The 62071-nt window shown below is 39.7% G+C and overlaps 3 protein-coding genes across 6 annotated transcripts; 2 read left to right on the top strand and 1 right to left on the bottom strand.

Moving 5' to 3' along the window:
* Positions 1–331: 331 nt before the first annotated feature.
* On the bottom strand, positions 332–8513 carry oaz2b (ornithine decarboxylase antizyme 2b). The gene is given in 6 exon segments (XM_067437511.1): positions 332–955; positions 1118–1203; positions 2057–2229; positions 4553–4633; positions 4635–4707; positions 8479–8513. Coding segments are annotated over 6 exon segments (564 nt in total). The 5' UTR covers positions 8499–8513; the 3' UTR covers positions 332–824.
* A 14152-nt stretch (positions 8514–22665) lies between these two features.
* On the top strand, positions 22666–28951 carry rbpms2b (RNA binding protein, mRNA processing factor 2b). Of its 2 annotated transcripts, none has more exons than XM_067437498.1 (9): positions 22666–22835; positions 22929–23138; positions 24571–24648; positions 25024–25062; positions 25439–25501; positions 26045–26195; positions 26605–26756; positions 27799–27871; positions 27978–28951. In XM_067437498.1, the coding sequence occupies exons 2-8, from the start codon at positions 23076–23078 to the stop codon at positions 27862–27864; spliced, it is 612 nt and encodes a 203-aa protein (XP_067293599.1). In that variant the 5' UTR covers positions 22666–22835; positions 22929–23075; the 3' UTR covers positions 27865–27871; positions 27978–28951. The 2 variants fall into 2 exon arrangements, with proteins under 2 accessions (XP_067293599.1, XP_067293600.1); XM_067437499.1 differs by having other exon boundaries at positions 22675–22770.
* A 2901-nt stretch (positions 28952–31852) lies between these two features.
* On the top strand, positions 31853–39743 carry cpeb1b (cytoplasmic polyadenylation element binding protein 1b). 3 transcript variants are annotated; one of them, XM_067449827.1, is made up of 12 exons: positions 31853–31985; positions 32736–32904; positions 33627–33818; positions 34362–34570; positions 35196–35448; positions 35594–35707; positions 35967–36071; positions 36360–36496; positions 37299–37497; positions 37581–37675; positions 38303–38383; positions 38465–39743. In XM_067449827.1, exons 1-12 carry the CDS (start codon positions 31971–31973, stop codon positions 38573–38575), a joined length of 1680 nt encoding a protein of 559 aa, XP_067305928.1. In that variant the 5' UTR covers positions 31853–31970; the 3' UTR covers positions 38576–39743. The 3 variants fall into 3 exon arrangements, with proteins under 3 accessions (XP_067305928.1, XP_067305936.1, XP_067305943.1); XM_067449835.1 differs by having other exon boundaries at positions 35967–36056; XM_067449842.1 differs by lacking the exons at positions 31853–31985; positions 32736–32904 and adding an exon at positions 33324–33453.
* The last annotated feature ends 22328 nt before the right edge of the window (positions 39744–62071 follow it).

Here is a 62071-nt window from a genome sequence, read left to right on the forward strand (position 1 = left end):
TGTGAGATTGTTTCAAAGATTTAAATACTTCAAAGTAGGCCTAAAACAGAAAACCTATGCTCACCTCTGTGACAAAATCTCTACTATTTTAATAATGACCTATTTTAATTTAATTTGTTAATAAGTTGGTATATTCCCTGTTTGCAAATGTGCAAAATCAGTAAAAACAAAACAAAAATTCTACCACTTCCTCTGAAACAAATTATCCATATCTTTACACAATGTGGTAAACAAATATGAATGCATGTTCCTGTTGTAATATCACACTGCATATATACCTGCTTTTACTTCAAGCCAATGTCGTCAATAACCAGAAACTATTATAATCAACTTATGTTAATAAACAATTTATTATATCTTTGTGAGGAGTAAATTATGCTTAATTAAACTGTCAACTTTTTTAAATTTTATTGTATGTCTATTGATTTGACAAATTCACATTACAATATGCAGGTGTTGCTTTCATTCACTTATTTGTTGGCACAAAGGGTGAAAAAACTTGTTACAAAGAACATAAGAATTACTGTTCAGTGTGAATATCACAGGCTGAGTCATTTTCACATACAACAACCCAGTTATTGCAGTTTTGATACCTTGAACACATAATTTAAATGTTCTTTGTGAAATGGTGTGTTTCTTGAGGCAAACAAACAAACCCGTACTTTGAATTATCAGTTAGGTTAACATTGCCCAGTTTTTTCAGTTGCTGTACCCTGAATGCTCCTCTGCAATAGTTAGTTAGTTTTTCACAATGACCCTGGTTATTGGTGGTTTTGCATTTAGTCCACTTAGCAACAGTCTATAAAATATCTGCATATTTATAGTCATTCTTCAGATGAGTGAGTTTGTTGAATATCGTAGACCATAAGTCGCAAATCTCCTGCAATAGATGCTATTAGATGATCTGGTTTTACAAGCTCAAAGCCAAGGTAGCAGAATGTTCTGGTAAGGAGCACTGTGGAAGAGACAAGAAGAAATGGCAAATTTCGTTTAAAAAGCATCAGATTTTATGGGGTATAACATTTCTCATGATTATGTCTTTAAAGGCAGCTGACAATTAAGAATGGTGTAATGTATTATGATTCCTGCAAATCAAACCCACTGATCCAGAACTTACATTTATCTGGCCTGTTCTTCATGAACCACACAAATACATGATTGATCTTCAATTTCTCCTCTGCAAACTCCAGAACAGCAGTGAGCCTTCAAGAGTAAAGATAATAAAGAAAACATAATTTTAAAAGACTCTTTCAATGAATGTCTGGTCATATCTGCAAGGCTTTTGGGCTATTTCAGAAGACATGGAAGACTAAATCTATTTGAATGGGGAAATACCAAAATATCAAAAACTGTTTGCCATACTCACATTTCAAATTGGTAATAATATCTGACATCTCATAAATGTGTTTTTTATGCTCTATTAGCTTTAAAATAGGTTGGTCCAGCCAATACACATGCATCCCTATAAGCCCTGGACACTAATTTATACTGCCAGTATACAAGGACTACTATCATTAACTAAAACTATTTTAACTTTAACTATTTTTAACTTTAAAACTTAACCTAAACCAAAAATAGAAATGTTGCCTTGCCTTGGCAACAAACAACAAAAACAAATATTTTTATTTTTTATAAATAAATGAAAACTGAACATACAACAAAAATAAATCAAACCTAAACAGGCACATACAATGTTAAAAGGGCACATAGCAAAATTACATTTATAAAAATTTACAAAAATAAAAACAAATTCAAAATATTAATAAAACATTGGTGTAACTGTTTTTAAAAAGTCTGTGGGACAAGAGTGTGAGTGTGTGTGTGTGTGTGTGTGTGTGGGGGGGGGTTGTGTTGCTATCAGAAATGTACAATAACAAATTCACAAGAAATAGCATTATAATATCCAGAAATAAATCTCAATAGTGCATTGCGTTTAATTTAACTTATGTTTAATGCAGCAGTGTATTATTTGAGTAGGCTAAATGTAGGCTACCAAACTGTATAGTGCATCGGGGAATGTTCAACGTGAAAAACAGTGCCCATACTAATTACTTACCCTTCTTTGGTGCCTTTGAGAAGTTCTCCATTTGGTAAACCAACAAAGAGGCTATGACCAGAGAGCACAGTCTGCATGCTCCATGACAACTGCTCACTTAGCTGATATTTAAATAACAGAATAGATGATTCACTGTCCAGCGAGGTCACCTGATTCACAGTTAACTTCCCGTCCTGCATGAAATAATGACACAAAAAAGTATATTATTTTACATTCATCTGTACTTTCCCATCAGCCCAATATCATTAGCGACGCGTCGACATGCTTCTGGTGTGCAAGGACAAAGAAAACACCAGGCTTGCAGTGTGTCTCCGGCCTGTTATTTTATAAATTGCCAGGGCTTGTTTTGTTTGTTCCATGGATGGCTCAGCTAAACCAATACGACACTATTAACATATTATTCCTTTTAATTATACTAATGTCTAATTAAAACTTCTACAAATGTATAAAACTAATCAGAGATTAGGGCTGCGTCAGAGAAAATGCTGCCTTTGGAGGACACATTTCAAGGCACATCTGAATCTAATGTTTGCTTTACTTCCTGCCTCCTGAGAGACCTTCATCTGATCGAGTTTTGAAGGCAGCACATTTACATTTACATTTAATCATTTAGCAGAAGCTTTTATCCAAAGTGACTTACAAAAAAGGGGAGAACAATAGAAGCATGAAACAAACAAGGCCAACAACCTGTAAGAGTTTTTTTTTTTTATAGCCATCTACAATAACCACCTACAACAAAAACTCACGTACGCAAAATGCCGAACACTGGATTTTGATAGCCATGATAACAACCCATTAGGACTAAGGCTGTTGCCCCAACTGTTGTCGTTAAGCAGATTCAGTGGCCCAATGGGTTGGTTTTGTATGGCATTCTAGCTAAACACGCAGCAATAGCCATCTACAACAAAAACTCACGTACGCAAAATACAGAACACTGGATTTTGATAACACATATGTATCCTTCATTGCTTTTAATATCCCACAATCCTGTGCGTTCCATTCTGTGACAATTGAGTTGGGGGGGAAAGATAGCGTCCAAAAGTTGCGTTCGCTGGTCAGTTTGTGTGTAAATATTTTGTTTTACCAACATTTTCCACTTCTGATGTCATTTCTAGTGAGAAATTACTATGTATTAATTACATATTGGTTTACTTCTCACCAAAGCTCGCTCTATGTTGCTGTATTGATAATTAAACTGTTACACTGCCTAAGAAGTCTGTCCAAAATTAGTTTTGTGTTGTGCCTTCATGCACAAACGCTGCCTGCAGAGTCATTGTCTGATAAGGCAGCAAGTCAATGAGTCAGCTGCTTAGGTTTTCGAATGCAGGGACGCCTCAGATGTAAATTTATTCACTATCAAAGTAATGCAAAAATGAATGGCAGTCAATGGGATGCTAACAGCAGGTGATGGCTTGGTTAGCAATGGCTGCCCCATGGAAGGTAAACTTTCCGGGTGCTAGACTACCCCCTTGGGTTAAATCATAGACGGTAAAAATTTACCATCCGTCACCCATAGGATTCCGCTAAGCCATTCCGAAGCGTAAAGTAGAGACTAGCTGGCCATTGCTAGCTTGCCAGTGCGTCATTGTGCGTCACACCTGGATAACAGAAAATGGGCAAAGAGGCGGGGCGTGGGCGGAGTTTAGGTGACGCAATGACTAATAGACAGCGGATAAATGGCTATCAAACTGTCACTCAAAGTGACCATACCCTTAATTATGTAGAACTTTAAGGCTTTATATAAAGTAAACAAATGAGTTATAAAATATTCACCCCCTCACATTTGTCATGGAGGGCTAAATTGGCTGTATAGACCAACAACACAATTTGTACCAAGCTGCAAATTTGTTTTTTTCTGCTGTAAAGTTGGGAATTTAAACATGAGTCTCACTGAGATTCTGCTCCCTTCTGGAGCCTGCCATTCGATGAATTGCAGTTTAAATTACTTCCGTTTTGGCTTCTAGAGAGACCGCGGGAGGAGGCCGCTTGGGTAAAACCCACAGACACTTGTTCAATGGTTCTCATCCAGTGGCTGCTCATGATTCATGGGATCACAGAGATCATCGCCCCCTAGCGGTGAACCATTGACACGAAGCCTTGTTTACCGAAATCACGTGACTTCCACAGTTTGGTAAATGCTCCGAGCCAATTTATTCAAAACAGAAGACTCGAAAAGCTTCTTGAAGCAGTGTTTTGACATTGCCATCTCTGGCCCTGAACTCTGATGTTGTTGGGACTGTTTAAATGTGTCTTTTGCTTGTTTACCTTTTCGATAAATATTGATTACTGATATTGATCCTAATTTGGATCCTGACTTTTTTTGATCCATCAGGAATTGATTGGATCATTGTGGCTTGTAATTGCTTTGACCTCAGTGAGTGGCAGCTTGTTCTGCTTTTGTCTTCAAAGAAGAGATGTTGTTGCAAGAGGGAGAGTGGCTTTTGTATGTGGCTTTTGTAAGGAAGCATTTTCATTTTGAGGTGGCGACAGCCTCACCTTGTAAAGGAGCACATCTTGAGTCAGATCCCTGCTCATGTCTTGTCCAGCTGGGTTCACCTTCTGTGGGTGAGAGACATCAGGAGCACCACTGAGGCCCTGGAGCCTGCTGCCTGACCCAGCGAAGCACACAAGCTGAATCCAGAAGTACAGCTCTGCACAGACACATGATAGAATTTTGACTTTTGAACTTTGTCCAAATAATTCATGTTGAACAAACAAGACACAATATATGGCCAGTGTAACACAAATTCCCATTTGCCTGATGGTATATGTTTGATTGCATATTGTCTTCATTAATTGTGTTTTACTGATACACAAAGTGCATAATTACAATGTATGTTAACTTTATTTTTGGGCAGTGGCACTTTTGTCAAAGAAGTTAAGGTTACTGATGATTATTTTTCTTATCATAAGCCTGTTATGTTTGATGTTATAATGTCATGTACTCTAGTAAAGCCACAGTCCCAAGTATATTGTTGTATCTTACATCTACTGTAACAGCATTTTCTGAAGCCTTTTACATCCTCTGTGGACATTAAAAGGTTAGTTTTTCAAACATGAAAATTAGCAAAGGATTTGTTCACCCTCAAGCAATCCTAGGTGTACATGACATTCTTCTTTCAGACAAACACAATCAGAGTTATTAAAAATGTCCTGGCTCTTCCAAGCTAGTGTGCAATGTCGTCAGATGTAGTGTTTTGAACTGCGAGAGGCACAACACTTTTTCTGTAAGTTGAATATGGAAGGAGATCCGCCTGAAGCAAGATAATTTACTTTATAAAGTTTAAATATCAATACTTGTCTTACACAAACCCATCGCTTCGCTTCAAACGGCCTTGATTAAAGCCTTGGGTAAATTATGATATGGTCCTTAAGACAGGAATGTAGGAAATTTAAGAAGGATAAGTTGCAGATCACTATGCTCGGGGATTCTTTGACCAAATGTCAGGAAGTAGCAAAAATGTTTACTGGGTAAACCCAGTCTGACTGAGCTATAACCTGCTGCAGCCCCGCAGCACACCAGTTTCAGAACACCATCCACCGAACCTGGAAGTGAGCAGCACTATACCCATACATATTGTTTTCATAATCAGATCGATGTCTACAATATTTGACAACAGTACTTTTAAATAAAGTTACTTTTCAATTCATATCCTTGAACAAGAGAAACACACATTTAATCCACAGTGAGATGTGGACAGAAGCATGGAGAATATGTTGAGTTGTGTGTGATATTTCTGTCATGATACATGGGGCGATGAACAAATATTTAATCTGTTTACATCTTTCACGTTTTATCATTAAAGCTTTTTGCTCATTTGTCAAAAGATATTATTTGTCTTAATATTAAATAATTATTAATTAATAAAACATTAATTTTGTTTTCAGGGATGAAAACACTTGCATCTTTTTAAATATTTCACGTTTTATCTTTAAAGCTTTTTTGCATTTGTCAAAATATATTATTTGTCTAATTATTAAATCATTATTCATTAATAAAACATATTAATTTTGTTTTATGGGATGAAAACACTTTAATTTTTTCAATTATTTCTGCAGAAATGCCATGATATGGATTTAAGAGTCACAAGTTTTTGTGTTTTCTAAAATAACTTTTTATTTGTATTATGTGCCGTTTAAATTAGTTTTAAACCTATTATTTTAGAAATATTTTATATATGTCCTATTTTTTTTTCTTTCAGAGAAACACATGTCACTTTAAGGCCTTGTGTTAAATTGTTCTTTTTATTTGACATTTGAAAAAAAGAAATGTCACATTCTCTGTCTATTATTTTCAATCGAAATATGATTGAATATAGAGTCAAATGGGAAACACGTTATAACATGTTACGAATGTATTAGGCCTAATATATTTTTAAAATAACAAAAGAGTTGTAGTATTGTTGAAGTAACATTAAACTACAGTGTTTGTGTCCATTAACTTTAAATCTCATAGGCTATTTTCTTTCAGTATTATTTGTAACAACATGAATGTGAACCAAATAATACTAATATATCTATAGTCAAATGGGAAACACTTTACAGCGTTATACATTTATTAATATTTTTTTAAATAAAAACTGTTTCCATGAAGTATAAACTACTGTCTTTGTATTTATTGATATTAAGCATGATCTATAGGCTATGTTTTAAAATGTTTATCATTGTACATCATGACGTGTATATATATATATATATATATATATATATATATATATATATATATATATATATATATATATATATATATATATATATATATATATATATATATATATATATATAAACAGAAAAGTGACTTTATTTAAAAGTATTGTTGTTAAATATTGTAGACATCAATCCGATCAAAATCCATGTGAAAACAGCTTATATTTGACAAAAGAAATTTACATATATGGATAGTGCAACTATGACTCTTTAAGACTGTTTTCAGAACCCCATCCACTCTCACTTCCGGTTCTGTGGATGGGGTTCTGAAACTGGTGTTCTAAAACTGGTGTGCTGCGGGGCTGCAGCTGGATAGTATTGGCCTGATCTGCCAGCAATTTAATTGCACCCTGTAACTCAGTCTGGAAACCGGGAACCAAGAGCAGACTGGCTTATCCACCTGGCACGGTATTGACACGATGACGGATAGATAAATGATGGATCACTGCCCGTTGATCATGCCTCTTGTAGTCTGATAAGTTGAAGAACCATCTAATTGCAGAGTTTGAATAATGTTCATTGATAATGCCTTTTGTGCAGTAGAAAATACAGAGCAGACTCCCCAGACTAATGTTCATTCTTAAATTGAGCTTGGTCTGGTGATAGTTGAACTTTGATTTGTTGCGTTCAGAGATGACAAAGATTATAATAAAAGTCCCTGCATTTGCAAATGATGTGATTCCAACAAAACTTTTTATTGAAGTTGTTGATAGCCTACTATCTGCTTGTTTGAAAATTAAGCCATATAAATCAATTTTAAAATTAAGTTAGACCAGCATAAACAAATGTGTTTGACTAATGCAATGAAGTTAAAAATACTAGTGTAAATTAATTTGACCTAAACCAACTAAATTGTGTTGACCCACCTAAACTCTATTTACCTCAAGGTGGAAAAGGACTTTTCATCACATATAAAAAAAAAAAAGATATCAAATAATTGTACATTGCTTGAGAAATCAGGTTATATCTACTGACAGTAGCCCAATGCTTCAGTAAAACCTTCTTTAGTATAGCTACATTTTTGAAGTGGAACTGACAAAACGCGGAAAAGGAAAAGGGGAAACAAGGAAAACAGTGGACCCGCTGGGAGCTGGAAGATTGCGTAACGTCCCACTGGAAGTCTCCACGCAGGTCTCGGCAGCGGAGGAACATGCAGTGTTGGACCACAATCTTTAACCACGGTTTGTAAATCAGCCTAAAATAAGCGTATATCGCACACCTTAAGATAGAGAAATGACGTAGTGTGCGGTCCAGAGCGTGAACCTACTGATGATGTAAGAACGGTAAGAACATGATGTTCTCACACCGCCACGATTAGGCTATACATTTGGAACACAAAACATTTCCTTAACAATAGCGAGGAACTGATAGTTCATGGATTTTCAGAGACTATGAATCATTGTAAATGAGGTATGAATCACTGTAGGCAAAACTATATTAATTAATTAATTAATTACACGTGCAATCGAATTGCTTTTTCCTATCAGTTCATTATTGTGGTTTTAGTTGCCAATACGTCGCAGTGCAATATAAATAAAACAGAACGGTTTGTTTTATTAAGATAAAATAATTGCTATGTGATGTTGGATAGCACTGGCCATATGACCCGCCAACCATTCGTAATGTAGTCATGATGCTCTAAACACAATCTCTGAGCTGATGCTGTTGTGCACTGACCTAAACAAAACAGAACGCACGGCTATTAGGCTACTTACCTTGCTTGGGTGTTGATCATTTCGTCTCTTTAGGTAAGTTGCTCTGTGTCGGAGCGCACTTGTTCGAGTCACGGATTTAACAGACGTAATGCTGCTGCGTCCTCTCTCTCTCTCTCTCTCTCTCTCTCTCTCTCTCTCTCTCTCTCTCTCTCTCTCTCTCTCTCTCTCTCTCTCTCTCTCTCTCTCTCTCTCTCTCCAGTGGATCGAGTGCTTCATCATCATTTCAGGAGGTTACAGGCTACAACCGGTTTTGCCCCAATGCATCAAGTTCATTTTATGATGTTTCCCCCCATAAAACATATTTTTAAGAAATTGTTTTGTAGACAGTAGCCTACATTTTACACCGTAGGCTATTACATGTTTTTAAAAAAGAATAAGTTAAAAACTAAATAGTAAATAGGCTATTGAATGCGTGTAGAAAATGCAGTTTGAACAAATTGTTCCATTCACGATGGAGATGGAAAAAACAGAAAGCCAGTCGGTCAATTGCTTGTTTTGTCATAACATCACCACTTGATGGAGCAATAATCCTGATCTCAATCCTTTCCTCCATTAGCCTACGACTTTCCTTCAAATAGGACTAAATGACTAAACACATGCAGCCAAAAATATTTTTCTCACATTATTTTCCATTTGTTTTATCTCGGGATGCCGATCCCCAGGTAACTGCACTACGCCAACTTCAGTTTGTATCCAGTCTCGTACGAAGATTTCAGATGACTACACCTGATGCCAACTCTCACTCTGAATCAATACACAACTGCCACATTTTCTGTATATTGTAATCATTATGTTCACAACTTAATAATTCGCCTACTTTAATGATATCTTTGTTTCTGCCTAAATTAATACATGATGTAGCTAATTAATTGTGTGATTTGTATCATCTTAGAACTACATTTCTGAAATATGGATATATTAGCCTACTTAGACACAGTCACCTCTGATATCAGATTATACTCTAAATTGTAATGCATTTGGGAACGATATGTAGGCCACTGTGACAAGACATTTTGTGTACAAAACTATTGTATAATATGTCAATAAGTGCCAATTATGTCAATGATAATTTTTAGGGCTGCCTTTGTGTATATATTCACATAATTAGACCTATTATGTGGACTATGTGACTTTCAGGTTGCTTCACATAATAAAATATTTTTCGTACATAATAAGAGATGATTACTAGCCATAAGGTAACATTGTTCATATTTATTTTATTGATCACTCACTACTAAAACCATTTCTTTTCATTCTTCATAAAAAATACATATTACAGATTTTCTCGTTTGCACATGAAACAATTCACTGTTTTCTCACAATAAACACAATCTTGTAATACACACCAGCGTGTAAAAACCTCAAACATCCACATCAAAATCAAATATTTCAGTCAAAAAGATATTAACTTCTGTCAAAATCACACTTTTGCTTCAGATGACACACAAAACCTGCAACACAGACTATTTTCATGCCCAGTGTAAATTAATGAGATCAATTCATAACACTGTGACAAAAAAAAAAGCTCTTGTTGGGATTCTAGAATAATTTGACAGCTCAGTGTCTATTGCATCATACAAAGTAAATGAAATAGTGCAGATAGAGAAAAATGAGCTTTCATTTCACTATTGTAAAGGGATCTTACAGTAGATTAAAGTATATGAAATAGGCTGATCTTACAACAGAAAAGTTCAAAACGTACTTAATATGAGCTGTATGCAACACAGTACAGTGTCAATTACAGTAGCATAAATCAAATAAATTTGCCATCATCTGCACCTTCGGCAAAAAATAGCCTACAGTTACAGTGTCTTGGTCTTATTACAAATGTAATGGTGCTACAGTTTAGTAGACACCTTTATCAGATGTGTTACTGCAACTGTATGTATAATAAAACCCTGTCGATTATTCTAGGAAGCAATTTCTTAAGCACAATCAGCTGTGCTGCTGTTTATATTATCTCCAGTTTCTGACTGGTGTGTCATTATTTTTGCTACTGAATGTTTACTGATGGATAAATGTGTGCTGTTTGAGTTTACATAGTGACACTTGAGTTAATTATACCATGTGTTTTCTGAATGAGAACATGGTTAAACCACTGTAAAATAAAGGCATTTATGTGGAGTTTTGCAGAAACCATGGACACTTTTCACAGACTGATTAAAAAAATTGTATGTACATTTATAGCTCTAGTAGTTTGTAGGCTTATTGTATTACTTTTGCATCAAATTACAAAAAACAACTTATCGCTCCTGTGAGGGTGTTTCTAATGCAGTGTCTATTTGAGTGATGGTAAAAATAACACATTTCTCTCTTTTCACAGCAGTTATCAATCTCACTCTATTTTCCCCCTCTTTTTGAAAGTTGTGAAATTAATATTGTTTTTTTTTCTATATGAGAAAATGTGGACACAAAAAATATATATAATGTATTCTCTCATACCGCTATAAAAGTTAACCCAACTATGACGACTTCCACTCTGAGAAACCCGAAAATGTGAAAAAGGTATATTAAGAAAATAGAAATATGTGAAAACAAGTGAAATATGTTTATAATGTGTCTTTGTTTTTTGAGAATTGAATAGATAGTTTGGGAAATTGTGCCAAATTATTCAGTAGTGTGTTAAAACTGCAAATTTAAGAAAATATATGTATCCTGCTGTCCTTAAAACGGTCCTGAATAAGAGATAAAAACATACCTTATTTATAGGTTTCACTTTACAATAAGATTTCATTAGTTAACCAGTTTAGTTATCATGAACTAAGAGCAATACTTCTACAGCATTTATTCGTTTTTCCTGAATTGCTAAAACACATTTTTCGAAACCATCACCCACTTTCCCAAAACCTTAAACAAAACCAAATATTATATTAGTCAATATTAGTCAAATTATAAAACCAAATAGTCAATATTATAAACACTACTGACAATACATCAAATAATGGAGAACACAGAATCCAAAGCATGCAGTTACAGCAGTCCAACTGCAAAAGCTAAGAAGGTAAAAACAACAACAACAACAACAACAAAAAACACTACTTGCATGTTTTACTCAAAAGAATTGAGCAACTGCAAAATCAAAGTCAATGAGAGATTTATTCTCATCATCACGTCTTTATGATTTTGAGCCCAGCCTTGACTCATCACTGGCAATGTCTTGGAATATACGTACGAACCCCCCATCCCACCACACCACCCTAATCCTACCCAAGATCGTGTCATATGCACGCCATAAAGTGCGTATCATATGCACGCAAAAAAATGCTCAAAACTCATTTTGGCGTAAGATTTCACACCTTGTACTATTGATACACATTACCATGAGATCATGTTGGCTAGATCCAGCTTTGACAACATTCTCCACAACTTGATCTTTCTCGTCCTCATCCTCTTCCTCCTTGTTCACACCCTCCTCTTACTCTCTCAGTGTTATAAATTGATCTCATTGATTTCTTCCTCCTCTCCCTCTTATATTGTTTCCATCAATTTTTGGTATATCAACATTTAATGTAGCATTTTGAGTAAATGTTGGCACTGAACTGAATTGTATAATGTACAGTTGCTTTGGTCACATCATTAGAAATAAGTGCTAACAATTTTGAGTCTTTGTGTCTAAACTATGACAACAGTATTTTAGTTGCGTTTACTGGAACTACCCTGTGCTTAGTGTTTTGAAGTGCACCACAGTCTAAAAGGAGTTTTAGTTTGTGAGAATGTCTTTAGAGTTTTGTAAAAAAAAAAAAAAAAAAAAAAAAAAAACAATTACGTTCATGAGATTTTGCAAATTGTGTCTTAACAACATGAACTTTAAATTCTTTGTTAAAGTTCCTTGTAAAAAACTTTAAATAAGTTTAATGCCATTAAGAATTTGGTTCAGAGATGGGGATTTAAATGTTAGTTGTTAATATTAGTCAATGAAATGTGAACAATGAACAACTGTATTTTTTATTAACTTACATTAACAAAGATTAATAAATACGGTAACAAATGTATTGCTCATTGATGTTTCATATTAATTCATTATCTAATGATAACAAATGAGACCTTATTGTAAAGTGTTGCCAAGCTTCACAGCTGATTAAATTTCAGCAATTATTAAGGACTAATGAACATATTATGATACATAAACATTTACTCGCACAGTTTTGTGATGTGTTTTGTCTCAGCCCAACTGCAAGAAACTGCAAGAGAAAAACGACTCGTAAACAAAATTTGGTAACACTTAATTTTAAGGTTTCTTTGCCCCACTGTACCTAAACATTTACTTTAAGTACTGAGTAAAATTAAGTACTTTGGTTAAGATCAGGGCTTGGTTTTCATTAGGGTTAGCTGCATGTAATGATCCATATCTAAAAAATTCTGGGTAAAAAACAACCCAGTGTTGGGTCAAATATGGACTAACCCAGCGATTGGGTTGTCTTAAGCAAATATTTAACCCAACCGCAGGATTAAAACAACCCGATCACTGGATTAAAACAACCCAATTGCTGGGTTAGTCCATATGTGACCCTACATTGGGTTAAAACAATGTTAGTGTGTAATTTATAGGGTTTTACTTTATTTTGATGGTCCATCTAACACATTCTGTTGAATATAACATTGCATACATGTCTGCTATAACTCTCAAGAGTGGTAGTAGAGTATTAGTAGACTAGTAGGTTTGGGGTTAGAATAAGTTGACTTGTACAGTAGTTGCAAAGTTACTAGTCATTAGAATGTCTGTAGCATCACAATGAAGATTTAGCGGATGTTAAGCAGACGGTCTAAAAATATTCTAATGATTATCCATCACAGGGCTCTTTCTCACAAACAATCACACAAAGGCACTTTTTAAGTCTCCAATTTACCTAACCTGCATGTCTTTGGATTGTAGGGGAAACCGGAGCACCCAGAGGAAACACACGTCGACACGGGGAGAACTCCGCTTTCACAATATTCCTAAATCAAAATCTGGCTAATACATACATTTTCCAAATGGAAGTCCTCAACAAGTGAACAGCAAACATCCTGGCTGAGGTTTTTTATTGTTTGGAGACGCGTGGGGGTCAATGAGAAGTGTTTGTCTTCTTTGCTGGATATTTGCTGAGTAGGATTAGTTACTCTCAAATAAGACACACTAAATCAAACAACCACATTAATTTGGTGATTATGTTATATATATCAGAATAAGAACACAACCCTGTCTAATATTTCAAAATGATATGACCTCACAAAATGACTCAATGCAATAACATGATCCTGCTGCTAGTGTGGCTGTTAGAAAGAGAATCTTGGCAGCGCAGACTGGCCTCCCTCACTTTGCCTCATTAGATAAAGAGGCATGGAGCGGAGGCTGGTCATTTGCACGGCTCAGTCTAAGGGGAGGGTTGTCTAATCTTCCTCAACACAAACATGACTCTGGAAGGTTGTGGAATGCCTCTGCTGTGGGGGCGGCAGAGGGTCAGGCTGAGGCCAAGGCAGGTGGTATACATCAGCCAACGGATGACATCGCCTACCCCCACCACCCTCTAAACACTGGGAAATACTGCCAGCTGAGGAAGAGGAGACGTAGGACAGGATTGAGGGAATATATATCTATGCATTAGATTTGTTTGAAAAGGACAAGTTAAACAAAACTTTTGATGAGTCCGAATTTAGCGCACCCATGTCAAACACTCTGTCCTTTCCATTTTATTGCATAAACATGTTATGTAAACACAAATGTGGCATTGGAGAGATTTTTTACACTTTCGTAAAGAGCGAAACTGAACTATAGTAATTGCGAATGTAGTTTTCAACAAAGTTGACCTTTAATGTAACAATAAAATCAAAAGAAATTCCAATAAGGGTAAAATATCCCACAATATTAACTTCATAATTAATTAAACATCTCTAATTCATTATTTCAATTTCCTTTCTGGGTGACTGCTTGCCCAAAGCAATGGTTTGTTTTTATCTCATGAGTTCACTAGCTTTGAGTATGCAAGTAACATCATCCAACAACATTCACTTAAATACACTGATTTTTTTAAAATCTTTAAACCATGTTTATTTATTGCATATTGCTTGATGAGATCAGGCCAAACACCAAGTAAAAATGTATAAATAATGAACATAATTATTTGAATAAATAGCTGCAAGCAGCGATTAAGGGGCCAAGAACCCCAAAGGTAGAATGAGAAGCTAAAAATCAAGGCAGTTAGTATCAGATCAACTGCAAAAATAAAGACATTTGATGATGATTTTAAGCAAAATTGTTAAAAGACCATAAGTACAGTCACTTATATCGTGGCATAATTTCTTATTATTTCTGACCCTGGGTTACAATTTTTTTGAGATTTTTTGTGAAGCCTTTGGTCAAACTGTTCAGAAATGATAAGCAAAAAAAGGCTTTTTTATTTCTTGTGACCACTAGGTGGCACTATCCCTGAACTGTACTATGGCTGCGTTCCACTCCACTTTTAGACACACACTTGTGCAAACTACCCTAAGCACTTCCCTCGGGGCAATACCCACTGCTATTTTGAAGTGCGTTCCACTTCATGAAGCAGACAAGGGAAGTTTATATGGAGAGATCCTCGCTCCCTCAATTTTGATTGGGGGAGCGAGTCTACTTCGTACACTTCAGGCAGCTTCATATACCACAATGCAACATGATTATGACATCACTGCATATCATGTTTCATTTACCCACAAACAACTCAATGATATTTTAATACCTTTTTGAAAACATTTAAAACAACCCAAACACATCTATATACATCTAATATAGCACAGAATGCTGCATTAAACAATTTTGTAAGGGAGGAAATAATAATAAATTAGCTAGTGAAGGGCATAATAAAAATGAACTAGAACTGAGCACACTTGCCCTCAGGTCATGGTTTTTATAACACACACTAAGTTTGGTTGTCAAATTTGTTTGCATGTAAATCAAGAACAGTTTGATGAATTTACTTGAATTCCATGTTTTTGTCAGCACGGTCTGAGGATGATCTGAAAATCAGAGCAACATGAATTTTTTAGTAGGTTTAAATTTTTTTGGTACTAAATGGCAGACAAGGACTTCAGCCAACTGGTAAAATTGGTATGTTCTCGGAATGACACAAGGAATCCATTAAGATGATTATGTTCACTACAACTAGCCAACTAAAGTATTTGCATTTTTTGAAATTCCATTATAATTCTTGACCACAAGGACGGAGCTGGCCGACAGCCAAAATAGCCAATATGAGATAATTGGGAATTATCATTTTGACAAATCTAAAGAGACCTGTTTTTTAGCCAAACCATTCAGAAGTTCTACGCAAAAACAGCCATTGTCGTCTCTCCTGACCACTAGGTGGACCTGTGCTGAAACTGTGCAGGTGTCTTTAGCTCATGGTTGTCATAACACACACCAAGGCTACATCCCAAATCGCACATTTTTCTACTAGTAGGCAAAATACAGTATTTAACAAAAGAAGAATGTCTGAATTCACACTACTCAAAAAAGAGTAACTCGAATGACCCACTACTTCCGGGGAGACTCTAAAGTGTGCATACGATGGACAGTTTACTATCCCATGAGGCCACAGGAGAGAATGTATGAATGGCAGTGAAGCAATGTAACTGATGCACATCCGAATTTATTACACCCGAATTCCTACACTCACTCATACTACACTCACCTAAAGGATTATTAGGAACACCTGTTTAATTTCTCATTAATGCAATTATCTAATAAACCAATCAAATGGCAGTTGCTTCAATGCATTTAGGTCAAGACAATCTCCTGAACTCCAAATTGAATGTCAGAATGGGAAAGAAAGGTGATTTAAGCAATTTTGAGCATGGCATGGCTGTTAGTGCCAGACGGGCCGGTCTGAGTATTTCACAATCTGCTCAGTTTACAAAGATTGGTGTGAAAAGGGAAAAAACATCCTGTATATGGCAGTCCTGTTGGCCTTGTTAAAAACGCCTTGTTGATGCTAGAGGAGAATGGGCCGACTTATTCAAGCTGATTGAAGAGCATCTTTGACTGAAAAAAACACTCGTTACAACCGAGGTATGCAGCAAAGCATTTGTGAAGCCACAACACGCACAACCTTGAGGCGGATGGCCCCACCGGGTACCACTCATCTCCACTACAAATAGGAAAAAGAGGCTACAATTTGCACAAGCTCACCAAAATTGGACAGTTGAAGACTGGAAAAATATTGCCTGGTCTGATGAGTCTCGATTTCTGTTGAGACAGATGGTAGAGTCAGAATTTGGCGTAAACGGAATGAGAACATGGATCCATCATGCCTTGTTACCACTGTGCAGGCTGGTGGAGGTGGTGTAATGGTGTGGGGGATGATTTCTTGGCACACTTTAGGCTCCTTAGTGCCAATTGGGCATTGTTTAAATGCCACGGCCTACCTGAGCATTGTTTCTGATCATCTCCATCCCTTTATGACCACCATGTACTCATCTTCTAATGTCTACTTACAGCAGGATAATGCACCATGTCACAAAGCTCGATTTATTTCAAATTGTACTAAATGACCCCCACACTCACCAGATCTCAACCCAATAGAGCATCTTTGGGATGTGGTGGAACGGGAGCTTCGTGCCCTGGATGTGCATCTCACAAATCTCCATCAACTGCAAGATGCTACCCTGTTAATATGGGACAACATTTCTAAAGAATGCTTTCAGCACCTTCTTGAATCAATGCCACGTAGAATTAAGGCAGCTCTGAGGGCGAAAGGGGGTCAAACAGTATTAGTATGGTGTTCCTAATAATCCTTTAGATGAGTGTATATAGAATGTACATTTTTAAGCGGTCGTGAAGAATTCAAAATAAATGCATACTCAAGGCCTACTCTGAGGATGATCTGGTTAATTGTTTGAGAAAATCAGGGCTTGAGTTAGAGATGCCAAAATCAGGGGGGTGGCAGTGGCTCAGTGGTTCATGTAGGTTGTCTACAAACCAGAAGGTTGGTGGTTCAATCCCCGCTTCCACTTGACCAAGTGTCGAAGTGTCCATGACCAAGACACCCAACCCCAGCTGCCCCCGACGAGCTGAATAGCGCCTTACATGGCTGACATCGCCGTCGGTGTATGAATGGGTGAATGTGAGGCAAAAATGTAAAGCACTTTGGATGAAAGCGCTATATATATACAGTCCATTTCCATTTACCAAAATTGCTATGGTTAATTCTCAGACTGTCCACTATATCTGTGTGCCAAATTTCATAACTTTTTATTATACGGTTCTATGGGCTGCCATATAGAATTTAAGAGAAAGAAGAACACTAACCAATACAATAAGTGCCTACGCTTCTCTGGCCCTTAATAAACTATTAACATTATTATTATTATTATTATTATTATTATTATTATTATTATTATTATTATTATTATTATTATTATTATTATTATTATTATCACATCGATTAATACATCTTGACCTGAGCAAGCAGCTGTCCTCCTGGCGGCCTGTCAACCATTTAATGTCAATAGGCCTTTGTTCCTCATTCATAATCCTACCACTCCACACGCACTGTGTCCACTTCTCTGGGCATAACTGTGGCCCATATTATGTAAACAACAAAGGGTGAGTGAGGTTGTTTTTGAAAAAACTTTTACCACTTGCAGTTTTCCTCTCTGCGGCTGAGTCAACACTGAGTTTTGTACAAGCACATAGTTTGAGAGCTGTATGGCAATGGAGCAATATGCACATCTCTGATCTTGTACATGTATGGTTACATTTAGGCTGCTTTATTTATCATCCCACATGGCCCCATTTTTTAAAGGGACAGAAAGTGCACAGCATGGTGCGTCTTAATAATGCAAACCGTACCGTCCTCTTAGTTCCAGAGAGAGTGCTGTGCAGTTGTGGAAAGAACAGGAGCTGACAGGTTCTTATAAGAGGGAGGGTCATTATGAAATATTCATCTATTCATCATTCATTCATTCTTATAGAGTCTGAGACAGACTTTAATAGATGTGATGGACAGCTGCGTAGTGCCCCAGTTCCTTTCTGTATTTAAGTCTGGATTGTATTGCCTTTTTTAGTGATTCCAAGTGATTGTCCTCGCTGTATACTAAAACATTGCTTAAAATGAGATTGATTGATGTGGGTGGGGTATCCAAACCGCTTCAAGAATTTAAGTGGAATATGCTATATCAAAGCATAAAAAGTTAGTCTTTCTCACATTTTCCATGTTTGAAAACCAATGATGATGTCCAAAACATTTGTGACAAAAAAGCATTACATTTACTGTTGTACCTATATTGAGAAGGTAAGTCTTGACAAATGCATAGGTGCTGGCCCACTTAAGCTCCATCCTGCACGCCCCTTATCCATCCCTTAACAGTCCCATGCATCACTGAATCACTCCCCCGACTTCTGTTTAATATTTGATGAGATCAGTTCCTCTTGACTGGTTTTTCTGTGTTTCCTGTAGTTGCAGTCCGTGCTGTGCGAGAGGTTTATGAAGTTCTGCTCGTGCCAGAAAAGTGAGTCTCAGAAGCTGTTTTTGCTTGATGGTAAATCTTTTAAAAAGCCTTGCTGATGATGCCAGTCCCCTAAAATGAAGTTTCAATATACTTTATTGAAACAACAACTTTAGTTTGGGCACTACACATGGTATAGACCTCATTTTTGAAAGGAATAAAAAGGAGGCTGTGAAGGATAGAAGTAAAGTGTGTTCAATAGACTGTACTGGACAACTGTTCAGCTGATTCCAGCTCATTTTTCATTTGACAAAAGCTCCATTTTGAAAATTACATGATCTAGTACATTTATATAGAATGTGCCATTTACAAAGACGTTGTAAGTCTACCCTTTACATCCTCGTTTTCATCCACATTAAATTTACTTTGAGGAAATACCATCTAATGAGGTCATACATGAACTACACATAACTCAATATTTGATAAATGAACATTGCGTTTGTCTTGTGGACTCAAACTTATTTAATATAAATACATGTAATAATTCAATAATTTCTTAGTGTTATTCAAGACGATCATTTAATGGTCTTGAATAGGTTTTTTTTTTTTCTTCACATTGGACAGCCTCAGTTCATTCAAACTGTTCACATTTGTCTGAACACACAGTAGTTCACATTTGTTTCTCTCAGTATGAGCTAAGCCCAATTATTTGAGATGGAGCACTGAAGAGCCTCATTGGGAGTTTGATGTAATTTGTCCTGTTTGGCAGCCAGTCTAGGCACAAGGAACGGGGCCAAATGTTGATGTTCCCATCCAGTTTCAAGAGTATTTACTATTTCAGGTCTTGGTTTGTACATTATACATAATCTTCATGAGATGTTCCTTTTTTCTTTTTGTGTTTTTTACTTATTTATTTATTTATTTATTTATTTATTTCTACAAACAGCCATATCAGACAACAGTTTGGCTGGGATTGTATTTCCTAAATGCATGGAATGTTTATGTAAGACAGCGTCAAAACTCCAGAGTTCCAGATCTTAATTTGTCTCTCTGGGAATGTGTTGCCCTTTGTTTTAACAGCATAACCTTTCGTGTGCATTTTCCAAATTTAAGCAGGAAACATGGGATCACTTGTAAAAATATGAGGGAGGACATAACATAAATATAGCTCTGGAATCAAGAAGATATAGTAAAACGTTAGCTAATGTGAACAAAAGCAAAAATCTATAGAATTTTAGATACATGCAGCTTGTTTGGAAGTTAACAAAAACATGTATTAACATTTATGGGTATTTAGAGTTCCCAGCAAGCAATAGCTGTCATTTCACCATCTCGGTTAACTAGATCCGATATAGTCCGGCTATGAGTAACCAAAACTTCTAGCCAAAATAACCTTAAATTTAGTTAAATGTTGTTTTTGACTAAATAACTTGCAAGATGTAAAATATTCCATGATGTAATACAATTCAACTGATTACAAGGGGTCTGCTTTCATTTCTTTGGTTAGACATCTGTACATTTTTACTGACAGACCAATTTTTCTCTTCTTTTAGCCTAGACGTCAGGGCTGTGTTTGGACGGATATTAGGCTTCTTTTAAGCGCTAAATTGCAAAATTTTATAAGAAAAGACAGATAGAGGAAATGACAGATTAACACAAGAGTTTTTTATAGCTCTGTTTTGGAGGTTAAAGAGAATACAGATGCAAGAGAAAGCTAAAGGGCATACTAATATCCTTCGGTCAGAAGGTCTCGTTGCTTTAAGAAGCAAAAGAGGCCATCAAGAAGTAAACAGGAAAGGACTGTATTGATGCAAGCAGCACTTACAGTAATTCTGTTTGTGTTTGTTTTATCCAGTTTTACATCAACAATTATTCCAGAGATTCTACGCCAATGGTTTGTTGTTATAGTGGCAAAAATGTCCCTGACCACGAGGCAATGAACTGTAGTGGGTGACTTTGCGTTTTAGGTGTTTGTGTGTCATGTGAGTAGGAAGGTGTCCTGAGACTGAGAACTGTTTGGATCCCAGTTGAGCATCAACAAGCTTGATGTTCAGTCAGGAGACATGGTGACCAATGTCAGTGTGCGTGAAGACCAGAGTATTACTGCCTGAAGATCAGTCTGTAATGGAGAAATCCTCTTATATTGATGCAGTTCTGCTGACTAAATTAAAAAAAGGAAAATAATTTGGGGCCTATATTTTTGGGGATGCATCACACACTTGGCAATCAGACACAACATTAATCAAAAAAACTCCCAATAAAGTCATCTGCTATATGCACACCTAAAGTGGAAAAGCCTTTCCAAAAGAAGTTATTTTCCCTCAATCAAACAGAATGTCTCTTCTGAGCTGAAAGAAGGAGAGCTGGAGTAAATGGTGGATACGCAGTGAGGCACAGAGGACATGGGGAACACAAGCTAAGTGCTGTGGAGCTCTGTGACGCTGATGCGATGGGACGGGGCCAGTGAGGCGTGAGGAGGAGGAGTGTGGATTGAGGTGGCTTTTGGGACAATGGGCCTGCTCTTCTCCAATAAAACATGAAGGCCTCATCACAGCATTCTGGCCCCACTGTACAGGCTTTGTGTTGGGGACTTCACCACTAACAAGCAGATGACACGAAACGGGATGTCGATTAGCGATTTGTCGGGAATTCGCCGCTATACCTGTCAATTTATGATTCTGAATGATCACCAAGGAAGTACTTGAAGGAAAACTATTGCATTAAATGTGACTTTTCAGTGTAATGTGTTAGATGAATGCCAGCACCCTTTTGACTGTGGCATGTCTGCACTCAGCCAATCTGTACACTTGTCATTCTTCAAGAGGCTGGCACTGATATGTCTATCAGTCTGTCTACTGTATAATCATCTTTGGCTCTGTGTACCTCTGTGCTCTGTTGGACTTATTTTTAAACCCCCGGGAACAAGACAAGAGGCATAGGTTACTATTAGAATGAGTGTTAATGGAAAAACTGACATCAGGGTGGTCAACCTTTCATTTGATGTTGTTGGTAAATGTTTCTCATATAAACTCCAAACTGTTTATTAGCAGAGTAACGCTTTAAATACATTCAGTTCGGAGGTTTTAACCGAATTAAGAAGTTACTATAAGACGGGGCATCAAACAAACTGCAAGTCTGTGTATAAACATCTGTAGGATTTATAAATAGTTCACAGTTCCCTTATGTACAATGGAATTACAGAGGCCTGGCAAGAAAGAATTTGTCTATATTTATACAGATTGTATAAAACAACACTAGGTCAATCAGAAGGGGGGGAAAAGACATGTTCTCAACACCGCACCCCATCGGCTTTACCAAGCTTCTGTACTTTCTTTGTGTGACTATACAATGTCAGGAAACGGGACACAAGACCAGTTGAAGGTGCAAACAGCCTAACACGATTTATGAGCTTTACAATACAGGCCCATTTCCAATCTACGGTTGTGTGTGTCTCACAGCGTTTAAAGGGAAAAGACAAGTAGCTTTCCTTTAAAACAGATGTTCCCATAACTAAGTGCACTCAAATGTCAGGGTTATTTTTAGAATAGCTCAGTTTTTTAACAAACAAATAGAGGATGTGTATAGCTACACCCCTAGACCTTTCACAACAGCCCCAATAAAAAGAAACTTTAAAGTTAGGCTTACAAAGTTTTTATCTCTTGGGTAAACGAATTAATATGCCATTTCTCTCTTTTATTTTTTTACTCTGCTCCCTCCTCCTGATACAGCTGATATGAGATGTCTCCAATAATAAAAGGAGCGGTTCCAATTGGTCCGTACTTTCCCATGAAGGCGATGATTCACTAATGGAGGGGTTGGCTTATCCACCAGCTGCAACGCCACTCTCGAGCCTGCCCCATCTCACTTGATGACCTAATTGGCGAGCAGGTCAGCTATGGAACAGGTTTTACCTATGAACGCTGCTTTCTTTGAAAATTAACATTTAAAACGAGGTAAATGTGAGGTGGTTTCGCCATTTCTCTTTTTTCTCTTCCCCCCCACCACACACTGCACTTCTTTTCACCGAGTCACTTTCGCGTCTTCAGTTCACCTGCCACTTTTGACACGACCTCCGTGTTCCCGCACAAGTTCTGCTGATTCCCGCACGGATCACCAACAGGATCCAGTCGCACTTTAGGACGCGGAAAACCCTGCCAGAAACTTCTGCCAGTCCTTCTGGGTGTCTCAAGTTTATGCACAAGATGAGTACCAAGTCTGACTCCGAGCCAAACAACAACGTCTCTATTGAAGAGGAGGTGAGAGTTCTGTGTGGTTGAGGTGTTGTGAAGAGTAAATCTTTTTATTGTTAAGAGAAATTTGTTTAACATTTATGAAGTGTTTAGGGGAGCCGCGTGTCTCCGAAGTTTTTGCTGTGAGGCTAAAATAAGGGAAAAAAAATCACTCGAGAAGTTCTATTCAAAATGAACCTAAATTATTGACCACCTACGTTTTCTTTGACTTGATTTATTGTTGTTGGGTGTTTTTCTTTTTTTTCTCTTCCTATCAAATGTGCTGGCGTTTTCTTCACGCGTGCGAGTTACATTGCTTTAAAGTTTTTGACTTTGTTTTCCTTTTTTGTAAAGCTTTTAATATGATTAAAGTACATGTGCCTGTTCAATTACTTGTTTGCAAGCATCTGTCAGTCTAGTGATTTAGTTGGTCTTAAACTCGTATACAAAGGCGCAAATCACTGAATGATTGTTTATAATATTTTGTAGGTTATGCTGTAATTTGGAGGTAACTTCATAAATTAAATTTCCACACAGTTCGAACGCATAGACACGTATTACAGATGTTTGCTTGCGGTTTTATATGCGCACATTTAAATGGACAAGGCTGATAAAATGCAGGGCATTTTGATACAGTCATCAATGAATATTAATTTTGTATCTGCAGAAAAGGACAATATAATCACTAAGCACATCTTAAATCCTCTGTTGGATTGTGGATCCTGGAAACCGTTGCTATATACAATTTTAAATGTAATTTAAGTATTTTGCACCTTTTTTATTAATACATTTTATGTATGAAGCACTTTACATTTTAAAGAACATCTCAGTGCTACAAAGGGAGGAAAAAAAGCAGTTAGAGCAATTTAAAAAAAATTAAAATGAACACAAATAAATTACATGATCATTAGAATGTAAATGTGTCAGGTGAAGCACAGCTATATATATATATATATATATATATATATATATATATATATATATATATATATATATATATATATATATATATATATATATATAGGTACTAGGCCATATAATCTACACATCACAGGCCTATTTATACCCACAAAAAATAAATGTATAAAATAAGGTATAGGGCCTGGAACTGTGAGGGCAGAGGAATACTGTTGCGCTGTCGGGGTTGTTGCTGTGGGTCAGAGGAAGGAAGTGCTGTCACGCTGTGTTGTTGTCCATTGCTGTTCCACTGTGTTCATTGTGGCCTCCCACCAAATCAAAGCGAGTGGATGCTCACTTGTTTGTTTCTATAGCCATTTATTTAAATTTGGTCACAAAATTAATTTTCCTTGTGCTTTAAATTGCTGCTGTTTCAATGTCAAATGCCAGGATTTTAGTGAATTGTTTCATAGCAATATTTCCATTTATGCCACAACACATATTTATTTATATTAATATTTAAAATATATTAGGCAATTGATTTATTTCTTGTATTTTACAGGTACGAACTCTGTTTGTCAGTGGTCTGCCAACAGATATCAAACCTCGTGAGCTCTATCTGCTATTCCGACCATTTAAGGTGAACATTTTCTTTGATTGTTTGGCCTAATCTTTTACCTCCCATAGGTCTTAGCTCTTAATTAAATATATTATGCTCACCAGTGCAACAGTAAAAAAATAAATAATAATCACGATTTTCAATTTTAAGGTTCCATTCCAGTTAATTTATTGATTCAGTGAGTGTCAATTTTATAAATTGCAAAATATCAGCTATCCCAATTTTAACACGCAAAGATCTTCATCTCCAGTCACCCGGGTTAGCAGTGCAGTAAAGTGCATCCTCTGTGAATGTCTATCTGACAGTGTTGGCCTCTTATGGGGAGTGCAGCAGGAATTTCTTCCTTTTCAAGCATGTGACTACATTGCTGCTAATTGGATTTCTTTTCCTTTTCAGGGTTATGAGGGTTCACTTATCAAATTAACATCAAAGCAGGTGAGACATTGTTAAATATTACAGCTGACCTGCTTTGCATTATTAAAAATGTGTATCTTTGCACTGCAGTCATGGCTTTTTTTGTTGTTGTTGTTGTTGTTGTTGTTGGTCAACCTAAATTTGGGGCCAGGTGTTTAGCAGGATCCCAGGCCCTATGCAAAGGTGCTGCTGATGGGCCCTCATGTTCCGTGTCAAAATATATTCCAGACTTTTCAAGGGCTACATGATCAGTTGCATTATGAAAACTATTTCTATTAAGGATGACCTACCCAAGTTATCCCCCTTTTTTATGTTGTAAAATGATATAAAAAAAAAAAATGCTCAAAGGACATAAGTGTTGTTGTTTTTTGGCCATTGATTGTTCTTTCTTTTCCAGCCTGTTGGGTTTGTAACCTTTGACAGCCGTTCCGGCGCTGAAGCGGCAAAAAATGCATTAAATGTAAGAAACCAGCCATCTGTAAGAAATGGCTTGAATTATTGAAAATCTGTTGGATGAAGCCCAGCTAGGTTCACATTTGATGTGGTTTGAATGCATTTTGTACTGTATATAAATTAAGACTGCCTTTTGTACTTGTAGTTTCTAGCACAAATGGCCATAGCCTACCTCCCTTTTTTCTCGTAACTCTCATAAAACATTAAATTAACTGCCATCTTAAGTCCATGGTGTCCCATATTCATTATTTTCCAAACTTGTTCAACTGCATAAGACAAATTATATTTGTTTTAAGAAGTACTTGCTAAGACTTGAGCATCTTGTTTTGGGAGAAGCTGCTCTACAGTTGACTATTAATGTTTTCCTCTTGTCTTTAGTGTGTAGTACGTGTCCACCCTTTTAGGTAACCGCTAGCTTTGCTGTTCAGTCACTAGTAGAGTCGTTCACCTGCATGTGGGCACCAGCTTAAGACACTGCACATTTTTACCAGGGTCTGGCAGGCACAACCCATCCCCATTACTCTATCCCCTCCCCCCCTTGTGTCTCCAGGGGGTTCGATTTGACCCTGAAAACCCGCAGACCCTCCGGTTAGAGTTTGCTAAGGCCAACACGAAGATGGCAAAGAGTAAGCTGATGGGCACTCCGAATCCCACAAATATCCACCCAGCTCTAGGAGCGCACTTCATAGCACGGGACCCATGTAAGTTTACGGCCCACATGGTAGTTCACACACTGCAGAGACACACAGACTCTGTAGCTACCCATCTGGAGTAGATCTTAGGAAAACACAAGAAGAAACTAATCCACCTCCACATGCATGTCATTAGCAAATGGCCACTTCTGTTCTGCTGTTTCAACTTAGTTTAGCATTAGCACTTCACATTTCATTCAACCTTTCTTCTGTTCCAAGTCACAGAAATTACCAGTGATCACACGGGTACCAATACTCAGTTCCTGCCTCTGCTGTTTGTATATTTTAAAGTCTGTTGGAATGTGAGGGACTTTGACACCAACAATTTGTCAAACACGCTCTTATTCAACATAATGATTATATTCTGACATGCTGAGCTGGCCTTAGTCTTAACTGATGGTCTGCTATGCCTCCTCAGATGACTTGACAGGGGCAACATTGATTCCAGCATCTCCAGAGGCCTGGTCTCCTTACCCACTCTATACCCCGGAGCTCAGCCCCGGCCTGCCCCACACGGCTTTCACCTACCCAGCAGCAGCTGCCGCCGCAGCAGCTGCACTACATGCTCAGGTGAGCCAGTGTCTATTTTTTTCTTTTTTTCTTGAGGATTTTTTTTTTCTTCATAAAGCAACATGATCCCAGTATAGAAATATTACACTACTTTATGGAAGGCAGTTAGTATGTTGTCTATCGCTTTGCTCGTATTAAATTCTGTAATTTAAATAATGTACAGGCCATAGACAGATTGTTTAAAACAAGTTGATTTGACATAAAAATGTTTAATGTTAGTCTTTAATGTAACCTCCACTTAAATACTTTGGTCAGTTCAAGAACTTATGCCGTTTTGTGTATTTGAAAGAATTAATTTGCATGTCTATCTTTTGTATTGTTCAACTGGTCAAGATTTATATAGGATTTATAAAGTGATATGTAATGCAATATTTTGTTAGAACAGTAATCTAATTACACTGTTGAAGATCTAATTACTTTTAGCAACACTAAGAATTTGCTTTGAAATGGGCCATTCCATTAGTCACATTTGATCTAATGTAAATGTGTTTATTTTTTACACTACAGTAAATGTGCTTTTGTTGGGTGATCTCTTAATGCACACCATTATTAGAACTGTGGATGTTCTTTCTGGCCAAAGTGCCTTATTAGGGGAACCATTCATTTTAACCTCTTTAAAAAAAGTCTTTAAACATTTGCGTATGCTTCCACTTGTAAATATATAATTTTATTACTACATTAGTTGAAGTGCATCAAGAAAGACACTTAAGTATGATTACATGCATGTGTATAACTACTTTTTATTTTATTTTATTTTTTATAAATCACATGGTGTTATAGAGGCTTTGCCGAAGTAACCGTAGTTTGTCTGCTAAAGTTGTGTGAAGCTTAGTGTTAGCGCAATTAAGGTGACGCATTGCTTTCCTGAATAGAAGTTTTTGTAGTCAGGCCTTTAGATTAGTCTGATTTATCAGGTGAAATAATTGTGAAGTTAGGGAAAGTCACATATGTAACTGGTCATGAGCAGATGACAATTTTGCACAGTGTCACATTGTTAATCACGATTTAATGGTTAATGTGTATGTAATATAATTTTTTATAGATGCGGTGGTATCCCTCCACATCAGACTCATCCCAGCCTGGATGGAAATCGAGGCAATTCTGCTAAAAATATAGTAAGGCAGTTACCTCTCCCATGCACTTTTTTTTTTTTTTTGAACATGTGCTTTTAAAAAAAAAAAATCAATGATGATCTTAGTCATTTTTCTCCCTTCCTTTCAGGTTTTCTCTGCAAATGGCGCCTTCCAGCTCCTGTTTAAAATCTATCCAGTTCATTTGAATGTATGGTTTTTGGATGTATTAACTCCTCTGGAATTAGGCCATGAAGAGATGAAATTTGAGCTCATCTTGCTCACTGAGCTTATATTGAAGTCGTATTGCCAACAGCACAAAAAAAGGTATATAGATGGTACAGTAGACCTTAGTAGCTCTTTATGGATCAGCTCCTTGAACTTTTTCCCCCCTTTTATTTTTTTTGAAGAATTTAAGATTCTTAAGGCGTTTCATTTATTCATTCATTGAGATTTGCTCTGGGTCAAAGTAAAATGTGACAATCAACTGACATTGCAGACACAAAGCATGTTAGGTTTGGCATGAAATGTAGCTCTGTGTGTCATTCTAGTATGTCTGTTGCTTTCATGACCAGTGTAACCTTGTATGTCTATTAGCTCGGTCATTTGAAGTTGCTTGCGTTACAAAACCTTGGACAACTCATTTTGATGGGTAATATGGTGTCCAGCCAGATGGTTTCCACTGTAATGAATCAGAGGGAAAGATGGCTTTTCAAAATATGAATCTCAATCTAGAGTGTGTGTGTATATGGGGAGAGGAGTTTGTGCAATTGAAATAAGTAATCTGTATAAGTTATTGGCAACTCTTTCTTTGTATGTTTTGGTGTTTTCTGTTTTTGTATCAATGTCCATTTATAGCAGTTTCAGAGGTTAAGTTGTAATTTTCTTTGGTTTGACTGTGTCAGTGTGGCACAAACTAACAGTATATGGACAGCAAAATTGGCTGCTAACATGAAAATGCTGTTTCAAGTTAATACTCTGAATATAAAGATATGCTACAGTGGTGCATGATTTTAATGTGGGTATAGTAATGGTTAATTCAGAAATTAGAAGTGTATTTGTAAAAAAAAGTGTTTGTACAAATACTACTGTATGATATAGTATTAAAATGGGAATGCATTAAAATGGCTTGTGCTTTTTTTTTGTTTAACTTTTATAAGCGAAGCTGCACTGGGTTCGGTTTCAGTAACTTGCACAGATACATCTTGTACTTAAATTAAACATCATACACCCAGAGTTAGCAGGGATATTGAAGTTTACTTAAGTTTATTAACTAAATCTGCTCACCCTTCCATGGAGCACAAGTGAATGTTTGGCAGAATGTCAAAGATTGCTTTAATTTGTTTTAAAATGACATTAGCTGGTTTCACCAACAATTGACCTAGTCCCAGATAAAAATGCATGTTTGAGCTCTTTAACTGAAAGCAACTTGCAGTAACATCATAATTTTAGTGCTATTTTGTCTTGGTATTCATACCAGTAATGGGACTTGGGTCACTCAAAAATGAAAATTCATTAGTTGCTTACCCTCATGTTCCAAACCTGTAAGACTTTCGTTTTTGTAAGTTTTTTTTTTTTGCATTTCTGACCCAAAAATTAAATTACCACTTTCAAGACACAGAAAGGTAAAGTTACAATTGACTAGCCAGCGTTTTGTGCGCAAAAACAATTTTTCAAAAAAAGTTTTTTTTTTTTTTTAAATATCCCTTTAATTGTCCCAATCAAACAAGGCCTGTCCTAGCTTAATCTGTCTATGAAACATTTGCCCACACCGTCTTAAAAGTGTAAGATTGTGGCCAAAACATACCCTGGAAATCTAGACGCACCCTAGTGGCAGCAAATCTAATCTGCCCGCGAGTGTCGTCTAGCAACTCTCAATACAATTCTGAGCTGTAAACGCCAAACTCTGGTCGGGCCAATTACGAGTAGGTGGGTGGGGCTTAACATAATGACGGCAGAGTTGCGCTTGCGTGCTTCCGGTAAACACAGACACTGGTGAACGGTTGTCTTTCAAGTCAGCTTTGACCGCTACTGGCAGACTTGGAGTTAAGCTTTTCTCTGAGAACAGCACTGAAGTTCACTGAACATTCTTAAGAAGGAAAGCTGTTATCAGTTTTGCCGACCGGATGCGGCGAAAGTTTAATCTTTCAACTAGCTCTGGTTGGTTGTAGCACTATCCAATTGCGTGCACGCCATGCAAAGGGAGTTTGAAAGACAACCGTTTATCCAGCCCCTTGGATTGAGCCCTGTCAATGAGTTTCCAGACCAAACATCTTGATGTGGGTCAGGCTAGCCAAAACTGTACTGCGATCCCTTTCAAAGGACTGTAGAGCGGCGTATCCTCTCTCTCTCCCCCTCCCCCCTGACACAAGGTTGCCAGATAGGCTGCAGGATCCATCAGGAATGTTTGTAGCTGTGGTAACTAGATCAGAGCGGGCAACCCGGATGCTGAGACACTACTGACTTTGTAATTGGTAGGTGGTGGTGCTTCAGGCCAAAACACATGTCAACATCCTACTCTAAAAAAAAAAAAAAATTGGATTTAGAGTCTGTGACGTCACCCATAGGATTCTGATAAGCCGTTCTGAAACGTGAAGTAGGGGGATGCTGGCCATTTCAAGATGCATCTTGCCATCGTGTGTCACTCCCGGATAACAGAAAATGGGCAAAAAGGTGGTATGTGGGCGGAGCTTAGGTGACACAATTACTATAGATGGCAGATAAATGGCTGTCCATCTGTCACTCAAAGTAACCACACCCTTAATTATGCAGAACTTTAAGGCTTTATGAAATGTAAATGAATGAGTTATAAAATGTAATGAAGGCCAAAATTAGACCAAAAACACAATTTGTACCAGGCTGGAAAAAAGTTTTGTTTTTTTTTTTTTTTTTTTCTGCTGTAAAGTTTTTTATTTTATTTATTTTTTAATAAAATTTTTAACATGGGGTTCAATGAGATTTTTCTCCCTTCTGGAGCCTGTCTCTAGTGGCCAGTCGAGGAATTGCAGTTTACATTACTTCCGTATTGGCTCCTAGAGAGATCACAGGAGGATGCCGCTTGGTCAACATCAACATCAGGGCTGCAAAAACAACTTTTAAATGACAATATCCTGGCCAGACTACGGTTGTCAGTGATCAGTATTTCTTAATGTCTAGTGACATCAGGGACATTTTATGATTCATTGAAATACACTTTTTTACATAGGCCTACCTTTAAAACATAACTGCTTGGCTTGATCCACACCTGTAATGTTTTTCTCTAAGGCACGTTTATAAAAGCTAATTTAATGTCCTTTAATCCTGGCTTAATAAACCCTGTCTGTGAAACCATGCAAGGTTCAATAAACAGAGCGATTCCAATAATGTTCTTACACCGACGGTGTTCGGACGGGCCTATCTATTTGAACAGAAGACAAACAGATAATGTAAGATCAGTGCTGCCCTCTGGAGGAAATGACTCAGTAGTCTTGTAATTGTTTTTAAAATAGGCTACACGCCGAGCAAGATGCTACTGAACTATAAAACAATGCGCCTGTTAAACACGTTTTTATTTATTGTATGGTGTTGAGTCCAATATGAAATTTGTCTTCGATAAAGACTTAATAGTGCATGCGCTCTCCATGGTCCTGACTTCTGCCAATAAAAGCAATTAGCACGTGACGTTTCAAATACTTAAACGTAAAGCCACACTCGCACTCACACAGATCTGGAACAATTTATATAATCGAAAACCAAGACATTAAATGTATTGTTAGATCTATATTCACCTCATAAAGCTCTTAAAATGCGATGTATTGGACGTCATGCAGACGCCGCGTTGCCTATAAATTAGAATAATTAACTTGTGTGTGAGGAAATACAATTCAAACAGAAAACACGTTGTAATAAATCTAATATTATAGTTAAAAATAAAAATAAAGGGTTCAAACGGTAAATTAGCCTTGAGAAATAATTGTGCCCGCCCTCTCATGAATAAACATCAACCTGCATTCTGTGATTGGTTAAGAGGACAGAGGACAACTGGATCCCAGAGTGTGTGACTTGAACACAGGTGTTGTAAATTAGGCCAAATTTTCATTCGAAAGGTTTAAGTAGACTTTAGGAGCATTAAACTGGGTGTTGTTTTCGATAATTTTGTTCTACCATGGCGTTTTCTTTGGTGAGTAGTTCAGAAAGAGAACGTCTTGCATTACGTTTTTAGTAAATCCATGAGGTGTGTGATAAATGTTTTTTTGTTTGTTTTTTTGGCCCTCGTTTATTACTTTTATAAAGTTTAGGTTTTGTAAAAACAATTAGTACTCCATTACGTTTTGTTGAGCATGCAGAAATGCTAGCTGTTACGATAGCCAGTATTATCAGAAACTGTTGTTTACAGCTAGATAGAGGTCAATTAATATAGTTGCCATTGAGGGTTGTCCAGTCTAATCAATCATTGGGTGCTTTGTTCAGTTTCACAGCTTAACTGGACCCTGAACAAATTGCACTACATATTAATTTACAGGCATATTATGCTCCATCACACTGGTAAAAATGGCAAGAAATGCCATGGCCTATGATGTTTTAATGTCTTCCTAACTGAAATGAAAAGGGGGCAGGGTAGGAATCAGGCCTATAGTTGTGTCCCAAATGATGTGCTACTTGCGATGTACTTAAACTATGTAGGCTACTCAACTGCTTGGTGTGTAAGGTTTAGATTCTGATAGCCCTTCCTTTTTGGCTAGGCAAGTAAAGCGCCAACATTTAAGTCTATGAAGTGTCCAACATTCCACACCATTTTTGTTCTGTTAGGTGCATCATCCATCTGGGAAACGTACTACTCTCAGAATTGTACTACAAAATGGTTTAGCAAATTGGGACACGCCTATATGTCTTGCCCTGAGTGATACTTGTATCTGTTTTGTTCTGACAGAGAGAAAATCCCAGACTTCTTAACTGCCTGGATTCTGACATTCCAGCCCTGTCCACATGCAGCAATGCAGACACGTTCTGCAGAATGAACACCATGCTAGGCAACTCTCTGGATCTGAGCGGGGTGTGCACGACTCCTACTGCCAAGTGCAAGCGAGACCCTTTTAATGGTAAATTATATATATTTTTGATTAAGTAGAGCAGTATGTACATCGTTCCTTAATATATGTACAGGCACAATAACGATACATATTTCAGTCCTCTTTGTTTGCTCCCCACGTTCACAAGCATCTGCTGCAGTGCTGTCTGCACTTTCGGCTTTGGCCCTGCATTCGAGCTTCATGTGCTCAGGGAATCATTACAGCAACGGTCATGTAATGTCATGCAGGCGAGACGGAGGATGCTGAATCAGGGCTGGAGCAAGCAGTTGGACTCTGTCCAGTTCTGCACGAGCAGCCCAGATTGCTCATTCTTCAGCTACTTAGCCAATAGCAACAGTCCTGCGATTCACTGGAGTTTATCTCTTAGCCTGCAGCTAGCGGCGAGCTCTCTCTCCCTGCCACCTCGAACAGGAGCTTGAGCCAGAGGTGGGAGGGGGGTGCTGCCTCTTTGCAGGAGAATTTGTCAGGAATGCACGTTGGTGTGGCATCAGAGGAGGCCAGGGACTGATGTCATTAGCAAGGGGCTGTGAGGGCAGCAGCGCCTGGGTCACATGCAGGGTGGGTCGTCTCTGCAGAGACAGCTGCTCCTGTGCAGTTTAGCCAGGCGGAGGGAGACTATCTGTGATTTACTAGAGTCTGGGGCGCCAATGCTTTCTTGAATGTGCATGCCTTTTATTCCCACTGCTGATGCAGAGTCACCCAACTGTTTTATTTCTCGACTCTGTTAACAGATCGTCCCGACTCTGACCTGTCTGCGGTCCGGAGCAGGATGCTTTTTCCTAGCGGTGGCCAGGACTCATCCAGGGGTCTGCCTGATGTCAATAACTGGGGTCTGGGCCTACAGTCTCTCAGCCTGTCTGACTGGGAGAGACCATGGAGCAGCCATGACACTGATCCTTCCACACAGACCAACACGGCCTCACGTGAGTGACATGAATAACTTTAAAGCAGCCTAATTATAACATTTTGTAAACACTGAAGTAACCCCATTTCATCATTAATGCAATATTCATTTAAAGTGATTCTTGATCGCTTTTTCCATACACCATAATAGTTTAAATTGTTTTCTTTCTGCTGTACTTGTCTCACATTGTTTACAACTCTGACTCAAGCCGCATTGACTTTGGTTGGAGATGAACCAGCTCAGTGTCATATGTTAAACAGAACTACATGTGCATTTGAAGTGACACTTTATTAGTCTTTATTGGTATCCGTGTCCTGACCTAGAGCAGGTTTAAACCTTTCTTGAGCCTCGAGTCAGTCTCTTGTTGACTGTTGCCACAGATTCTCTGCCTGCCTCATTTTGTTGGTAATTCTCTATAGTTTGCTGAGATGAGAGCTGTCTTTTTTCAGTTGTTTTGATGTCGTATTGTGCATGCAAAGTCATCTCTTTTGCTTTCATTATTTCTTTGGGGATGATGATTTTTTTTTTAAATAACCTCTTGTCACCCAATTCTGATTTTCAGTGCAAGGTATTTTAGGTACTCCCAGCCAGCTCTCAAACAAGCTTCCACGCTACTCTGAGTCTTCCATTGGTGCCACAGACTTCCTAGAAAAATTTCCCGGCATGGCACGCTTAAACTCCCAATCTTTCCTGGACTCTCACTCCATTAGCCCTGTGGACTCTGAGACCAGTGGCTTCAGCTCTGGTTCTGATCACCTCTCGGACCTGCTGGTAAGTGCCCACCAGAGTTTTGTTCCTCTCGACAGTAGCATTAGCATCTGGCTTGCTCACTGGGGGTTTATACATTTATGAAGTGACTTTTCTTGCAGCTTTATGATATTAACAATGTCTTGTGTAATTTGTCAAACCCTGTTAGAATAGGCCTCACAAAATTGTATAAAATGTACTCTTGTAGCTATACTAAGATGTTACAAAAATGTTATGCTATTTCTCAGCATTGTTGGCTGCTAAATAAAAGTTTAAAATGTATTAATTATCTGGGGCTGGATTTGCAAAATATTAGTCTTGTTCTTGGATTCCTTTAGTCTTGTTATAAAGACAAATCTTAAGTTAGAAAAGTAGTTATAAATAGTTAGGGAATACAAAGTGTTTAACTATTAATCTAATTTCCTGATAAAAATTCTTAAATTGTTGTTGATTTTTAGATTTCTCTTAAATTGAAGTTATTTATTTATAAATAAGATTAAAATGTATTGATTTGATTGTTTGGTATGTAAATAGCCCTGATATTAACATGGCATTAAACTTGATAAACTCTGTAGGGTGAAATGACTAGGAGTTTGTGGTCCTTGTGCTATCACTTTGGCACACCTAACTTCTCTCCTGCCTTTTTCAGTCTTCCTTGAGGATCTCTCCATCTGTGCCCTTCCTTATGTCCAGTATGCAGAGGGATCCCCTCAAGCTAGCTTTCGGCTCTCGTCTGGACCACAGCAGCTCTCCTCTCACACCCCCACCTAGTGCCACCCCAAGCGGTGGTCTGTCCCACCGCTGGCCTGGTGCCTCCATCTGGCCCAACTGGGACCTGATGAAGACCCCTGAGAGCCCTTTCAGCATTGAAAGAGAGGCCTGGCTTCACCGACAGGCTGCTTGTATGGCCTGTTGCATTCTACTGTTGTGCATGATCTCAAAGGCTACCCCTTCTCCCTCTCACTGAAAAACTCTGAACAACACTCACCTTGAACATTTGTTCTAACCTGGTGTACTGTGCTTAACTTGTGTAATTGTGCTTCACAGCAATCAATGAAGCTACCTTCACATGGAGTGGACAGCTGCCCCCCAGACACTACCAAAATCCCATTTATTCCTGCAAGGTCTTTTTAGGAGGTGTTCCATGGGACATCACTGAAGGTAGGAGGATTAGCCTTTCCACAAATACTAAGCACAAACTGTTTAACATGCTGCTTGAGCAACAAATCAGCATATTAGAATGATTTCTAAAGGATCATGTGACTGACTGGATTAATGACTGCTGAATTTATTAAAGAAACTTTTAAATGGAAAAGCATGTTGTAAAAATTCAGACTGATTCTGAGCCTAAACTTAGTGGTACAGTAGATGTGGCTTTTTTTTCCTTCTCCACACTAATGACTTTTCTCAATGTCCCCAGCTGGTCTGATAAACACTTTTAAATGCTATGGCCCTCTAAGTGTTGAGTGGCCAGGTAAGGATGGCAAGCACCCTCGCTGTCCTCCGAAAGGTAATATGCCCAAAGGTAATGCTAAAAGGGTAGGAAACTTATTTTATTACAGCACTGTGGCAGGATGGTGTGGTTTATGGCACTCAACTTCTTGGTGGCTATAACAACCTTCATAAAACCTCATACACATGGTGGTAATTGTTCTGGGAATTAAGGTTGTTTTTACGTAATGTCGTAATATTCATACCCAAGTTTGTTGTAGTTATGTACAATCTGCAATTTGGGAGGTGGCAGTAAGGAAATTGAAATGAGAAACATTTTGACCGAGTGAGACTTGCATGATACCCTTTACTCTTGTTCCAGGTTATGTGTACTTGGTGTTTGAATCAGACAAGTCTGTGCGTGCCCTTCTTCAGGACTGTACTGAGGACTTGCTCCATCCTGAGGGCTACAGCGAGTATTACTTCAAAATGTCCAGCAGAAGGATGCGCTGCAAAGATGTAAGCTTGTATATCATTCTAATGTGCAGATGGGCCTTGGTAGTATAATACCTTTTTGAAGAGCCAGCAGCTATATCACCCTGTTGCCCAGTGAAGCCAAGACGGGCTGCACTTTTTCAACAGCTACCTAGTTTTCCCAGGAGGTTTCCCATCCAGGTACTGTTAGTGAGGCCAGCAGGGGGTGCTCTTTGTTGTTGTTATTTATTTATTTTTATTTTAAATGCCCCATTACAGTGGGACTGGGGACAATACTTTGACAAGCACCATGCTTTTAATGTAATGTTAACGGTTTAACACTATATTCAGAGGACTGTGCTTGTTGAAGTTAAGGTCCTGACCCTCTGAAGTCATTAAATCCCATGGCACTTGTAAAAGTGTGGTATAACCCTGGTGTCTTGGCCAATTTCCTGCTGTTGGCCCTTGCCAATCATGGCCTCCAAATCCCCATCCATTGAATTGGCTTAATGACATGCTCTCCTCTTCACCTAAAGCTGGTGTGTGGTGAGCACAATGGTGCGGTTGTACTGTGGCTGCCATAGCATCCAAGTGGATGCTGCACTTGTGGTGGATGAGGAGAGATCCGCTGACATGGTTGTCAAGCTTTTTTTAATTTATTATTGAGTGTAGTTACATATGAAAGCATTAAATAAATGCCTCCTTCACAGTGGGGATTTATAATTGACTGTTATACAAAAAGTTTGTGAGTGAATGTTTTTGACTTACTTTCTGAATTGTTTTACTTTTAAAATGGGCCATTTCTTTGTTTGAGAAATGCTGACCTGTCATTTCTTGGCCTTTTCAGGCACAGGTGATCCCGTGGGTGATTTCGGACAGTAACTATGTGAGCTGCCCCTCTCAGAGGCTGGACCCTAGGAATACTGTGTTTGTAGGAGCTCTGCATGGTATGCTCAATGCCGAGGCCCTGGCCAGCATCATGAATGATCTGTTTGGAGGAGTTGTGTATGCAGGCATTGACACAGACAAGCACAAGTACCCCATTGGTGAGTATTTTTTTTTTTTTTTTTTTTTAAATCATAAGTGTTGTACTGTGGTTTGACACAGTCCCCCTCTTTTGTTTTTAAAGGATCTGGACGTGTAACCTTTAACAACCAGCGCAGTTATCTAAAAGCTGTGAGTGCTGCATTTGTCGAGATCAAGACGCCCAAATTTACAAAGAAGGTAGAGAAACGTTATAGCCTTATTTTAAGTGTTGGTATCTGAGTACAAACTTTGCTTGCTTTTGCCTGCACTGAATATACTTGTGCTGGGTAAGTCTCATTGTTTTAAACTAGGGATGTCAATTTAATTGCGCCTTTTATCATTTGTAAACTGATGTTTAATTAAGATTAAACTTGTATTAAGATTGATCTTCCAGTGTATTGGGGCATCACGCTCGGACTGCAGAGATTTTTGCTCTGTGTAAAAACATACCTGGAGTCTAATAAAAGTTGAACAGAATGTGGTAGCTTGTAGGCAATAACTGCACTTGTTTTAGAATTGTAATATTAAAGGGTTAGTTCACCCAAATTAAATTGATGTCATTAATTACTCGCCCTAATGTCGTTCCACATCCGGAACACAGTTTAAGATATATTTAGTCCGAGAGTGTATGCACCCTATACTGTCCATGTTCAGAAAGAAAATAAAAACATCATCAAAGTAGTCCATACGAGACATCAGTTAGTTCATTAGAATCTCTTGAAGCATCAAATATGTTTTGGTCCAAAAATAACAAACTGACAGCTAGCTGTGTCTTTAGTATGCCACTCTATTTTTTATTTTATGGGTATGGTTTTGCTTTTATAGGTTCAGATTGACCCATACCTGGAAGATGCCATCTGTCAATCATGCAGTCGTGAGCCTGGGCCGTTCTTTTGCAGGGACAAGGTGAATAATTGTCCCGCTCCTTTTTATCAGCTTAAATTTCTTGACTCTGTATAATGCCGTTCATTTTCCCCATCCCTCTAGACCTGCTTTAAATACTATTGTCGCTCCTGCTGGCATAGGCAGCACTCCATGGACATCCTCAGTAACCACCGCCCTCTTATGCGAAATCAGAAGAAACGGGACACCAACTGAAACGCGCATGGCAGCACGATGCCTCAGCCTGGATGTCCATTTGCGCCTGCTCCCATTGGGGCACTGCTCCAGAGTCGGCCCCCATTCAAAAGGCCCTCCAAGGAGTTGGGGCATGGGGAAACACTGTAGAAAGTTCACTGTTGCACTTTCTTTTTTTTAGTTTGGCTTGTTCACTTTGGCACTGTACACAGTGAGATGGGTTAGCTGGGGCCCGTGGATGGGAAGACCCAGAGTTTTTGACCAAGTTGAGATTCAGGCCATGGTTGAATTTCCTTTTTTTTTCTTCTTTTTATATAGGTTGCTATTTTGTTTTGATCATTCTAAAGTCTCATGGTTTAACAGATGGAAGCCATTCAGTGCCTTTAATTGGTTTTCCCCTTTCCACACTAGCTGCTTTTTTCTGGCACTTTTTTTGCCATTTTTTTACGTTTTTGAGATGCAACTACAAAAGCCAGGTTTCCATCATGACATTTTCACAGTTTTAGTTTTCATAAATTTTTACATGAAACAGTTTTAAGGTATGGCATGGAAAAGGTTGTATAGCAATCTAACTGGCGGCTTTTTAATTTTGCGCTTTTTTTTTTCCTTTTTTTTTTTTTTTTTCCTCCTCCATGGTTTTTGGAGTGTTTTTGCCTTATCAGTGTTCTGTTTGGTAGAACCAGAGGTTTGCGCCTAACCCTGCAGATCTAATTGCCAATCCAGATCAATTTCAGTGCGTGCCTCCACTAGGCATAGCTTTTTACTGCTCTCAATCAAATTTCAAACCACCTTAATATATTAATCCAGAAATGAGACTGGCCATTGACTGCACGTAGTTTTATTGCACTTTTTAATTTGCACTTTGTAAAGGGGTAGGTTTTTAATCACTTGTATTGTACTTCAGCAGGTGTTGTGGGTGAGCCCATCTGGCTGCTTGTTGTATTTAAAACTAGACTTCCCTTGAATGTACCAAGAGCCTTAGCAGACTAAATGCAAATGTCACTTTAATCATCTGCTGAAAGTCTGAATGGATAACATTATTCAGAACTAAGACTGTCCTTTTTTTTCTCACATATGCATTCCATGCAGAGCAATTTCCCAAGCTCCTGTCATTCTACCTCGTCTGCCAAGTTTGCTTAAGGTGAAGTTTAAATTTTTGACTGGGCACAATAAAGGTGTTTAAGCATTACTCCTGTTGTATCTTTTTTGGGGGGGCCTGAATATATATATTTGAATGTTGCAAAAGCAGAGGTTGTCACAAGTATTGTCCACTAGGTGGAAGTGCTGCATTTGCCACTCAAGGAACTCCTGCCACACTTAAATGTGACTTGCTTGGCTGTTACTTGTACATGTTTCGCTTTCCCTTGCACTTGCGGTTACATTATGGCTGACCTTTGGAATTGAGAGCTATGGATTAAAGGAATTATTTTTATTTTTTTTAAATAAATGGGCACTGCTGTTAGAGAATGTCAGCCCTGCTGGTTACAGCTAGGAACAGCTTTTCAGTTCCAGATGGTATGGGGAAGGAGGGATGTCTGAAACTGAAATCTATTGTCTGAAAGGAACCTAAGGTTGACCCTCACTACATGTGGGTGGCAGTGGTTCATGTAGGTTGTCTACAAACCAGAAGGTTGGTGATTCAATCCCCGCTTCCACCTCACCAAGTGTCAAGGTGTCCATGAGCAAGACACCTAACCCCAGCTGCTCCTGATGAGCTGGATGGCGCCTTACATGGCTGACATCGCCTTCGGTGTATGAATGGGTGAATGTGAGGCAAAAAATCTAAAGCACTTTGGATGGCCATAGGGTCTGTTGAAAGCGCTATATAAATGCAGTCCATTTATTTACCATTTACATTGGAAAACACGGCATATGAATGTGACTGCCAGAATCAAAGTGTCATGATTTAAGACCACCTTAACCCCTGTTGATAGATGCCATAATTACATCTGGCAGCATGTTACTCCATTTACAGGCTTCCAAATGTGGTGTATTGAGTGACGAAGTATGCATAAAAGTCTCTAACTTGTAAGCAATATTGATGCTGCTGAGATTTTCAATGGCCATAAATGGAAAACATTTTATAATGTTGCTCCATCTGCCAGCAGGGTTTATGCCATCCAAACTTTTTTTTAACAGCTAAATTGCTCAACCAACTAGGGGCTGGAGTTCTGTGTGAGGGTGGAAAGTGTGTGAGCTTGGAAAAGACCTGCCAGCTGACTGAATCACCCCATAATCACAGGTGTGTGTGCAGGATGACGAGCGTCTGCGTTTATGTAACCTCGGTTTTCTCCCCCTAAGCACACAGCCCACTGACACTTCAAAAATAACTCTAACACCATCAAAACCTCACCGCTTCAACAGGAGGTAATGTGAACATGTTGGAAAGAAGATTGGCATGTTACACATAGCATGAACATTTTCTGAATGAGTCATGCTGAGAAATGAGGGCTTAATGTGCTATCCATCCAGTAACACAGAGCTGGACTAAATGGATAAATACTACCCCTGAAAGTTGTCTTTTAAAGAGTGTTGTTGGTGTAAGGATGTTATAGAAGATTTACTGTACCATACAGTCCATTTATTTTGCATAACTGGCCTTTTATACTCAGGGTTTGTATGTAGTGATTGATCAAGATTTGAAAGTGTTATTTTTTGCTGAGATTTTTGGCTTTACAGTAAAGTCAACATAAAATTAAGACAACTAAATCCATAGTATGTGTTTATGATTATTCCCATTAATGCTGGAATCCAGCAGCATTAAAGCAATTCAGTTCTGGTACAGTTTTTCTCGATTGTTTACAGATTTTTCTGAAAGCATGCCTCGTACTCTCAGAACTCTACACACACATCAAAAAACACACGCGCAATGGGCAAAACCCCTCAATTCCCCTGCAAAATGAAACTTTACATTCATAACAATGTTATTTCTTCACATTCTTCTCAAAATGGTATTTTGTTTTCAAATGACACACACATACATCATATGAATAGACATTCATAAGAACCAGTTGAACATTGATGAATGGAAAACTCTTATTCTCCATTCATCATAATGATGTAGGAGTTTTTTTTTTTTTTGGTTCAGTGTTACACTTACTACAGACAGTTGATACATAAGTGTGTTGTAAAATATTTGTATATATAGTATATTGTAAATATAGAATATTGATTTTATACTCAGAACACACAAATACTAGGTAAAACATCTTTTTATTTTCCACACAAAACCAATGTGCACAGTACATCCCAACCAACACAAAGTTGCACATACAGTGGTCTACATATAAACAAAAGGAGAATTTACTGTATACAGTTACAGTAAAAACAAGGTTCCAATGTTGGCATCCATTGCTCCAAAGAGCTCACCTGTTGCCCTTTAATGCTAAAGCTCTGTTTGCTAACTGTAAAACTGTATGACGTGATGAGTCAGTGTGCATATTTCAATGAAACAGTGTGTTTCTTGTGAAAATTAGCTTTTCTGCATGGAAATTGTGCCAAATGCAGAGAATTGTGTATAGTTTTGAATAAGGAATGTTTTAGAACTGCATTTGAGTGTAAAGCAGGAATTGTGCTTGGTTTAGCAGAATTGGTTCAGGGGGTTGGTGCATTAGTTGCATGTTGTGGTCATCGTGTCTACCAGTATTTGTGTGTAAGCAACTGAGAAAAACCTTTTAGTGCAATTTACTTAACCAATGAAACGTTGCCAGATTTGCTTTCATTGGTTTTTGCATTTTAATTTTGCTGGACATTTCACTTCGAAACGGCCGTGAAAGTATTTTTGGGAATGGCATTGTCATGTATATACTTTCCATTTTAAATGTCTGTGGAGGAGCTATGTCATATTTGGTAAAATTTGAAAGCTTAGAGTCTCTACTTTCTGGAGATATGCATCACTTTGGCATTTGTTTTACACAAAGTAATGTATTTACACTAAATTACTCTGTTGTCATTTCCGTCTGGATTTGGCCTACCCAAATTGAAAAGCCTCCATACACACATACAGTGGTCTAGGTTCAAAATGTTGGTGTCATTTTACAGGAAACCCTTTAAAGTTACATAAAACAATGCTAAAAGTGATAAACATGTAAGTATATGTTGTCTAAGCTGTTACAACACCCCAAAAAATTAGGCGCTTTTTGATCTTTTATATAAATTCATTTTTGAAAGTGTGTAACTCAGGCCATGCAGACAGTTTGGGCTGTTTCCAGAATATATAATTAATTTAATGACACTGGGATATTGCATTTATATTACTGTATATGGTGAGGGGAAGGGGTGGTGGAGGGGGTAGCAGGGTAAGGGGAGGGGGTAAAAAGGGGCATCATCCCTTCTGATCCATTTGAATAAATCTTGTATACAACATGACACAGACAAACTTCTTTTTTCCACTATTTTCTAGAATCTAGTGGAAACAGCCCAAACTGTCTGCAGGAACCTGGAGCACACAGGGCCTGAGATACACACTTTCAAAAATGAATTTATATAAAAGATCAAAAAGCGCCTAATTTTTTGGGGTGTTGTATCATTACTTATGAAGCAAATATTAATACCTTATGCATGGCCATACTGTACATGCATTAATCATACCCAATAATGTAGGCAGGTTTATAGGTCCCAAATGTTAGGGTGGTTTGGGGGCATGCTCCCCTGAGAACATTTTGATTTCTATGATCTACATATGTGCATTTTAAGATGTTCTGAAGGCCAAAAAATTAGATAACAATAGCTTGAAAACCATGTCACTGGGAAGTAGATTATTTGTCTTATTTCCACATCTCTCTTTTTCTGTTTTTATCTTGCCCTGTCTCTTCCCCTCATAACGCTGAGCTTTGACTGATATTTTGTTCCGTGTTTGTCAGTAAATAAAGTAAACATATGGTTTACATATTAACATACTGATATTTATATGTTTCATGAATAATTTTCTTAGACACGTTAATTTACTGTTTATTAAAGTTTTAAGTTGATGAAAATGGCTTTGTTAATATTTCTTGTTCGTTAAGGCCTACATGAATCACATAGGCATATTTCCAGTTAAAAATGGCTCAAATTAGACAAGAGTTTCAAGCATTTACCCTCTCATCCATTTTTGAAGTATTAGTTTGTAATGTAACCTTCATGCAGAAGTGCTATGCCTTGCTGTACATATATACAAAGTTGCATATGTTGCATGGTGTCATATTTTGTATCTGATAATGAAGTAGCCAACGGTACTAGGCTACTTGTTTAGCATCCTCTTTATTACTTTTAAGGCTGTCTTGTGTAATGTGTAAGAAAGACTAAGTGAGAAACGGAAACATGTATGAATTGTGGAAGTGTCTTCTACACCCTCTCCATCCCCCTGTGTTTGTAAACTAAAGCCCTTGCAGGAAACAGAGGGTAATAGGGTTAGAGTTCAGCTGTGCCTCTTTAAGGGATCCTCTCCTCAGGACAGAGGGCTGCTAAACGATCGTGGGAAAGGGGGAGGGGCTTCAGCTAAATCTGCCACCACTTCACTCCATCCCACAAACTTACTAGACCTGAGGGAGAAAAACCCTGCAGCTCTGGAAAACAAAATGAGCTGTTCAACCTTTAAATGGGTAGTTAACAAATATAAATATATATATATATATATATATATATATATATATATATATATATATATATATATATATATATATATATATATATATATATATATATATAAAGCAGACATTAGAGGATTCCTTTTGGAATTAAAAAATATCAGTCTAAACAACCATGAGAATATAATGCTGCACCCCATTTAGTGTTGAATAGTATCCATTAAGGTGATCCAAAGTCCTGTGCTCAGAACATGACTTAAAATCCATCCATCCATCCATCCATCCATCCATCCATCCATCCATCCATCCATCCATCCATCCATCCATCCATCCATCCATCCATCCATCCATCCATCCATCCATCCATCCATCCATCCATCCATCCAACCATCCATCCATCCATCCAATTCTATTCTACTACCACCCATCCGTTCATCCATCCATCCATCCGTATGATCTACAACTCATACCCCAGAAGACTTGACCCTTACCTCTTTGCCCTCCAGGGTCACATTGACCAGTTGGCGATTGAGATGTCTAAAGGCACAAGTGCAAGCAGTTTTAAAAAAGACACAGGTGCAGATGAATGAAAAAAAATATCAGAGAAAATCTGATTACAGTAATAGAGTTGCTTGGGGTGGGCCAGATATGTAATTTTTTTGGTTCTTTCCCTTTACTGAGAAAAAGCTTTGTATTGTAAATAAATGTGGTTCTTTTGAACTTTCTCCATCAAAGAATCATGAAAGAAAATGTATCACGATTTTCACAAGGATATTAAGCACCCGCTGTTTTCAACATATAATAATAAGCTCCAAATCAGCAAATCTGAATGATTTCTGAAGGATTATATGATACTGAAGACTAGAGTAATGATGCTAAAATTTCAGGTTATCCATCACAGGAATAAATTATATATCATACATTTTTTTATGGTAATAATATTTCACAATATTTCTGTTTTGATTGTAAATAAATGCAGCTTTGGTGAGAAAACCAAATCCAAACTTCTCAATGATTGTGAGTACAGAACACTGGTTTAATATTATAGATAATGCATTTATGTTTATATTTTTAAATTTATGTTTAAAAATTGCGACAGTTCAGATCTACATGTATTCATATTTATTAAAATGTGAATTCAGGTTCATACCTAAGTCAGTTTTACTCCATATGAACAACGTTTCCTATCACATGAACTGCATAACTGCTCAACAGATCTTCAGTGTTCTCCTCTTATACTCACAACTACATCTCTCTGATGTCTGTTGTGCTGCACAGTGATCCAGAAGAAACATCTTCATCCAGTGGGAGATGAAGAGATTGACAGATCGAGGAAAAGAGATGGTCCAAGAGGAAGCGAGAGAGGCAGAGAGCAGAGATGTGGACAAGCATGCTGATGCTGATCTCACATTCTAGGCAGTTGTCATGGAGACAGGCTGCCTCCTTCATGATGTTTGTGCGAGAACGGCTAAGTGTTCCAGCGTATGTGTGTGTGTGTGTGTGCGCGCGCTCGTGTATGTTGTGTCACACTGGGATCAAAATGTCATACTGTTAGCATGATAGTACACTTTGAAAATTTGCATTGATAGAAATGATCACTGGTACAACGTAGAAGTTGATATTCTGTGAACTGCTGTTTATTTATGATTATCTGTGGCTGTGTTGCCTATGGCTCAGTCAGACTGACAAGCCTTCATGTAAACATCGTAATCCATCTGATTGCCCTGCCATAAAACCCACCATTGTTGGTGTGAGTGCAATAAGCTAACTCTCTAGCTTAGGACTTTAAAGGTGGGGTAAGTCTTATTTTAAAACCGTTTTAGAAAAAGGACACGGGCCAAGTGGAATAACAAACTTGTAGCCAATCAGCAGGTAAGGGGCGTGTCTACCATTGATGGTGAAAAGAGCGCTCGCTCTCGCTCAGTGCACGTCATCATTCAAAACACACGAGTCACACATGACGGACAATAGCCGAGAACTAGCTTGACCATGCTCGTGTGTCATGTTCGCTTGTTAGTCCATTTGCGATCGTATTGTGGCTCACTTCAGCGATGATAAAGACCCGTTCATTTCCACACCGTATGGAGCATCTAAATCTCCTCACCGTGTGCTTCAAGCATCAGCTCACACAATGTCTCCGACAAGTAAGATACTATACTCCTAATATATGTTTGTTTACTCTTTTCATGTATATATAACCCTATATAACCCTTATCCAGTCATAATTGTAATATGACGTTAGCTGGACTGTTGTGCTTGTGTTCTATAGAGTTGTTCATGAAAACAGTTTGATCGCTATCTCTAATCTTGTCATAATTGTAATATGTCGTTAGTTTCGGCTTGTGCTTCTTGGGTGCTTCCCAATTCTTATTTGTGCATCCTCGTTTCCTTACCTAGCTTCCTTTCCTCGCTCCTTAGCGCCGCCCCTTCAGGATGCGAGGGAAGGACGTGAGGAAAAGACGTGAGGACGGAGGAATTGAATCAAGAGAAAAGATGTATTCTCGCTCCCTTTAACGTCACTTCAAAGCGGCGTCAATTAATGATGACACCGCTGGATTTAGTCGGGATTCTTGAACATTAGAGATAACTATTTATATTGTGAGCTTCAGCCTCCATAAAAATACCACATTTGTCCATATTTTAATTAATATTACCAGTTATTATTAACAACGAATTCCAGTTATTAACTACTTTTTATTCATTGTGTAGTATTGGTTTCTATTTGCTTTTCTATTTGTTTCGTTCATGTGCTTTGATATAATTCTGCCACTGTCAGTTGTTGTTATTTGACAAACATTTGTGTCTTGTACATGTAAACATAATAATAATGATGAATAAACTGTGGCACGATATGAAGGGGGAAGAGAATTAATTCTTGCGTCACGTTTAGTCAATAAAACACTTCCGCTAAGGATATTCCAGTGTATCCTCGCTCATGACTCCTCAGGAAGCCTCCTCACTCCTCCATCCTCGACTCCTCACGGTGCAATTAGAGCAGTGGTTTTCAAACCTGTCCTGGAGGACCCCCAGCCCTGCACACTTTGTATGTCTCCTTCATCTAACACACCTGATTCAACTCATGAGCTCATTAGTAGAGACTGCAAGATCTGAAGTGGGTGTGCCAAATATGGGAGAAATATAAAATGTGCAGGGCTGGGGGTCCTCCAGGACAGGTTTGAAAACCACTGAATTTGAGAATTGAGATCTCCTACAAGATGGCTGAGCTCCATCGGTTTCTGGGTCATAGGATAGAGGACGGAGGAGCAAGGAAACAAGGAGGGATATTGAGAAGCACCCCTTGTCTCTTGTAGGCATGTGCTTCTTGATCACGCCTCTTGTGGTCTGATTGGTTGAAGGACTGTCCATTTGCATACAGAGTCATTCACATAAAGCTAGTTGATCACGCCTCTTGTGCAGTAGAAAATTTTTCATTTTACCCTGGCCCAATACATTGACCATGCCCTTCCGCTTAGTGGTTCGTCATTTACTGTTGGAATTGTGGAAGAGGGGCCCTGTAATCTTACAGTGCATGGCACAACAGATCCAGTTCATGCCACGCCAGAGTCTCCAGCCATCATGGCCGCCACATCAGAGCCACGCCACATCATGGGAGGATATTTTTGGGGGAGGGGGACTATATTACCAAATCTCTCCCGGATGAGTTCCATCCTGCTTCGAACTCACTTAGCATGGCCATTGCACTCCCAAGTCCGTTGGTCCCTGAGTTCCTGCCACTGTAGCAGTCACCATCTTGTGTGTGTGTGTGTGTGTGTGTGTGGACCACATACTTCCCCCTAGCGTCGTAGCGTCCGCTACTGTTCCTCCAAAGGTGAAACGCCGGCTATGAACTCATTGTGCCCCATGTCACGGCCACGGAGACAGGTTAAAGTTGAGAGGAAATCTGGCTTCAGTAAAGAACTGTTTGGCCTCAACCCTTCTTCCTGTGTCAATGGCCGCCCGTTCATATGAGTCTGTCTCCGGTTTGTCACGTTCCTCATGAGCAAAAAGAGAAAATATGTGTGGTTTTGTGTGCGTCAGTACTGAAGTACCAAAACGATTTCTGACTTCACAGAAAAGTTAGAGAGCAAAACACTTTGACCACAAATTAAGCAGACCTGGATCCAATGTGGATATCCCCTATCCTTATCTGATTACATGACAAAGCCAGAAAACAAATTAACAGGAAGATAAATGTATGCAACTTTGTAAAGCCAAAACATCATAAAGTGACCAAGTGACAACAGTTAAGACATGTAAGTAACTTTACACTATTGCTGAGTCTTCAGAAACAGGAGACCTGCAGGATCCAAGCTTACATTGAATGGACATATATATATATATATATATATATATATATATATATATATATATATATATATATATATATATATATATATATATAAAATAATCTCAAACATTATAGTCAATATTTTATATTTTTGGAAGTAAGGTTTTTTAATGGTCCACTTAATTGTAGCTTTCATTAATAAATAATTAACAAACATTATATAATGATTAATGGATCATTAGTTAATATTGATTAATATAGCTAGGAATATAAGACAATGTGCTTGTTAATATATGAACTTATTAAACATTACATACAAAGTCCAATTTGTTTTCTCCTGTTGATGTGTGAGTCAATAAAAACAAATTTTACACCCGTATATCAATTGTGTTGCCTTTATGTCTTTGGCAAGCATTTAGCTAAACTTAACCTTTTACACAAACATTGTTACAGCTAAAAATATGCATATAAAGGTACTAAATGATTTTGCAAACATTTATAAAAAAGTACAAATAATGAAGTTTCAACTTTAGATTGACCTTCATACAGGGTTGTCTACAAGTCGATTTATCAGAATGGTAATGCGTTTTATGTATGTATATTTCCGCTTGATCACTGAAAGTGAAATGTAATTTAAGTGTTTCAATTTACCCTAAATAATGATCTGCTAATCATTATGTAACGTTTAAGTTAATTAGTAAACATTAAAAACACATTTTCTTTAGCTGTGAATCTATATAACTAATAATCTTATGTTAAGCATTATGTAATGTGTGTTAATGATGTATTGATGTTATTTAATACATATTTAATTTAAGTTATTTAAGTTATTACCTGAGGTGCATTTAAAAAAGCATGTGTGTGTATGTGCGAGGCAGCAGTCGCAATTTCAAAGGTTTTCCTCTAAAAACCCAAAGTTTCTGATGGGGAGCAGGAAAAAAATGATATGGAATGTATAGGGAAAACGGAGGTATTTGCTTTCACCTCAGAAGGGTTTGCGGTTTGTAGTGCTGTTGACTCTGTCTGCCCTGGTGAAATACTGAGACAGCAAGCAGCTGGAGAGGTCATGAGATTCTAACAGTGCTTATACAATTGTTTACTTGAGCATGGCACTGAATTCTAAACCCTGGTCTTTGAGTGGTTTTGAGTGGATTTTGATTAAACTAGCCACTAAATGGAAAATGTATTTATTTGATATATGCCTTTATTTGAGTGAGAGCAGATAGGAAGGAATGGGAACATGATTAGGAAAGTACCTCAAGCCATGAACCCAATTCACCAAAAGTGCCGTACTGTATGCCAGAGAGCTGCCCTCAAGGCTATGACTGTAAAATCAAGTGCAACTTATGTCATGTAATTTCATTTATTCATTTGTTTATTAATTATATTAGTTTATTTCATTATTATTATTATCATTTACTTTTAGTTTTTCTGAGCAATAATTTAGCTTTAATTTCCCACCCTCTCTCTGAGCCTCAAAATATAACAGGCTGTCCAAACATTCTCTGTGCAAAATCTGCATTATTGTGGCAGGTGCACAAACCACTGACATGTGCCCATCACACTCTTAAGGTCAGACTGAAATGATAGTTAAAAATAAACCAACCACTCTTTTCCCCCCAATGTTAAGATCTTTAGGAGAGCAGCAGGTGCTACACAGGCTTGACTGACTTTACCACATTTTACTCTTATCAATTTTCTTTTTTCTTCTTCTTCCTCTTTTTATTTTTTATTTTTTTTATTTTTTTTTAGCAAAAATAGTTTCTGTTAGTGGTCATATTGGACTGTTTTTGATGTCAGAAATCAAAGTAATTTCGAATCAGATGTTTTTGTTTAAGTTACAGTATGTTTTCATATCATAGTACAGTGAACTCTTTTATCTCAAAAGATCCTTAATATATTTATGCTTGTTGTAACTCTTCTCCTAGTCAAAATTCAAATCTCAGACCTAACACACAAAAAATAACCAGTCAAAAACGTTGCCCTTCACATTAATCTGGGAGTCACTTTACTTAGAGCTAGGCAGCACCAGAAGGTGCTTACTTTTTATCATTTACATAAGGCTGACCAAACTTGAATGACTTTATGGGAAGGTTACAATAAGACAAGAGAGGACATTTCTCCTTATCATTAAAACCAGGTGCTCTAAACACAGACACACTGTGACACAAACAGATTTTCCAGTAGTTTGAGTAGATGACATCTTCCTTATCTATTTAAAGCGCTCAGTGGCCAAGGTTACTCATCATGAATTCATAGAGAAATGGGAGATTTAAAGTATATAATGAGTTCTTTAATTAGAGCTATAGGTACCAAAAACCTTCCCAGTCATCAGAATGGAAGTTTTAAAAACAGTTTCTAATGAGAGCGTTAGGACCCTCTCTACAGGCACCACAACTCCAGAAGACCCAGAGCAGCTCCAGTGAGGAACAGCAGCATCTCAGCAGAACAGCAGGTCCACATCCAAATTGTGTTTATTCACACTCATCAAAACCAAGACAAAGTCAGAACACAAAATAGTAATTTCACACAAAAAAAACAACAACAACAATCAGCCTACATCATGTCGTCTTTCTGGGTCCAGCCACAAAATTTCGCCCACATCCCATGCGATATCCTCTAGTCCAAGGCACCGGGGAAAATATCTCCTTGAATGCCGTATCCAGGCCTGACATGATGCCTAGTCAATATTTCCACATGCCTCCTCCATTGCCTGTAAAAGGGCTACCTGTTGATGAGGATGACGCTCGTACAGGGAGGGAGGTTGAGTGCCATGAAGAATGGGTGGTCTGTAAACCAGTTGCGGACCAAAGCAGCCGTATGGAAACTAACATTGTCCCATATGATGACATATCGGGTATGCTCTGGTCTCTGAACAATGAGCATGTCATGTAAGGTGTCCAGGAATGCAATAATGTGTGCAGTGTTGTATGGGCCTATGGTTGCATGATGGTGAACAACACCATTTTGGCTTATAGCTGCACACATGGTTATGTTACCACCATGTTGTCCTGGGACATTGATGACGGCAAGGTGTCCAATAATGTTCCTGCCACGTCTCCTGGTTTTAATGAAGTTAAAACCGGCCTCATCTACAAAAAGTAGATTATGTCCCATGGCATCTGCTTCTAGTTCCATCACTCTCTGGACAAGACGAAACAAATGCAACAGATCAGGCCCATGCCCAGCACTACAGTATGCAGAAATGCTTACACTGTGTATATTTTGAAAGATAGTGTCATTACCAATTATGCACTGCTGAATTTTTTGCAGTCTTATTGCATTATTGGCAATCACCATGTTCACTATATGGGTCTCTTGCTCTGGAGTGAACATTCTTCCTCTGCCCCCAGCATCTGGATGTCTAGCAATTCTGTAAAGCAACAGTTTCAGTATTTTTGCATGTATGGTACTGTTGTGTTTCACATTAGAGTATGGCAGTGCTACAAAGTACTTACCGATTCTCATTTCGAAATGTCCGAATGATGCTTGCCACAGTGTAGCGGCTCAACTTAGGCTGAACCCGTTGGCCAGCTTCCCTCAGGGTCATCCCATGATTGATGACATGGTCCACTATTGTAGCTCTGATGTCATCAGTTATTCTATTTCTTACTCTTCTTACCCTTCCTCTTTCCCCTCCTCGTCCTCTTCTTGCTCCTCCTTGTCCTCTTCCTCTAACTTCCTCTAATCCTCTCGCTTCTTCAACTCCACGTCCTCTTCCTCCTCTTTCTTCACCTCCGCGTCCTCTTCCTCCTCTTTCTTCACCTCTGCGTCCTCTTCCTCCTCTTTCTTCACCTCCACGTCCTCTTCCTCGGCCTCCTCTGATTCTCACTCTTCTCACTCTTACTGCTTCTTCCATTGTACTCCACACAGACAGCTTACCTGTGGCTTATTTATAGTGCTTAGGCTGATTGCAAAGTGAACTAATTATCTAAAACAGTTTTCACATGTGAAAGTGTGCCAGACAGTTGGCAAAATAGTGTTAATGATAGCCATACATGTGTATAATTTTGCTTGGAGTGTGTTGGAAATTTGGTAATTGAGTGTAAGTAGTGAGTTGTGTTTAAAGTTCTGCAAAAAGAGTGTTGTGCAGTGAATTGTGCCTACAGTTTTGCAAAGTGTGTGTTACAAAATTGCAAACTGAGTGTAAAGCAGTGTTTGTGCTTTTAGTTTTGCAAACTCAGTGAGTGGTTTTGTTATACGTATTAATAGTTTTAGAAATTGTGCTACAGGAATCACAAGAGTTAGGCTGCCTCTGTAAACGGTTCTGCCCCCCCCCCCCCACTCATTTTTGCCTCTACTATCAGAGCAGACCCAAGCGTGAGGCTGCCTCCGCAGATGATCATGCCCCTTCCTCTCTTTCCTTTCTCCGCCGCCATTGGAGCCGATCCAAGCATAGGGTTGCTCCCCAAGCTTTCTATTCTCCAACCTTATTCCATCCAGCTTCTGCTTCCTCTACAGTTCCTTGCCTCCTTCTCAACTGCATTGCTCTTAAAGTTCCTAATACATCATTACAATGGATCCATCACCTGTCTCCACCTAGCCTCCTCGTCTCAATCGCCCCAGGTGGTTGGTACCAGTATAGCTCAACCCCGCCCCTCCATGGTTTCTACTGGATACGAGTTAAATTAAACAATCAAATTACACTTTATATTTTCCAAGATGGTTTCTGTCTTTTAAGGCAGTTTTATCACTATAATTTTATTTCAAGTGTTTGTTTTAAATAAGTTTAGCTTAGTTAGTTGTTTGATGCTATAAAAGTTGCATCTTTTTCAGGAGAAGAGTGGAGCTTTCATCTTAATTTCTATATTTCCCAGATTTTGGCATAAATATTAAGAGCATTAGCCCGAAGGTGGACACAGTTCCAACCCCAGCATTGCAATCCTACAGGACAACTTGGAGAGCTTTCAAACAATTTTACTCCTACAACCAACTTTTTTCTCAAATTCTCCCTCTTTTCATTTTCTTCATTCATCTCATATCTTAACAAGAGTAAGTCCACTCAATCTAGTACCATCAAAGTCTATCTAGGCTGCTTTCAATTTCTAATCTACAACAATCCATCCAACCATCTATGATCTCTAAATTTTAAACAAGAACACCATCCGTTTCCTCATCAAAAGCAATAAACGGATCAATTTAAAAAACTGCCTTTTCATTCCTATCTTCAATCTCCCGACACCCATCCAGCAATATCAATATCTTTCCTTCTCCCTTGCCACAGGGAGGTGCAGATCTCCTCACATCTCGACCCGCTGTTTGCTGATGAGAACAACCTTCCTGTCACCAGGCAGTGAAGTTCATTAAAAAAGCTTCAGCAAATCCCCAGCCACTCTGGTATTTAGGCTTACCTCTATTCACCTCACTTCTTCCGCAATGAAGCAGACACCACCGCAGGCCAAAAAGGACTGCCAGACCATCAATTAAACTACTGGATTGGTGGTCCTCAGAGGCCTTTCGATTTTACTTTTGTTCGGACCTCAGCCTCATCAAACAAGCCATCTTCGCTTGATGCTGCAGTGCTCTGCCAATTTGATACTGCCGCTGCAGTATTTGGATTTACTAGATGTCACCGATGTAGTCCTTCACTTGATGCCACAGTCCCTCACTTGATGCTCCAGGGCTTCTCTTGCCACTACAGTGCTCCTCCAGTTTAATGCTGCCACTGCAGTGCCCCTACTATTTAATGCTGCCACTGCAGTGCTTCGTCTTTTGACGCTGCCGCTGCAGTGCTCCTCCAGTTTGATGCTGCCACGGCAGTGCCCCTACTATTTCATGCTGGCACTGCAGTGATTCGTCATTTTGACGCTGCCGCTGCAGTGCTCCTCCTTTTTGATGCTGCCACTGCAGTTCTCCTCCTATTTGATGCTGCTGCTGCAGTGCTCCTCCTATTTTGATGCTACAGTGCTCCGCCATTTTGACACTGCCGCTTCAGTGCTCCACCTATTTGATGCTGCCGCTACACTGCTCCTCCAGTTTAATCCTGCCACTGCAGGGCTCCTCCTATTTGATACTGCCACTGCAGTTTTCCTCCTATTTGATGCTGCAGCTGCAGTGCTCCTCCTATTTTGATGCTACAGTGCTCCGCCATTTTGACACTGCCACTGCAGTGCTCCTCCTATTTGATGCTGCCACTGCAGTGCTCCGCCATTTTGACGCAACCGCTGTAGTGCTCCGCAATTAAATGCTGCTGCTGCTGCAGTGCTCTACCAATTTGATGCTGCCGATGCAGTATTTGGCTTTACTAGATGTCACCGATGTAGTCCTTCACTTGATGCCACAGTCCCTCGCTTGATGCTCCAGGGCTTCTCTTGCCACTACAGTGCTCCTCCAGTTTAATGCTGCCACTGCAGTGCCCCTACTATTTAATGCTGCCACTGCAGTGCTCCGTCTTTTGACACTGCCGCTGCAGTGCTCCTCCAGTTTGATGCTGCCACGGCAGTGCCCCTACTATTTCATGCTGCCACTGCAGTGATTCGTCATTTTGACGCTGCCGCTGCAGTGCTCATCCTTTTTGATGCTGCCACTGCAGTTCTCCTCCTATTTGATGCTGCTGCTTCAGTGCTCCTCCTATTTTGATGCTACAGTGCTCCGCCATTTTGACACTGCCGCTTCAGTGCTCCACCTATTTGATGCTGCCGCTACAGTGCTCCTCCAGTTTAATCCTGCCACTGCAGGGCTCCTCCTATTTGATACTGCCACTGCAGTTTTCCTCCTATTTGATTCTGCAGCTGCAGTGCTCCTCCTATTTTGATGCTACAGTGCTCCGCCATTTTGACACTGCCACTGCAGTGCTCCTCCTATTTGATGCTGCCACTGCAGTGCTCCGCCATTTTGACGCAACCGCTGCAGTGCTCCGCAATTTAACGCTGCTGCTGCAGTGCTCCACCAATTTGATGCTGCCGATGCAGTGCACCTCCTATTTGATGCTGCCGCTGCAGTGCTCTTACTATTTAATGCTGCCACTGCAGTGCTCCGCCATTTTGACGCAACCGCTGCAGTGCTCCGCAATTTAACGCTGCTGCTGCAGTGCTCCACCAATTTGATGCTGCCGATGCAGTGCACCTCCTATTTTAATGCTGCCGCTGCAGTGCTCTTCCTATTTGACGCTGCCGCTGCAGTGCTCCGCAATTTGTTGCTGCTGCTGCAGTGCTCCACTAATTTGATGCTGCAGTGCTCCTCCAGTTTTAATGCTGCCACTGCAGTGCTCCTCCTATTTGATGCTGCCACTGCAGTGCTCCTCCTTTTTCGATGCTGCAGTGAGCCATAATTTGATACCGCCGCTGCAATGCTCCTCCAATTTTATGCTGCCGCTGCACTGCTCCTCCCCCTTTGATGCTGCCCCTCCAGTGCTCCACAATTTGATACTGCCACTGCAGTGCTTCTCATATTTAATGTTGCCACTGCAGTGCTCTGCAATTTGATGCTGCTGCTTGAGTGCTCCGACAATTTTATGCGCCATGCTTCCCCTTTTCGATGCTGCCACTGCAGTGCTCCGCAATTTGATGCTGCAGTGCTCCGCAATTTGATTCTGCCACTGCAGCGCTCCGCCAATTTTATGTGGCGTGCTTCTCTCTTTTGATGCTGCCACCGCAGTACTCCGCCAATTTGATGCTGCCGTGCTTCTCCTATTTGATGCTGCCACTGCAGTGCTTCGCTAATTTGTGACTGCCGCTGCAATCCTTTGCTTGATACTGCCGCTGCAGTTCCCAGTGCTCCACAATTTAATACTGCCGCTGTAGTGCTCCTCCAATTTGATGCAGCCGCTTCAGTGCTTCTCAATTTGATACTGCCCCTGCAGTGCTTTGCTATTTTGTGACTGCCGCGGCCATGCTTTGCTTGATTCTGCCGCTGCAGTGCCCCGGTAATTTGAGACTGCTGCTACAGTACCCTGCCAATTTGAGACTGTCACAACAGTGCCACACCATTTTGAGACTGCCGCTGCAGTGCCACTCAATTTTGAGACCGCTGCTGCAGTGCCCCGCCAATTCGAGACTGCCGATACATTACCCCGCCATGTACTTTCACTTTAGAATGAGTATCAATTTGGGAGTAATCTGATTAAATGGTGTGTTTAATATTAACATCAGTACTGTTCTTAATGACAAACAGAACAGAACAGTACAATGACAAGCTTGTTTAAATAGGCGCTTTTACATTTAGTTTTGAAACTGAATCTTCCGCTGTATATTGTCAGCTTCTCACTCGTGATAAATGAAATCTGATTCCTGCCGCTGGTCTGAGTTCAGTTCATGGCGTCTGTTCGCTAACTGAACAAAATTATGTTTATTTATTAGGCTACTGTAAAATAATCAAAACGATATCGATGCCTGTTTATGATTTCATACAGCTATCTATAACAAAGTCTTGACATCATATCCAGGAGAAGTCAGTAAATTCGAGTAAAATCACAGGCTTTGCTTATCCCGTGTGAATGTGCCACGCAAAACTCAGATGTGGGGGAGTCATTTCTAAATCACAGAGGTCCCTAGATAATACTAATCGCGTGCAAATAGTATTTATTTCTGCATTATGTTTTAGAGGGGCAATCGGAGCTCGGGTATCCTCTCCGAGCCCCTCTATAGCAGACAGCAAGCCAAATCTGCTTACCACTTTCACTAAGATTATATGGGCACACAAACTCGTGAAGTGAAGTTAATAAACGTAATTTCGGGAGGAGTACGCCCATCTAATCTTTCAATTAATACCAAGGTATAAAACCAGCAGCTTACCTCTTCCCCTTTTTAGTTCCTGAAGCATCTCTCCTCCTCCCCTACTCCTCCTTTTGTACAATTTTGTACACCATACTGGTGGTGGTTGAGGAGAGATCCCTGACACGAGTGTAAAGCGCATTGGGTGTATAGTAGTACATATGAAAGCGCTATATAAATAACTTATTCATTCATTATTTTATTCATTCAATTTCAATCGGAGCTCGGGTAGAATATCCTCTTCGAGCGCCTCTATAGCAGACAGCCAGCCAAATCTGCTTACCACTTTCACTAAGATTATATGAGCACACAAACTCGTGAAATAGTGCTTATACATCTGATTGGTGTGTCTACAATTAAGCAAACAAGTGTTTGCACACCTGATGACTGTGTCGAACAAATTGGTTGGCCGGTGTGGTAATTTGACAGTCAGTGCTTCGGTACTTCAAGGAAGTTACTTCATGATAGATTTTTGTGTGTGTTTTGCAAATCACTGTGTAGAGTTTTGCAACCAGTGTGAGGTTGACAATGTGCTTATAGTTGTGCAAATATGGGCTGATGTTTTGCTTCTTGAGTGTATACGGTTTTGCTAATAGTGTACTACTTTTAATTTTAGTGTGTAAGCAATCCAAAAAAACTGTAAAAAAGAAGAATCACACATCTGGCTCAAAATCAACAAGCACCTTATCTTATGTGCTCTCTATGTTCCTCCTTCTGAATCTCCATACTATAAGGAGGACATCTTTGAGACATCTTTAAGGAGGACAGTCAAATTAACCACTTCCAGACCCAGGTAATTGTGTAATTCTGTGGGGATCTAAATTCCAGAACTGGATCCCTACAGATAATAGGAATAACTATATATTTTGGACAGAACTTCCCACAAAACATTGTAAAGTTCCCAAGATATAATTCCTATGCCCAAGTAAATAAGAATGGGAAACTTCTACTTGAGCTCTGTTAAAGCCTCTGTCTGTACCTCATCAATGGCAGGATGAAACGGTATAGCAGGGCTCGGCAGTTGATTACATGATCACAGATTTAGATCTATTCTATTTCAGAGCATTCACTGTCAAACCACTAACACTCCATCACAGCCCAATTACTGTGTATCTAAAAGGGACAGAACAACATCCATTCACAACCTAGTAAGTTGTACAACATTAGAGAGAAATACAGATGGGCACAAAACAGCACAGAATAATACACTCACCTAAATGATTATTAAGAAAACACCTCTTCCATTTGACATTAATGCAATTATCTAATCAACCAATCACATGGCAGTTGCTTCAATGCATTTAGGGGTGTGGTCCTGGTCAGGACAATCTCCTGAATCCCAAACTGAATGTCAGAACAGAAAAGAAAGGTGATTTAAGCAATTTTGAGCATGGCATGGTTGATGGTACCATACGGGCTGGTCTGATTATTTCACAATCTGCTCAGTTACTGGGATTTTCATGCACAACCATTTCTAGGGTTTACAAAGAATGGTGTGAAAAGGGAAAAACATCCAGTATGCGGCAGTCCTGTGGGCGAAAATGCCTTGTTGATGCTAAAGGTCAGAGGAGAATGGGCCGACTGATTCAAGCTGATAGAAGAGCAAATTTGACCGGGTACCACTCATCTCCACTACAAATAGGAAAAAGAGGCTACAATAAGTCTCGATTTCTGTTGAGACATTCAGATGGTAGAGTCAGAATTTAGCGTAAACAGAATGAGAACAGATCCATCATGCCTCTTTACCACTGTGTGGTGGTGTAATGGTGTGGGGGAGGTTTTCTTGGTACATGTTAGGCCCCTTAGTGCCAATTGGACATCGTTTAAATGCCTCGGCGTACCTGAGCATTGTTTCTGACCATGTCCATCCCTTTATGAACACCATGTACACATCCTCTGATGGCTACTTCCAGCAGTATAATGCTGTCACATGCCTGTCCTGTCTTGTGTGCACATGTGGGTTCTGTCATGTCTTGCATGTGCTACTGTCAACCCCGCCCTTCTTGTTATCTGATTATTGGTTTATTTGCCCCACCTGTTCTCCCTCATTATCTGCCTTGTTTGTTCCCTTTATAATCTCCTTGTGTTTGTCAGTCTGTGTTGGATCCTTGTGTATGTTATGTCTGCGTCTTCCGGTTCCCCGTGATTTCTCTGTTGGTATGTTTTTGAGTTATGTTACAGTTCTGATTATGTGTTTTTCCCCCTCGTGGGTTTTTGTGTTGAGTTTATGTTTTATTTTATAATAAATTATAATTTTCTCACTGCACTTGAGTCCTCGCACCAATTTCCTGTTTCCTCGTGTCCGTGACGTAACAGAAGGATCCAACCAATGTCGAGGACTCAGCGGAAGAGGATTTCGCCCCATCTACCTGCTCCTACTGTCTCGTGCTCCCACTATGAGCGCATCCTGAGGTTCCAGACCTTAGCATCCCTCCGCCAACATGGGACCGATCTGAGGAGTTTTGCGATCGAGTTTCTTGAAGCAGCAGAGGGATTGAGGCTGAATGAGGGCCCTCTTAAGGATCTTTTCTTTTATGCGCTCGATGGGCCCATGGACTGGCTTTTTAGGAGCATGTATGATGGGGGGACTTTTGAGTCAATGGTGGAGGGTCTCGCTCGAGAGCAGGAACGAGCTGCCAGGGAGAGTATCCCTGTACCGGTGGTCTCAGTGCCGGTGGATAGTATTCCAGTGGTCCCTGTGCCTGTGGTCCCAGTACCGGTGGATCGTATTCCGGTGGTCCCGATGCCGGTGGTCCCTATACCGGTGGATCGTGTTCCGGTGGTCCCTATACCGGTGGATCGTGTTCCGGTGGTCCCTATACCGGTGGATCGTGTTCCGGTGGTCCATATACCGGTGGATCGTATTCCGGTGGTCCCTGTGCCGGTGGATCGTGTTCCGGTGGTCCCTGTGCCGGTGGATCGTGTTCCGGTGGTCCCTGTGCCGGTGGATAGTGTTCCAGTGGTCCCTGTGCCTGTGGTCCCAGTACCGGTGGATCGTATTCCGGTGGTCCCGATGCCGGTGGTCCCTATACCGGTGGATCGTGTTCCGGTGGTCCCTATACCGGTGGATCGTGTTCCGGTGGTCCATATACCGGTGGATCGTATTCCGGTGGTCCCTGTGCCGGTGGATCGTGTTCCGGTGGTCCCTGTGCCGGTGGATCGTGTTCCGGTGGTCCCGATGCCGGTGGTCTCTGTTCCGGTGGATAGTGTTCCGGTGGTCCCTGTGCTGGTGGATCGCATTCCGGTGGACGCCGCTGGGCCGGAGATGCCTCCCAGGCGTCCTGCTCTCACCGCGCCTCCCAGGCGTCCTGCTCTCACCGCGCCTCCCAGGCGTCCAGCTCTCACCGCGCCTCCCAGGCGTCCAGCTCTCACCGCGCCTCCCAGGCGTCCAGCTCTCACCGCGCCTCCCAGGCGTCCAGCTCTCACCGCTCCTCCCAGGCGTCCAGCTCTCACCGCGCCTCCCAGGCGTCCAGCTCTCACCGCGCCTCCCAGGCGTCCTGCTCTCCGTGCGCCGCTGAGGCGTCCTGCTCTCCGTGCGCCGCTGAGGCGTCCTGCTCTCCGTGCGCCGCTGAGGCGTCCTGCTCTCCGTGCGCCGCTGAGGCGTCCTGCTCTCCGTGCGCCGCTGAGGCGTCCTGCCCTCCGTGCGCCGCTGAGGCGTCCTGCCCTCCGTGCGCCGCTGAGGCGTCCTGCCCTCCGTGCGCCGCTGAGGCGTCCTGCCCTCCGTGCGCCGCTGAGGCGTCCTGCCCTCCGTGCGCCGCTGAGGCGTCCTGCTCTCCGTGCGCCGCTGAGGCGTCCTGCTCTCCGTGCGCCGCTGAGGCGTCCTGCTCTCCGTGCGCCGCTGAGGCGTCCTGCTCTCCGTGCGCCGCCCTGGGTGCCTGAACTTTTTGTTTTCCTCATGTGTCCCTTGTTGACCCCTCCCTTGTCTGTTCCTTCCTTGTCTGTCCCTCCCGTGCCCCCCTGGTCTGTCCCTCCCGTGCCCCCCTGGTCTGTCCCTCCCGTGCCCCCCTGGTCTGTCCCTCCCGTGCCCCCCTGGTCTGTCCCTCCCGTCCCGCCCTGGTCTGTCCCTCCCGTCCCGCCCTGGTCTGTCCCTCCCGTCCCGCCCTGGTCTGTCCCTCCCGCCCCGCCCTGGTCTGTCCCTCCCGCCCCGCCCTGGTCTGTCCCTCCCGTCCCTCCCTGGTCTGTCCCGCCCGTCCCTAGTGGAGCGTCTGGTAGCCGCTCCTTAAGGAGGGGGTAATGTCACATGCCTGTCCTGTCTTGTGTGCACATGTGGGTTCTGTCATGTCTTGCATGTGCTACTGTCAACCCCGCCCTTCTTGTTATCTGATTATTGGTTTATTTGCCCCACCTGTTCTCCCTCATTATCTGCCTTGTTTGTTCCCTTTATAATCTCCTTGTGTTTGTCAGTCTGTGTTGGATCCTTGTGTATGTTATGTCTGCGTCTTCCGGTTCCCCGTGATTTCTCTGTTGGTATGTTTTTGAGTTATGTTACAGTTCTGATTATGTGTTTTTCCCCCTCGTGGGTTTTTGTGTTGAGTTTATGTTTTATTTTATAATAAATTATAATTTTCTCACTGCACTTGAGTCCTCGCACCAATTTCCTGTTTCCTCGTGTCCGTGACGTAACAAATGCACCATGTCACAAAGTTTGAATAATTTCAAATTGGTTTCTTGAACAAGACAATGAGTTCACTGTACTAAAATGACCCCCACACACACCAGATCTCAACCCAATAGAGCATCTTTGGGATGTGGTGGAACAGGAGCTTCGTGCGCTGGATGTGCATCCCACAAATCTCCATCAACTGCAAGATCATATCATATCAATATGGGCCAACATTTCTAAAGAATACTTTCAGGACCTTGTTGAATCAATGCCACACAGAATTAAGGCAGCTCTGAAGGCGAAAGAGGGTCAAACACAGTATTAATATGCTGTTCCTAATAATCCTTA

This window comes from Pseudorasbora parva, chromosome 1 (assembly GCF_024679245.1).
Source record: "Pseudorasbora parva isolate DD20220531a chromosome 1, ASM2467924v1, whole genome shotgun sequence".
Classification (NCBI taxonomy): Eukaryota; Metazoa; Chordata; class Actinopteri; order Cypriniformes; family Gobionidae; genus Pseudorasbora; species Pseudorasbora parva.

Excerpts from the sequence above, each read along its gene's own strand:
- rbpms2b (XM_067437498.1), top strand. The coding sequence starts at position 23,076 with ATGCACAAGATGAGTACCAAGTCTGACTCCGAGCCAAACAACAACGTC. Across the intron at positions 23,139-24,570 it reads ACGTCTCTATTGAAGAGGAG|GTACGAACTCTGTTTGTCAG; the intron begins GTGAGAGTTCTG and ends TGTATTTTACAG. Across the intron at positions 25,502-26,044 it reads CGGCAAAAAATGCATTAAAT|GGGGTTCGATTTGACCCTGA; the intron begins GTAAGAAACCAG and ends TTGTGTCTCCAG.
- cpeb1b (XM_067449827.1), top strand. Across the intron at positions 36,072-36,359 it reads GAAAGGTAATATGCCCAAAG|GTTATGTGTACTTGGTGTTT; the intron begins GTAATGCTAAAA and ends CTCTTGTTCCAG. Across the intron at positions 36,497-37,298 it reads GAAGGATGCGCTGCAAAGAT|GCACAGGTGATCCCGTGGGT; the intron begins GTAAGCTTGTAT and ends TGGCCTTTTCAG.